The sequence below is a fragment of the Myotis yumanensis genome, unplaced genomic scaffold, assembly GCF_028538775.1.
Source record: "Myotis yumanensis isolate MYYU_CA2020_CCGP unplaced genomic scaffold, mMyoYum1.0.hap1 SCAF_1, whole genome shotgun sequence".
NCBI lineage: Eukaryota > Metazoa > Chordata > Mammalia > Chiroptera > Vespertilionidae > Myotis > Myotis yumanensis.
In genome coordinates, this window is record NW_027223752.1 from 43,438,342 (window position 1) to 43,510,430 (window position 72,089).

The following is a 72,089-nucleotide window of genomic DNA, read 5'->3' on the forward strand; positions in this document are numbered from 1 at the left end:
AATACACAAAGCACAGTCAGATATACATATCTAGCGTATAGACAAATTGAAAAAGCAGATATGCTCAAAAAGGAAAATGCCTTCATTGGCCATTCTTAAGGCTCTAAGTAGGAAATACTACTTTTAATAAGGTTCCTTCAATACCACATGTATGTATAGATGCTCAAAGATTTACATCCATGTACAGATAGATGTTCAGAAACAGACATGATCAGCTCATGCATGCAATCTCTTTCCTGGACCAATAAAGACAATGCATTTCTAGGGAACGTTTATGATTTTTATTATACTTGATTTTAGAAAAGTGGAAATCATAATCTTACATAATTTCTTTCAAATGGGTAAACTTAGACAATTTGCCAATGCTTCCTTAAATTTTCACACCACGCTGAACTCCAACAGGTTTTTGTTTTAAGGTAAACCAGGTTTTCGGTTCCTCCCTGTGGAGAAGTTACTTTCAAGTCAGTGAAAGTTCTTGGCCCATGATTAAAAGTCTTTGCCAATTAGTACTCAACAACTTCAATTCATTTTTTTCTGGTTCAAGATGAGTAGGAGCCTAATAAGGCTGTGATAAAAGGGCAAAAGGCACTGAGAGCCAAAAGCGGATTAATGAGCTCCTCCATTTATTTGTCTTCCTAACAGCTGAACTGTTACAACTATTGACACTCTTCAAAAGGTTCCGCTCTGAACCCTGTCCAGGCACTGCAGGCTCCAATGGACATCTTCAAATCCAGAGAATGGAGGGGCAAGAGCTTCCCCTGTGTGGTGCCAAAACCAACAAAGCCCCATGGATCAGGTAATGAAACTTCAGCTTTTCCCCCTTTGAGATTTATTTACTGGCAGCTGACAAGGGGCAAATTCAGCTCGAATTGTGCAGTCAAGGCCCTGTCAAGCTTTTAGAGGCACCCTTGTCTTGAAGCACCTTCATGACTGGCATTTCACTCAAAAGCCCTCGGCGCTGGTCCTTAACAGCTTATGACATCACAAAGGACACTCCAGACAGATGCCTACATGGCATCCTGCAGCATTTTAAAAGAGAATTAGTGGTTTTAATTATGGTCGTAGTATGAAAGGGAACCATGCAAGCTCCACGGGAGACCTTTGATCAGACCCTTTTGCTAGTACAATGCCACGGAACTGTGACTATTCCTGGTAAGGGGCCTTTTCTTGCTGAATGACTCACCAGTGATCTTTGAATGCAGACAAGCTTCTAGCCCTCCCTCTTCATTAGTGAGCATTTCTATACAGGGGCCTATATAGTGCTCGGAGTCTCGGAGCTATACAATCGGGGGGAAAAGAATCCCTACGGATTCGGGCCTCTACTTAGGAAGTGCTGAAGGACTCTGAGTGACTTTATTCATTAAAACAGGTTGCTATTAATTAACTGTCATAATAAAATAAAGAACCATTATTTGCATTTCTTACTATGTTCTCTTTAGTAATATGTATAAAAGATCCTTGTAACAAAAATGAATTTATTGAACCATTTCCCCATCCTCCCCCTCGAATCCCCGCCTTCTTCTTCTTCTTCTTTTTTTTTTTTTTTTTTGCATTTTGGCAGCAGGAGCCTACTAATTATTGGGCCCAGATTTATGAGCACAAACAGAAGCAAAACATAAATATAAAATTAATTAAGGAATTAAAAAATTCTTTTTACTGGCCAACCAGTTTACACGACTGGAAAAAAGCAAACAATGAATTAGCTTTATTTTTCAGTGCTTTCAGAGAATTGCCTAAGACAATAAAGCCCCAACTTTTTTCAAAATATCATCGGTTGGTGTTTAGCTTGAAACAGGAGATTATGAAACAACCACAGCTAATAAAAAATAAAAAATGAAAGAATTCTGACTTGCAGCAAAACAAGATTCACTTTTTTGTGTTTTTTTTTTTTTTTTTTTAAAGCCACTTTTGGGAAACAAAATGTCTTTGGTATGTATGGTATTAATGTTTGAAGAATTTAACCTTCAAAACTGATCCCAATAAGGAGGGCCCTTAAAAGATGCACAGTCAATATTTTAAGTATATGAATGGAGTCCATTCTCTTTTAGAATCTAATGGAGCAACATCATTAGGTGAAAAGTTGCAAAAGGGGGAAGGATGTTCAGAAGATTCTCCCTGAAACGCTAACTTGGGGACAGGGGATAAACAGATTTTGTATGAACAGCACAATTCAGTCACAACCACCCCACCCCCAACCCTCCCAATTACTTCTATCTGGGAAGTGACTTAAGTCTTCAATTTTTTATCAGTTTCTTTTCTCTGAAGAAAAAGTTTTGGACCTCAAAAATTTGGAAGCAGGATGACAAGCAGGTTTTCCACATTTTGCTGTCTCAGGCATTTTTCCTGTTTCTCAGACTCTGCAGTTCTTTTCTTAGGTGCTTTAGAGCGGCTGAAATATCAGCCAGCTGCGGGTCATTCTGCGCTCTCTGAGTGTAGAGGCGGAAATGTCTGATGGTTTCCGATAACAAGACTTCAGGGTCTGCGCCTCCTTCCCGAAGGTGCAGCATCCGCTCGCAGGCAATGGCATAGTTCTTATGCCAATTCACTGGGTGTTCCTTTTGTAAATAGACAATCTCCTTATAAAGCTGGAAGACAGAAAAATGATGGTATTTCATTCTTATCCCTTTACTTCCTCCCCCCCAAAAAACACCATAAAACACAGAAGAATTAATAACATAAGAGAAAAAAAATCCAAGCAGCCTGCGGTAGAAATCTAATTGTTGCCAGGCCATGCAGAAAATGCAAGGAGGCTACTGTAATTACTGCAGTGGCAGGAGGCAAATGTGCTTCGTCTAAAACTGCTTCTGGGGTTTTTCAGATGTTGCAGAGGAAACCTAGGACACACTGCGTCAGGACAAATGCTCTTCCCGCAGAAAGATGTTCCGGGAAAGAGATTTAGTTCTAATTCATGGAAAGCTATTTACTCACTAGGCAGAAAGGTTGAAACTCTAAATTTAGCTGTTGGAGAAAAAAATATAGCTTTCTTTAGAAAACTGCATGGGAAAAGAACTTGAAGGAATTTAAATTTTGTCCCTCATTTTTACATAAATATCTCTCTACATTTAAAACAACAGTAATAACAATAGCAATATTAAAACAAACCCAGCATCGAACAGGCCAAGCATAATAGACTTTAAGAGATATCTTTAGAATGAAACATTAAAAATCTTCATAGTATCCTATAATTACAATTTTGATAGTGAAAACTTTGCCCACAGGAATTAGAAATTTTATTTCTCAACACCAGGTAGTAGTAATTAAACAGAGTTGGAATTTTTTTGGATACAGTTTTCTGGTGGAAAACCATGGAAATTTTACAAAAGTAGATATATATCTGCAAAATGGAAGATTACACTTGTTGCATGGGAATTTCAGCCTTCCTGGGATTGTCAAGTTGGAGTGGGATCCATAGGAACTTGAGTTTACAGTAGACTCCATGAGAGCTCAGAACAGCAACCATGTTTTCTCTAGGGACAAGTGCTTTCTGAATTTACGACTGTATTCACCATATCACTCACTTGAAAGGAACCCAATATATTATCTATTTCCCCAATGCCTACTCTAGAGCAGACAAATGCATTTCTAATTTATTTTTAAATAGCATCCACATGAAAAGTTCCACAATCCATGCATGATATGCCATTTTGACATTTTATAATCTTCAGTGTTTAAGTTGCTTTTTATAGCAATTTCCCCCAAAGTTTCCTTCACTTCACAAAACAGGAAAGTCATCCCGCACTTTCATGAATATACTTTCAAATTCACCAAAGGTAAGTAGGAAGTTAAACCCCCACTCTTTCTTTTTTTTTTTAATTTAAATTAATTTATTGATTTGAGAAAGATTTGTTGTTCCACTTATTTATAAATTCATCAATTGATTCTTGTATGTGCTGTGACTAGAGATTAAACCCGAAACCTTGGTATATTGGGACAACTCTCTAACCAACTGAGCTACCCAGCCAGGGCCTGCCCTCCACCCTTTCATTCGCTTGGCATTGTTTTCTACCTTTCCCCATAGTCTTTTTCCTCTTCCTACTCTCTTCCTGATCCTCCCTCTGATGAGGGACACATGGAGAGGGCGGGGCACACTCCCCAGCACAGAGCAAGCGCTCAGGAACTGTTCCTGTTCTTTACTTCATCAAGTTTTCAAAATTCTACTAAGACCCTTAGTGTGGTTGGGTCTCAACGTTTGTTTGGCTTCCTGGGACCACAGTCAGAAGACAAAGCTATGCTCTTTCCCTTCATCTTTCTCATGAAATCTCCACCAGCCATGGCCTGTCGTTTTAAGTGTCGCAGGGTCATGACTCCTGCAATAGAGAACGACCTGTCAGAACTTCTTTTCTAAATAAAGTTAGTTTCCCATTACTATGATAACAAATCACCACAATATAGTGGCATAAAACAATATGAATTTATCATTTTACACTTCTGGAGGTCAAGAGTCATAAAATCAAGGGAACTGTAAAATCAGCAGGCTCTAGAACCCATTTCTTTGCCTTTTCCAGCATCCAGAGGCTGCCTGTACTCCCTAATTGTGGTCCCTTCCTCATCTCCCAGGCCACCTGCCTAGCATCTTCAGATCTTCCTCTTTGACCTCTGCCTGCACTGTCGCATCTCCTTCCCAGACTCTGACCCTCCTGCCTCCCTCTTCATAAGGACCCTTGTGAGGGGACACTGGGCCCACCTGGATATGATCCAGGATAATCTCCCCACCTCCAGATCCTCCACCACCTCTGCCACGTCCCCGCCACCACGGAAGGTCACAGGTTCTGGACATCTTCAGGGGGACCATTATTTTGCCAATGACAGCCATTTACTTTAGTATTATTTGTGATACATGAGTATTTTTTCCTTTTACACTGCTTTATGATGGCAAATAAAGCTGGAAACTAAAAAGTAAAAACTCTGTGACACACCCTCTCTCCATCCCAACAACTCCCACCCTCCCACCAAATCCTATATAATAAAAGGGTAATATGCAAATCGACCAAACGGCGGAACAACCGGTTGCTATGACACGCACTGACCACTGGGGGCAGCTCCTGCATTGAGCATCTGCCCCCTGGTGGTCAGTGCGCTCCCACGGCGGGGCGCACCGCTCAGCCAAAAGCCGGGCTGATGGCTGGCGAGCGCAGCGACAGTGGCAGGAGACTCTCCCACCTCTGCAGCAGGGCAAAGGATGTTTAACTGATGGCTTAGGCCCGCTCCCCATGGGCTCCCGGACTGCGAGAGGGCGCAGGCCAGGCTGAGGGACCCTTCCCCCGAGTGCACGAATTTTGTGCACCGGGCCTCTAATATACTGATATATGTAGAAGTATACCATACGTCATATGCGTGAGTGTAGAGTTGAGCTTTCACATTTGAAGGCACATTTACAGTTTCTGCCAGGTTAAAAATGAAGAACGGTGTTTTCATCCTGGAAGGGTGAGGGGTAAACACTTCATTAAAATCATGCTGTCAATTTCAAATTTATCTGCCAGACTTCCACTGATAAAGAACATACAAAACCCTTTATTGCATCATTTTTACTTCTCTAAGATTCAAACATTTACTCTGCACCAACAGTAACCCTTTCTTCCCCCAAATGCCAAGACACTGCTTTCACACTGATTGCCAGATCTTTCAGAAAAAAGCTATGTTCATCATCACTATTATACGTAATTTCCCACCAAGATGTGCACTATTGTTATGCAAGAGAAGCAGGGAGCGGGGGACTTGCTGAGTTTGGTGCCCGCTGCAATGGCTCAGGCTGTGTGTGACCAGCTCCTCAAAGGTGGCTGCACGCTTTGACCACGCGAACTCATCCAAATTGTATTCAGCACACCAATTAAATCAACACCCACCCGAATAATAACCTGCTTTTTTCTTTTATGTGACTGCTCCCCCAGCTTTCCTGCATTCAATCATAGAGAAGAATTGTGCAAACATATGGTATATCTTTGTTCAGTTCTTCAAAGTATTTGTCTTTCTAACTAGGCTGATAACTTGAAATATGCCGTTTTCTGATATTTTCATAAACACTATTGCATAAACTATAGTATATCTATTTTTATAATTGTTAATTTGGAGCTGGATTTCTTGACAATTTTTTTTTAAACTTCTTTAAACTTATAAGTAAACCCTTTATACACCGTAAGTCAAGCCTCAGTGCAAAGCACAGTCCCTGGCCCGGAGTGAGCTTCCTCCCTTTGCAGCAGGAAGTACGTCCTATGTACATGGGACCCCCATCTGTATCATTTAGAACTTTTACATTAATATTTAGGCCAAAGTCTGTGAGCATTAGGGATTTTGAATTATTTTTAAACGACAGGAACCAAGAGAATCAATAGCATCACCATGAAGCGTTCCATACAGGAAGAACAGAAATGTATAGCATGGAGCACATTCATATTCAGATCTCTTTTAACGTATCTGATTGTTCCATAGTCTGAGCGGCTCGAGGGTAGGGACTGTGTTGTATTAATGTGTGCAGTCTCTGTGCCTGGCACAATGCCTGGCTTCTAGGAAGTATGCAATACGTGCCTAAGTAATTAACTAGAACATTACACGTGGGCACGGTCATTATCAACTTCTCCTCCATCACACTCACTCTGGCTTAGCTGAGGCGGGAGAGGACAGGAGTGGTGCGGGTCCGCGTCAGATGGGCACTAGCAGCTAAGTGGCCTTGGACAAGCACCCTCTCCACCTCCAGTGTGGTCTTTTGTAAAATGGAGATAATAATAACTTTCAGATAGGTTGTTGTGAGGATGAAATGAGGTTACTCATCACAATGACTAGTACACTGCCTCAAACAAAACGATGGCCCATGTCATTTTTATGATCACCACCCACCCCTGTTTCCTCAATGAAAAGTGCCACAGGCTACTTCTCTGCCGTGTTAACAACAGGCCGCAAACACAGACGTGCAGATTAGTCACCTTGCTTGCCACATCTCCTCATTGGCCACAGATTCCCAAGAAGATGGATCAAACCTGTAGTTACAAGAAAACAGTAACGTTTTTCTGCCAACCACATTTATTGCTATGGACATGTAATCTTTTATAATCTTATAAGGCAAATGAAATAGACTGGATCTTGCCCTGGGTGGGTTTACTCAGTGGTTTAGAGTGTCAGCCCGTGGCCCAAAGGGTCTCAGGTTCGATTCCCAGTCAAGGGCACGTATCTTGGTTTCAGCTTTGCACCCCGCCCCCAATAGGGGCTCCTGCAGGAGGCAATCAGTAGGTGTCTCTCTCTCTCCCCTCCTCCTCCCTCCCTTTCACTCTCTCTAAAAAAATCAATGGAAAAAATATCCTCGGGGGAGGATAAAAAAATAAAATATAGACTGGATCTTGATGTACCAATAGAGACTGAAATAAAAAAAACCTATTCTCCTAGAAAAGGTGGATTGTTAGCAATTTGAAGTTTTGGTAAATGTGTTCTTAATCTGCATAATGGGCCCCAGTGCCTCATGGGAGCAAACAAAGGATTGGTGGGAAGAGGCTGGAGGCATTTAGGGAGCCAGCTGTTCTAAGAACTGTCACTGTCAGCCAGGCAAAGGGGCAGGGCTAAGGCCTCAGCTGCTGGGGTGCAGCCCCAGCAGGTCCAGGGATCCCCAAAGGTGTGGACGGAGTCGGCGAAGAATGAATGACATGGAAACTGGTTTCAGTTCATCAGCATAGCGAGGTTCTCCCTCCAGGATCTCCAGCGAAGTTCTGGTCAGGATCTCCAACCAAGTTCTGGTGCCATGTTCTCTTGCTAGGTTCTCCAGCCAGGTTCTCCAGGTTCTCCAGCCAGGTTCAGTCACCAGGTTCTATCCAGGTTCTTTTGCCATGTTCTGTCTAGGTTCTCCAGTGAAGTTCTGTAGCCAGGTTCTGTCCAGGATCTTTTGCCATGTTCTCTCGCTAGGTTCTGTCTCTAGGTTCTGTCTCTAGGTTCTATCTCTAGGTTCTTTAGCCAGGTCCTCTCACTAGGTTTTGTCTGTAGGTTCTGTCTCTAGGTTCTTCAGCCAGGTTCTCTCGCTAGGTTCTGTCTGTAGGTTCTGTCCAGGTTCTCCAGCCAAGTCCTGTCTCTAGGTTCTGTCTCTCTCTAGGTTCTGTGTCTAGGTTCTGAGTCTAGGTTCTGTGTCTAGGTTCTGTCTCCTGTTGTCTTGTTACATTTTTATTTATACCAGTTGATTCCAATCCTATCAATCTCTATTCCAAAGGTTAGGGCGTTTCTTATCTCCATTCCAGGGAGTAAAGATTATGTAGCTTAAGTGTGATTGTTTGTAGTTAAAGTTATTAACTACCTGCCTGGCACTTAGTTAAGGGGTTTTATCCCCTCCCTAACTTCAGGGAAAAATCCCCACCTGAGGAAACAACCTTTCTCAGAGAGGTGACCTTGTTTAAAACACATGGCACTAAGGAGAGCAAACATATTAAGAACAATATACTGTATATGCCAGGTCCCTTGAAACATATGCTGTGCAGATGTTTCTTTCCTGCAGCGACCTTGTCAAGCAGCAAGGATGGACCAGCTTCCGGCACTCAGCCACTCTATGGACACAGCTAAGAGCCAACGAGCTAAGAAGCAAGGGACAGGCCTGAAGAGAAGGGCCTCCTGGCTTTGCTACATCACTGCTGGAGCTAGATGCTGCTCAAGGAACATTGGCTAAACTATTTACTGATTTTCTTTCTTTCTCTTAATTAAACGTTCTCTTATGTATCCATTTTGACTGAACAAAGATGAGTTATGTTGTGTCCTTGTACTGTACTGTCATCAGCTGTTTACAGAAGAGGTTATTTTCTATCTTCTCCCCATGGTGGTCTCAGAGTGCTCTGATGTAGACCTACCTACCCATCTCTGGTTCATGCACAGCAATGTGGTCCGTTTGCTCGATTTGATTAAAAAATCCTTTAGAGCATTTTTCATATGATCTTGCCTGTTGTCCTGGAACTATAAGCAATAATTATCTAATCTTTAAATAATTCATATTTTAAACATAGGCAATGGAGGCACCTTTCTTTAGATGGTGACTCAGTTTCCATATGGGAGAAAGTTGCTTCAAGGAAGAGTAGCCATGCCCAAAACAACATAAACAATTGTGAAGAAAATTTCAAGTCCCAGTCTTCCCTATAGAGAAGTTAGCTGCCACTCTAGAAGAAAGAAAAATATGACCAGTGTATGATGTGGAAACTATCACATGCTACAGAGTGACTTTCTTTTTGTTAATCCCCACCTGAGAATATTTTTCCCATTTTTTTTTAGAGAGAGTGGAAGGGAGGAAGGGAGGGAGGGCGAGAGAATAGAGAAAAAGAGAGGGAGAAACATTAATGTGAGAAACACACATCAATTGGTTGCCTTTTGCACCCACCCCGACCAGGGCTAGGAATTGAACCTGCAACCTAGGTACATGCCGTTGACTGGGAATGGAACCCACAACCAGAGACGGCCAACTCTATAACCATTGAGCAACACTGGCTAGGACCCAGAGTGACTTTTAAAGCTCAGCTGTAGTTAATGAATCTCTTCCACCTTAAGGATATGAGATACTGGCTGGCAGACAATATGCATTACAGGAGTTCCATGCATCTAACTATTATGTCCACTCAACCACAACCTCCCTTTCCCTTCCATTGTCCCATTGTTCTTCAAACATGAGGACAAGAAATACATGTTCTCTTTCTCTATTATGATACTCCATGGGCAGCAAATGACTATATTAATAACTAATAAAAATAGAAAATATCCAAAAATTTAAAGGCATCTCAAAAGAGTGTTTTTTTAGGCACACAAATTGCTATACTCTGATAAAAAAAATATTACTCTATTCGTACCGTCCATATTCTTCAGTCCAGTTATAGATATTTCTTGTAAGTTTAATCCACTCCTCAGGGTTGAATACGATCTCTGAAGGAACCAATTTGTCACAAGAGCCCCATGGCCAAAGTGAATAGTTCTTTTGCCAAGTTGGGTCACCCTCATGAATTCCTATGCAAACAAACGTTTCTTTTCTATAGAAAACAGAAAAAAACATATGATATATTTTTACCTTAAAGTTCTAAATGTTAAATAAATGTAACTCATGATGGGTCATTTTTGACTCCCTAACCTTATTCACCAATAAGCCAGTTGCAACCATTTCGGTTTATTTAAATCTTTCCCAAAAAGATTGTTTGAAATTTACATTAGTGTGAAAAAAGCTGTTTGGGGGGCTGGGGAGAAGTAAACAGACATACATGATAAAACCTATCTGTTTGTAACATTATAAGAAACCACCTGTGGAGCAAACACATTCATATCATCAGAATTCTAAAAGAAGAGAAAAATGTTTAAAAAATAATGTCTGAAAAGCTCCCAAATTTTGGAAAAGACACACCTTACTGATTCAAGAAACTGGTCTTGTATGCATGCATATAAGCCTAACCAATGGACACAGACAACAGGGGGTGAGGGCATAAGTGGTGGGGGGGGGCAATTATACAGGAGAACGTCCAGTCTAATTAGCATATTATGCAAATAAGGACACATATATAATACCTTAATCAATAAAGAAATTAAAATAAAATAAAATTGGAAAAAAAGAAACTCAATGAACCCCAAACAAGTTAAATTCTAAGAAATCTATGGCCACGTATACCATCATCAAACTCCTGAAAACTAAAGACAAATAATCTTGAAAGCAAACAAGGAAAACAAAACATTTCATCACACAAGGAAGCAATGATTTGAATGACTCTGGATTTCTCAACAGAAACCATGCAGGTCAAAAGTATGTAAAATAACATTTTTAAAGTGCTGGTGGCCCAGCCGGTGTGGCACAGCGGTTGAGCATTGACCTATGAACCAGGAGATCATGGTTTGATTCCAGTCAGGGCACATGCCCCAGTTGCGGGCTCGATCCCCAATAGGAGGCACGCAGGAGGCAACGGATCAATGATTATCTGTCATCACTGATGTTTCTATCTCTCTCTCCCTTCCTCTCAGAAATCAATAAAAAAAATAAAAAATAAAGTGCTGGGGGTGGGGGAGAAGAATTATCAACCCATTATTCCATATCTAGAAATATACATCAAAAATAAAGGTGAAATACATTTTCTGATAAAGGAGAACTAAGAAAATTCATTGCATAATAGTCTTGATGTAAAAGAAATGTTAAAGGAATATCTTCAGATGCGAGAGCAATAATACAAGAGGGAAACTCGGAATATCAGGAATGAAGGGAGAGCAACAGAATTGGTAAATATATGTATTAATATTTTAGACAATTTTTCATCTTAAATTTTAAATATATATGTACCAGAGGACTGATGCATGAAATTCGTGCAAGAGTAGGCCTTCCTTCCCCTGGCTGCCAGCACCAGCTTCCCTCTGGCACCTGGGACCCGGGCTTCCCTGGCAGCCCCGGTTTTGTCTGGAAGGTTGTCCAGGAGAACGTCCAGGAGAACGTCCAGTCTAATTAGCATATTATGCTTTTATTATTATAGATGACAGTTGAAAATAATCACATGTTGATATAATACTATGACAACACAATCAAAGTGGGATGGTTAAAGGGACTTACGTAGCAGTAAGTTTTCTATATTCCACTTGAAGTACTAAAATATGATCCTAAATAGACTGTGAAAAGTAAAGTATGTATACTGTAATCCCAAGAGCAATCACTAAAAATAATTTACCAAAAGACATGGTAAAAATCCCAATAAAGAATTTAGAATGGAATACTAAAAAAATCAAAATTATCTAAAAGAAGGCAGGAAAGGGCAAACAGTGGAATAAAAAAGAGGGAAGAAAAAGCAAATAATAAATGGAAGACATACATCTGAACATATCAATATTTACACTAAATGCAAATGGTCTAAATACACCAATGAAAAGTAGATAAATGAAAAGTAGATATTGTCAGAATGAATAATAAAACATGATCCCACGTATATTTTATCTAGAAGAAACCACATGAAAATACTATTTAAAAAAAAACCAGAAGGATATTTTTTAAAAATACACAGAAAGGTACAAAGGCAATTCAGTGAAGAAAGGATAATGTTTTCAACAAATAATATTTGGACAATTTGACATTCATATGCAAAAACACTCAGAATGTTCATCACCATGCTGTATTACAATAGCAAAAGTCTAGAAAAAACAATATCCAACAATACTCGGTAAGTTATCATGAATCTATGTGAGAATTTTATATAGCTCCAAAAATGATGTTAATGAAGACCATTTATTGAGTGAGTGGGGGAATGCTCATAATAAGATATTAGGTGAAAAACTGACAGGAAACTCAGTATTACCCCAGCTATGTAAAATATATTAGACAAGTGTATGTATGTGTGCATATAAATAAGTAATTTGTTAAAAATAAATGGAATCCCGAAAAGCTTCCTAAAGTGTTAACGTGATTGTCCTTGAAAGACAGATGATATTGATCTTCTTTATACTTGTCTGAATCGTCTATAGTTTCCACAAGGAGCATGAGATATTTCCATAATGAGGAAAGGCCTCATCCATGCCAATAGAATAAATCCCTTCATGACCAGGGCCCCACCATCCCTCCACACTCATTCCCCTCACCTAGCCCTCTAAGCCCTGAGCTCTGATCTCACTGGGCCACTCCTGTGTCCCTGGAGCTCAGCAGATCCTTTCCATGACTCTGCACATGCAACTCCCTTGAGTCAGCCTTCTCCCACCCACTTGACAAATTCCTACTTAGCCTTTAGGTCTCCACATACTAACATTATCACACTTACCAGATGATACTATAATTTATCTGTTTCATAGTTAAGATAGCACCTGTAAGCATATCGGAAAACACTGTAATTGCAGGGATATCCATGCAGCTGTGGCTAGTATAGTTGTTTGGACACATTGGACACCCAATATTTATTAAATAAATGTTGAACGAATGCCCCGAGGCAGAATTCATTGCTTCCTCAAGCATGCTCCTAGAACACTTGGCTTATACTGTCAGTTAAATCATCCATTCAGGAGACACATACTGAACACTTACTGGATCTCACACTTGACAAAGCTTTGCTAGAATAGAGCTTATCCTATCATATTATGGCCAGTTGTATTTGCACCCATGTTTATATACAACTGGGTTGTGGTCTACTTAAATTTGGAACTGGTCTCATTATAATGCCAGGGCATAATATAAGCTAGAACAAGGCATATTCAATAAATGTTCAATAAACACAATACACACCCACCCACACACACACACACACACACGCCTATTTGGTGATGCTAATGGTACTTAGAATTTTAATCCAAAATAGAACAATTAAGTGTTACTGTCACAGCATGTTTATATCCATTACCTTCATATTACTTCATGAGGCACAGTAAACTCCAGGTTCTGAACACCAAAAGTATATTATTATGTTCTTAGTAAGGGATAATTTAACTTTGCAATTTACAAAGTATTTCTGAAGTCCCCTTTAGAAGAGAATAGAAATTACGAAATAAGTTTTTCTTCTTCACACTCTGGACAATTGCATGCATTTCACAGACAGGAGAAATGTTCAACACTATACTGTTGGAGGAGTTATTTATTCTTGACCTTAACTATGAATAATTTTATGTTCTCAAGTATGGAATTCACAATTCTCATGTTATCTTAGCCACCATAACTGTAGGTGTTTTTCTTATTTGTAAAAATGCCTTATCCTTTATAAGAAATCCTTAAGCTATTTTTATGTCGTGATTATTCCTGGAAGCCATTTCCTTTACACTTAAAAGGGGGCCATGGTGTTGATCAGAGGGAAACTATAATTGCTTGTGATTCACCTGCAATGATTTCAAGTAGGAGGCACATCTCCAACTTCTCTGAATTGTACTAAGATCTTATTTGCTATTCTTGCTAATCTGTCTTTATTTTTCCTTTACCCAGAACAATAACATTTATTTCTGCCTGGTCTCATTTATGCACAGATATTCAATTTAATTACAAAGATAATCTCACCGGTGACAGGAAAATAGGTGTAGAAAATTGGTCTTTTGGATGAAGCACAGCTGCTACATAAACAATTTTAGAACAGCTTAAGATTTTAGAAAAGCTATTACATTAAAAGAATGCTTACTGTTTATTTATTTCAAGAAAATGATAAAGATTAAATGTGACCATTCCACTGGGTAATACTCCTTCCACAGGATTCCACCGGTTCCCAGGAAAGTTGACACCTGGTAAATGCTTTGCCATCTTGGGTAAATACCACTCATAAGTCATCATCTGCCAGAAAAATAACACATAATGTCATGCTTTTATTATATCTCTTTAAGAAAAATCAAATTTAGCAAGTACAAAAAAAGTTCTAAAATGTGGGTATATGCTCATCGAATATAAACATAATGGGCCCGGCCAGTGTGGATCAGTGGTCGAGCATTGACTCATGAACCAGGAGGTCATGGATCGATTCCCAGTCAGGGCACATGACCAGGTTTCAAGCTCAATCCCCAGTAGGGGGCATGGAGGAGGCAGCCGATGGATGATTCTCATCATTGATGTTTCTATCTCTGTCCCTTTCCCTTCCTCTCTCTGAAATCAATGTAAAAAAAAAAATCTTTCAAAAAAATAAACATAATTGAAAAATACATACAAGCAAAACTGATATGTGGCATTGACCACTCTTGTAATGACTTAAAACTAGGATTTCATGTCTTAAGTTATGACTCTCACGGGTAAGGTCAGCATCTAGTTTCATTTTGCTTTCGTGCATTTGAGGTACTATCCAGAATGACCTTCCCCATTCTGGAGAATGTGTACTCAACTTTCAAAACCAGCTTACATATCACTTCCTTTAGGATACCCTCCCCAATTTCCACAGCAGAATGATATGCTACTGCAGCACTTCACCTACCTCTAGTATAGCTTTTAGACTATTCCTCGCTAGACTGTATCCTCTCTTCTTTGTGCTTCTGCACCTAGCACACTGCCTGGCATAGAACAGTTCTCAAATTATGTTTGCTGAAGTTGAAATGTCTTTGATGGCCAGACTAGATAATCTAGGGAAAATAAAGATGTGCCATTACTCCGTTCTTTCATCCATTCTAAAAAAAAATACATTGTTCACCTATAAAGAAGAAGCTATAATCCCTGCCCGGGAGAAGCTTGATCATATAATAATCTAGGCTTCAAAGATAAAAACCTTTTGGCTAAATTATCTGAATTTATTAGTATCTCCAAATTAATTACATATGCTGACATTTAAAATAAATCATTAATATCAGAAAAGTCATTTTTCTTAATTCTATAGTTAATATATACTTAGCTATACTTTTATTTGTACAGATTTTCTTTTTTTAAAGAAAATACTCCTAGTCCAGCAGACTAATTTTAATGTAAGTGTATATGGCAAATATTCACAGAATACTTATTTTTTATTGATTTCAGAGAGGAAGGGAGAGGGGAGAGAGAGAGAGAAACATCAATGATGAAAGAGAATCATTGATCAGCTGCCTCATGCATGCCCCCTACTGGGGATATAGCTGGCAACCACAGGCATGTGCCCTTGACTGGAATCGAACCTGGGACCCTTCAGTCCACAGGCTGACGCTCTATCCACTGAACCAAACCAGCTAGAGCACAAAATACTTGATGAATTTGATTTTATAACCCAATAGTTTGTTCTTGGGATATTAACATTAATTAAATACCCACGGTTTGCTATGACATTCTTTCTCATTTAATTCTTATAACAACCTTATATGTGAGAACAATTATATCTGACTAGAGGCCTAGTGCACAAATTTGTGCACTGGTGGAGTCTGGCTGGCCCGCCCCAATTGGGGCCAATTGGGCTGGCCGGCCACAGGCAGTTGGCCAGCCGGCCCCACCCCCTGGTCAAACTCCTGGTTGAACTCCCGGTCGAGGGAACAATTTACATATTAGCCTTTTATTATATAGGATATTGTGAATGCCCACTGAACAGCTAGTACCTTCTTCTTTCTCACGAACACAATCCTGAAGTTGATCAGTAACCAGGGCAGCAATATGCTTGGGTCTAGTCATTCCCCTTTGTTGGTGATAGGTTAGGAGTGGGCATATGACAATTTTGGTTAGCGTGGCCCGAATAGAGGTCCACTTGGGGCTTCTGGGACACATGTCACTCCCAATAGAGAAAGGGGGTGGGGCAGGCCCTAGAAGAAGTCTGTGCTTGGTTTCAAGATGTGATGTTTGGAAGAGGTCACCCATCAGGTCAAGGTACCTGCAGAGAAGCTGCCCCAGAACACAGACATCACTGAATTGCTTATAGTAACCTAAAACCAACTATCTCCAGACTACTTGTCACGTGAGATTAAAAACTTTAAACTATCTTAATCAGGTATTTTGCTTCTTGCATTCAAAAGCATTCTATGTTTATATGATGGTCATTTCCATTTTATAAATAAGGAAACAGGCTCTGACAGAGAAAAAAATCATTAGTTCCATGTCACATATTCAAGAAGTGATGAGGACTTGAATTTTGGTCTAGGTAACATTGAAATCCATGTTTCTCAATTACGTATAGTAGTTGCCAACTCAAACAGTATTTAAAACCATACTGTGATACCATATTATCAACAAATAACCTAGCTTTTGTCAGAAGCTAGATTGAAGATAAAATTAATCAGTGTACTAGGTATAAATGTAAACTGCTTATAAAAATGTATCATTTGTAAGTTTCTCTATATTTGCAAATCTGTTTATAAAGTTTTCTCCAAAAAAGTTTGTTATTCACTAACTCAACAAAATTTGTTAAATAAGTAATGCATTTAATAATTTTCTCAACCAAACTAATCATAGTATTTTTTTTAAGATTAAGAATTTCTCTTTTCCTATGAGTGTTCTAAAAATAGATATATTCGTTCCCTTTCAAGTATTTATGGTTTAAATAATAAATCTTATAGTTTTAATATATTTCTTCAGTTCTAGAAGATTCACTTCTAGGACTTTTCACAAGTCCTTTCTGACCATATATTTTGCATATGATCAATCAAGTTCACACAAAATTCTATAGCAGAATCATGGTTAATAATTTCTATTTTGAGTGAAATGTTTACTTACCTGCAGTATGACTTATTTTATATTCAACCTAATTTATTCTAATCCCTGGGCCAGTGGGCAGTGTTAATTTGTATATAAAAGAACAATTTAAAAATAAATTTACAATAAAATATTCCCATGGTTTGTCATGTGAACTAGAGACCTAGTATATTATTTGAATCTAACATGAAACACATTCTTAAAATGTGTTTTAACATTAAACACTCAGTTTAAATAATGCAGAGGCAACTCATAGGACTTACACCATTAGTTAAGAAATAAACAAAAGAATATGATATATATTCTAAGAGTGATCATGATAACTGTACCCATACACTGTTAAAATACAGGTGTTTTTTTTTTTTTAAAAAAAACAACACGTTTTTAAATGATTACAATTACTATATTCTCAGTATATTTTCCATATACTCACTTCCTGATCCACTAATGAAATGTCTGGCCTCAGTCCCTCACAATAATGCATATAACGGAGAGAATTTCCTGGCAAATCTCCTCTGAGTAAGATAATTGCATCACGAGGCATAGAGGCTAGAAGGTTCTTCGCAAATTTATCAATCACATAGTTGGTCTTTTGGTCACAAATGCTAAATAAAAGAATAAAAAAACACATTATAATAGCAGCATATTGCTTCAGATATAATAAGACTGGGCTTATTTTCTGTCTCATTCCTTTCCCATCACATAATCTATATTTAGTGCTTCAAAGTATTCAAATTTATATTTTCCAACAACATGCTTATATTTGAAAGTGAACACTATCATCTGAAAAAAAAGGAACTAATTCTGCACTTGAGAAAAAAAATCAATGTATTGTTTCAATTCTGGAATTATAATCATTTTCATAAAAAGAGAATCAGTTAGGGCTCAAGAATAAGACCTTTTACTTTTCCTAAAAGTGTATCCAATTTAACTAAAAAGAAGTAAGGTTTCTGATTCCACCTGGAATTTAAGGTAATTTCATGTTAATTCCACTTAGTGCAAAGGAATATCCAGAAATGCAGAAAGAAATCTGCCAGTTTGTAGCATAAATTGGGATGCCCTTTGTCTGACTCTTGCATGCCAGATTGACCCTTTGCACCACTTCTTGAGCTACAGGCTCCCTGTGTTTCTCTCTCCCTTCCAGACTAAGAAATCATTAGAGAATGGGGCCAATGAGAAGAGAGGGAAGGAAGAGAGGGTTGAGTTGTTACTTCTCTCCAGGCATTATAACAAAAGCGGTGCAATTCCCTTCAATGATGAAGTGAAGGTTCTAACTGCAAGGAAAAACTGGCATGAATTCTGAGCATTTCCCATAGAATAAGAAAAAGACTACAAAAGCAAAAGCATCAAAAAACTGAGCAAGCAATGTCCTTCCTGGTCTCCTCAGGTCTATTACATTTAATGATACTGAGAAACACAGCCGAAACTTGAATCGGTAGGCTAGTCTCACAAAGCAAATAAGCCCTTCCAGGAACAAAATATTATCCTTGCCTTTGTAACCAGTGCAACTCTTTCCTCCTATGATCCCCTACTTTGCAGGATGATGCTTCACATTTACCACCCAGCAGTGTTGCTATCTATTCCATTCACCTGGGGCAAATAAAAGAATCAAAACAAAATAAAGCCTGTGCCGACATCCCTGGTGTTGAACCTGGATTGCCAAAAGATCCGAGCCAGAAGACTGGGATAAAAACAAGGTTGGGTAAACACACACTGTGGGCTTGGCAAACCCTTCTGAGCTAGCTATGGAGTTGGGTCTGGAATCCCACCAGGTGTCCTGGTGATGCAGCCTTCCTAACACTGGCTCTTCCCAGGTATTATAAAGAACATCAGTTCTTAAAGCTAAGTAGACAGAGGAAATTTAACCTTGTAAAATACCAATCAAATCTTATTACAAAACTCCCACAGACTCTTCCACTTCTGTAATGTTTACTCAATACTGCTGGAAATAAATGAATTATCACCTAAAACTTGGACATCTTTTAAGTTAGACTGAGATTTTCATTAGCATGATTATTTAAAAGATTTTGAAAAATACATACAATACTAATAATGCCTAAGGGTTAAAGAAGCTTTTAGACCAAGCATGTCAAACTCAAAGGCTAACTCGGGCCAAATAAACAAGGTTTAAGTTTATGTGGGCCGCAAAAAAACAAAAGCTTCAATTTTCATAGAAATGTAGGTTTATTTCGATAGAGACACACTGAATACAAAGGGCTGAGATAAATGAGTAATCGTTAACATAAAGTAACAGAACATTTTAATAAAAATTAATATTTTTTCTTGAACATTAAGTTACCAGACACAGAATAACTGCACAAATAAGCATAATACAAATAAACCTATTTTTCTTGTTCTCTGAGAACGAAATATTTCCTGTGGCGCACACCAAACAAGTCAGTCCAAGACCAATGACGTGGCAATCGGCTGCTAAAATATTCGCTGCTAGTATTAGTGGAGAGAAATGGTGCACCTGCGCATAAGGCATGTAAGAGAAATGAATGCAACACGATTATAGTAATAAGTCATTAGTGAATGTTGTAGCTTGTTATTAATGATTATGTATAACAATATTGTAAAAATTAAGTTATGAAATTTTTACTAAAACGTTTCTTACATACTGTTATATTGGCTGGGCCACAAAAATATTCATTGTGGAATACATGAGGCCCGTGGGTCGTGAGTTTGACATGCTTGTTTTAGACCTTTATTTTAAAACTAGAAGCCCAATGCACGAAAATCATACAAGAGTAGGCCTTCCTTCCCCCAGCTGCTGGCACCAGCTTCCCTCTGGCACCCAGGACCTGGGCTTCCCTCATAGCCCCAGCTTCATTCAGGAGGTCATCGGATCTAATTAGCATATTATGCTTTTATTATGATAGATAATTAACATTCACTTCTACAGTATGAACTAGGTAAGGACCAGGTACTACTCAAAAGATGAAATCTTTGAAGCCTAGGGTGAATTACTTTAGGGCACACGACAATGCCCAAATATCTTTACTCTCTATCTAAGTGGTCTTTTACATCATGGAATTTTATAGATACTGCAGACTCTACAAACTCTCTCTAGAGTTCCTTAGAGGAACATACACAAATGGTTTACATGCACCACCCTGTTTGCAATGCCCTCAATTACATATCACTCATGCTGAGATTCTGGTTCAAAAGTTTAAGGACCACAGCATTCAGACCAAGCTGTCTCACTCTGAAAAATGGTGGAAGGCGAAGATGAAATAAAGTCCTAGAATCTAAATATCCAAACATCTCTGGCTTGAGTGCTAACTTTCATAAAAATAACCACTTCCTACCTGTAATTAGAATATATTTGGTAAATTACAAAAAGAGCTGCTGAAAGCCATTCCAGATACTGAAAGCCTTTGGTGTTCAGCACTCGGTTACTCTCAGAAACTAGTGTGGCCAGCCCGATGCCAGCGAGGACTGCCACCACAGCATTGCTCTGCATCCAGAATCGCTCCACCTGTGAAGAGGCAAGCAAGGTGACTGATCTGCAATCAATCTGATACTTACATATCTTCCAAATATACTGCTTACACCTAGTTGCTTATGCCTGCTGTCATTCAGGTCTTGCTTACTGACTTCCCCAATCCAACTCCATGTTACTTTAGTTTTCAATTTTCAAACATTCCTTCCTCCCAGTTTGACATGTGAAGCTCCCTTTTGGGACCCACACATCCTTTTCGGTACTATGGACTTGGCGTTGAACTCCTGCAATATGTAAAGTGGAAGAGGTGGAGAAAGGTGTTTGCCTCACTCCTGATGTTCCCTTCCATGTGCAGAAGTGCCATTAGTTTAACACTCGCTGCCCTCTCACTTATTTCTTCCTGTAGGACCGTATGGACTGAGCTTACTGAGCAAGTTGGGAGCTGGGACTGGACCTGCATTGCCCAGTGGCAGACTCTGTCCCTGTGGCACCAGTGGGATGGAGTGGGGACAGAAGGCCTGGCCTGTGCAGCACTACCTGTGACTGGTGGGTAGGTTTGCCTACTAGTATTGTGGATGCAGAATGAGGAAGCCCCCTCGCTCACAGACATAAACCACATTTTCCAACATGAGCATTATCAGTGATAAAGGTGATTCTACTGCTTGTTATCTTGTTTCTCAACTGATTCAGAACTCAGGTGATTAAATAGGATACTATCTACTGGGCCATTTGAACACAAAAAATTGTTTCAGCTGTTAAGAAAGAGTTGTCTACATTTACAGTTTCTACTACAGAGAATCTCAGAAATGGTAGCCAGTTAAAAACAGAAATGTGGTTGCTATTTTGCATAGGCCTGGACAAGTGAGGTAAGAAATAATAAACTGTGTTGATAAGAGCCCCCAATTACAACTCGTATTTCTTTGCTATTTAGAAAAAATCCAGGAAAAATACAGTAGTACCTATATCTATTACACACATAAAATGCCTAACTTAAATCTACCTTACATTTATTTTTCTATTTAACTATTGTGTTAACTAAACAATGCATTTTTTACCGAAAAAGAGGCCTTTGCCTTACTAGTTCAATAATTTAATTTTTGATTATAATAATGCACATGTAATTTTAAATATGTCTGAGATAATCTGCTTTTCTACAAGATTCATGAGACAAACTGATATATCTTTTGACCAGAAAGTTTGTGAAGACTATATCTAAATAAAACTTACCACACCCATGAAAAGTGGTTTTGAAATATCTAAATTTGCCCTCCAAGCAAAGAACAATGAATAAATGCAAAACATTCCAGTAAAAAGCCACACTAATGATGGGTTCTGTCTGTCCCTATAAAAAATTAAAATAAGTCCAAAATTATTTGTGTACAAGAATATCAATACTACTATTACATAGTTTTAAACTATAGGAAAATATCTGGAACTCTAAAACTTTCCACTTTTAAGTAGGACTAAAGAAGGATCTCAGTGTTTCAAATCTGAATTGGAATAGATAACCAAAACATAGTCATAAAATACACTGTCTCTATATTCTAGACAACTAGGAAATATGCAGCAAAAGATACAAAGTTAAAATTTGCAGAAGAAATACAAATTATTAATCTTGTTAAATTAAAATGTAATTAACAAATGCAAAACAAAAGGATAATTTCATGCACCAAAATAATAAAATGACAAATCTCAATAGTATTGGCGAGAATGCGGTTGCATGAGAATGTATATTGGTACAGTCTTTAAGAAAAGTTAATTTGATAATATATATCAAGAGCCTTAAAAATATTCACATTTTGACCCTGTAATTTGACATGTAGGCATAAATCTTTAAACAATAACCAGAAATGTGGACAGAGATTAATCTCTAAAAATGCTTTGGTATCACTTATAATAGTGGACAAACTGGAAGCTATCTGAAGATCCTGAAATAGGAGAATATTTAATTATACAGACATTCAAATGATTTTAAATATTCTTATGGTATAGGGAAATGCTCACAATATAATGTTAGGTATTAACGAAACAAAACTATAAATATATATAGTGTATATATGGGCTAGAAATTAATGAAGGTTAATAGTGATATATTTTTATTATTTTTTTTTTATCATTGGAGGTTACTTTTATCTTTAGAGGGATTCAAATAGCTGTTTGCTTCTTTTGTAAAGCAATAATAATTGGCTGTGGGCAAAGTAAGGGATCAAACCGAAGTTTAAGACATTAAATGACTCACCTAGTTAGATTGTAATACACTGCTCAATCTTTCAAAATCACTAATTCATAATCAGAACAAAAACTATCAAGAAAATAATACATATCTGCCTTCATAGAAGTGGTTAAATTTATTTGAAATATAAAATACTAGAGGCCATGTTCTACAATGACATATTGAAAATATGAATTTAATTAATAAACATGGGAAAAATAACAGGAAATATTATATGACTCACCTTCTTACTAAACAAATATTAGCCCAAACGGCAAGGGCTTGGATGTTGAAGGAGAGTTCAGTCCTCATGTTTGTTACTTGAGAACTGTAAAAGACAATCGAACTTATTGTTGACAGAAAACAAATTTGGTTAATTCCAAAGAAAACATTCTTTGTAAAATACATCAGATTATGTACTGAATAATTTTTAAAAATATATATATTTTATTGATTTTTTACAGAGAGGAAGGGAGAGAGATAGTTAGAAACATCGATGAGAGAGAAACATCAATCAGCTGCCTCCTGCACACCCCTTACTGGGGATGTGCCCGCAATCAAGGTACATGCCCTTGACCGGAATTGAACCTGGGGCCTTTCAGTGCGCAGGCCGACGCTCTATCCAATGAGCCAAACCAGTCAGGGCTGTACTGAATAATTTTAAGGGATTAAGTCAGATTGAAAATTATTTTTTCTTCTTTCAAATTCGGGAGAAAAAGTACTTCAAGAAAGAGTTAAATAGTTCTAAGATATTTTCCAATTGTAACATTTGGTTATCAATTTATATAATTTGGGATAGCATCAGAACAAATAATTTTTCAGTGTTTGTGATACTAGTATATTGTATTGATATTGTAAAGCAATTTGTATTCCTGATTGGCTTGATAAGAAGTCATCTGAAATGGGTTTCTGAACTTCTTCCTGGCCTCCAGTGATTAGCAATTAAAAACAAAATTAATTCAAAGCATTTTTTGGAGATCCAATCATGAATTTAAAAAAGGACAAGAGAAAGGATCCCAGCCATTCATTTCTGGGTTACCTTTTTCCTTTAAAAGGTTTCCTTGTTTTCTATATTATTTGGTTCAAAAAATGTTCAAGGAATCTCTGAGAAGTGCATCATTTTTCCTTATAATTACATTAAATTCTTCCATTGGCTTAATAAACTAATTAACAAGCATTTTCCAAGTGGTATCTGAGCTCTAGCAGTCTCCATTTTTTGAAAAATAAATGATTCAATATACCATCTAAAAGAACTTTCTTCTCCCTACTGGCAATTTTACTGGAGAAAATGTGATGCCATAATTATGGAAACCACACAATGTGTATTTTACTAATGGAGACTCATCAACTATGGGAAGATATCCTTACTCATTTTCAAATACACTTAAAAAATTGATTCCAGCATGAGGCCCATTTCAAGCCATTCTTCAAAAGGAACGAAGTCAGCCTCAAAATTAATTCTTGGAGATATGTTGCTTAAATGTAAGCTCTAAAACATGGTCACTGCCTAGGGTTAGATTCAATAATTTCCTTGTACAGGATTGCAATTTAGAGATACGCGTGGGGAAAGAATTTAATTTACTCGACTGGCAAAGGGTTGATGATTAGGTTCCATCATTTTGAAGGATTTTCTAGTAAGTTAATTATGAGTTCCCTTTCTCAACACTCTTGTCCACCTGAAACAATTAAACACTAGAAATTCTCTTAATCTGAGAGTATAAGGATTATGCCTCCATTTTTACATTATAATCTTGTCCGAACAAATAGTGTGAGTGGCCATCATTTTTGTCAGGTCTTTTTTCTGGGTGTATAGCCAAACTTCTATTATTTCAGTGTAAAGGGGGCCTACAATTACCAAATAGATGACTTTTATGTGCAACTTATAAAAGTTAGATGTCTAGTCTAGGGTTGCTCTTGAGAGTTCTTTGAAGTTCATGTGGGATTTGTTAAAGCAAATACACCAGTAATCCTGAGTGTGATAGCAACCCCGAAAGGTAGGTAAAAAAGAGCAGGCAGTGAGTCTTTGACACGGAGCAAAGAAGGAGAAAGTAAAAGCCCCGGGACACTGGCAAAGCTGTCTTTAGCTTTAAAAGGGAAACTGAGCTTCTTTGCTGTCTCCCCAGCAAAACAGGAAAGTGGGCTGTAAAAGTCTTAGACATAAACAGAAATATTTAAAATCAGCTGTGAGAACCATCAAAGGTTATATACAAATAATTGGTGGCAGGAAAATGTTTTCAAAATAGAGTATAAAATGAAAAACAGAAGACTAATAAATCAGTATGTACAGAGGTGGACAAAAGTAGGTTTATAGTTATTAGTATGCAAAAGTTTATTCTTGTATTATTATTTTCCCATATAAAAAACTGTAAGTCTACTTTTGCCTACCCCTGTATATTATAAGCCCATTAAAAAACGAATATATTAAAAATATTGGAAAAATAGATAAAAATATTAATGGATTAATAATAGTGGTTACCTTTACATGCTGGAATTATAGTAATTTTCATTTTTGTATTTTTGCTTAACTGTATTTTCTGAACTTTTCATAATAATTTTGTATCCTTTTTTTAAAAAAGAAGGATGAAAGAAAAACAAGCTTGCAAATAAGATAGAAATTCTGAGAACCTATGAAGTGATTTATATATAGAATTGAAATATTCTCGATAATTTATATAAAAAATTTTAAGTTGATTTTTAGAGAGAGGAAGGGGAGGGGAGAGAGAGAGAGAGAGAGAGAGAGAGAGAGAAAGAGAGAAACATTGATATGAGAGAAAAACATTGATCAGTTGCCTCCCGCACATACCCTGACCAGGATTCAAACCCAAAACCTACATATGTGCCCTGATCCAGAATTGAACCCCTCACCTTTGGTGTATGAGATAACGCTCCAACCAAGTAAGCCACACTGGCCATAACCTGCCCATATTTTTTAAATGGTTTTCAAATTAACAATTAGAATCCAAAATTAATAATTAGAGATAACCTGAGTATTATAGAAAACTATTCTTCCCTAATTTCATATTGAAAATATTTTAAAAAATATTACAGGATTGGTATGGATATTTTCCAAGTTGTCTTAATTTGTATAGATTTTAAAGCAAATATTAATCCATTTGTTTAAAAAAGCTAATAGAAAATGTAGATAAAATATATTTGCTTGAGCTGGCTTTAATAAGATTGAATGTTAAAAAATGTATGTCAAAAATAGAGCTTAAGGACAGTCTACAGGAAAAGTCTTAAGAGACATTAAATAAACTAAGCTCCAAAGAACTAAAAAAGCATAGCTCACTTCAAGATAACAAGAAAATAATTGTTCATGTTGATAAATACTATGTTATAAAATGTCTGTGGAAGAAAGAAGATAGTCGAAATCAGAACAAAGCATGAACTTCATTAATAAAGGAACACTACATTCAAAGCATTTTAGTTTTATAGGTTCTATGTAGTCTCCTAATAGCCCCATTCATTATTGGATTTATTACTCATTTTCAGTTTTCTCTTATTGAAGGAGATGGTAGAATACTTGACAATATGCAAAACAACTGCCAATTATGTGGCTGATAACTACTCACAGACATACCACTTCACAAAGAGAGAAACTCAGAAATACCTCAAACCATTCAAAAGAACAAATAGAGAATTCATTTTAAAATAGTTCCAAATATTTCATACTCACAGTAAAATTTCAGACATACTGGATCCTATTTCAGATTTAGCCTAAACATAAATGAGAAAAGTTTATTTGCACAAGCATTAAACTAAAACTCTGCTAAGCTATCGTATTTAACTATCTCCATTTAAAACATACAGGCTTTAAATATACAATGCAACATTTCTCTTCATTCCAACTCTTTATTTCAGAGCCTTACTGAATTTTTATAGCAAAGTCAGTGAAACTAAACATGAACATTGTTTAGAAAGAAATTCAGAAATAATAATTGGCTAAAAATCAGTCAAACTATTCCAGCAGAAATGTCAAGCACATTATGAATTAATAGCCTTTACTCTTAGAATCTCTTTAGGCTCTTTTTTGGGGCACTTTGATTAGAGCTCAGTATCGCTTGTTAGTCTATAATTGTGTGTGAATTATACAAATTTCAAATCTGAAATGGTCCTCAAACAATACTTTAATGGAATGACCAATATAAGTAAACCAGATGTGTTAAATTCTTAAGTAAAAAAATAATTATGCTTTTATTAACCTATTTTATTATTAAACTAGAGCCCCAGTGCACGAAAATTCGTGCACTCGGGGCGGGGGGGGCGGTGTCTCTCAGCCCAGCCTGCACGCTCTCACAATCTGGGACCCCTTGGGTAGGGTTCAGTTCCATCACGACATGGCTGTGGTTCCCCGGTCCTGCGAGCCGGGGGTGAGGTGGGGAGGGGGGGAGGGGGGGTAAAGGGGAGGAGAGACCAAGAGGCCAGTCCAATCGCAGCATGGCTTCAGTTCCCCGGAGCCTGCGGGAAGGGGGAGGGACCAAGAGGCCAGTCCGATCGCAGCATAGCTTCGTTTCCCGGAGCCTGTAGGCTGAGGGTAGGGAGTAAGAGGCCAGTCTGATGGCAGCATGGCTCTGTTCCCACAGCTTCCTCCTGCTACTGCACAGCAAGCAGTCAGGGCCCATAGTTCCCTCCCACCGTCGTGCCACGGGCAGACAAGACCCAGGACTGACTCCCACCGTGGGCAGCTGGGACCCAGGGCTGACTTCCACCGCTGGTGGCTGGGACCCAGGATTGACTTCCACCATACGGGCCGGGACTCTAGCCTGTGTTCGGTTGTCCTTCCCGATGTTTAGGTTGTAACGGACCCTTGCTCTTTATATATTAGGATATCTTTAACATACAAACAATATATCAATATACATAAAAGCTGAAGCGACCGACCGACTGGTGGGCTGGTTGCTATGATGCGCACTGACTACCCAGGAACAGACACTCAACACAGGAGCTGCCTCCTGATGGTCAGTGCACTCCCACAGCCAACCTCCTGCAGTCCCTCTCCCTGGTCAGCCGGCCCCTATTGGCCCCAATCGGGACTGGGCAAGATGGCTCTGATTGGCCCCAATCACCGGCCAGGCCGAGGGACCCTACCCATGCACGAATTCGTGCACTGGGCCTCTAGTATAATGTATATTTAAGTGATAGTTTTTAAAAATCTATAGATCTACCATTCATTTAAGAAACAGAACTACATGAATACATAAGGTATCTCACACAGCCTGGCCTTCCTCATCTCCCACAAATTTTCTAAAATATGTAGGTTTACTACTTTTGTATATATCCTTGAGAAATAGATTGTTTAATTTTTGCATGGCTTAGAATTTTGTATAAATGGTGTCATATAATATGTATTCTTTTGAGATTTGCCTTCTTAAGACACAAAAAAAAGCACAAACCATGAAAAGTCTGATACAACTGTCTATATTAAAATAAAAACTCATCTGATTATCTTTTGATTTTTCAGATAACCTAAATGGTAACCACTTTAGTGTTTTACCCTAATATGTTTTAAGAAAAACAAGCCCTTTTGACCTTCTTTAGGACATAGTGAATTTTACACACTTAGTGAAATTATATTTTATAAAGCCTTTACACATAGGCATTACACTAAATACTAACATGAACACTATTCGTCAAATACATAAAAAGAACGTTTTGGTCAAAGTAAATTAAAAATCGAGTTTTCTTTTTCCTTTAATCTTTTCAGATATTTTAAATCACAGACCAAGAGCCCAAAGTGACCCCCAGCACTACGGAAATGCTTCCAAGTGCTGGCGGCAGAGCCTTTTGAATGCTTGTTACCCTAAAATACATTCAGGATATATAACGGTACAACGTCAGGTTAAGGGATTCCATTTTTTTTTCCTTACATATGTTAAAGGTCACATTTCAATGGGCCAATTTGTTTCATAAATAACTGAAATAAAAATTCTACATACTGCCATTGACAAACATTGATTGTTTTTTTCTTTCTTTCAATCGAGGTTCAGGCAGAAAACGGAAGTTTTGCCACTTATTCCTTAAAAGAGCTTTAAGTATAAATTTACCAGATTGAATGTTCCATATTCTTCCCTGAGAAAATGAGTCAAAAATCCCAGCACCGTTGTCTGGTCTCCCCAGGTCCAGCGGGCTTGATTGAGGTAGGATGAGATAGGAAGATAGATGTAGGGCAGCAAACCAGCAGAGAAGCACAGACTCAGCTTCAACACAGAGCCCCGGGAGAGTTCCTGCATCAGAGCACAGGGTGTTGTATGACAATGTTTATCCTAGTAGATTCATCCTGGAACTTCAAGAACACATCAAGGAAAACCTCAACTATGTTTACTCAGCGTTGATCTCTCAATTTATATGAAGTCACCACAGAATACTATGTTAAACCTTCTGATTACCAGGGATTACTAGAAAATTGCTTAGCCTGAACTCCTTTGCATGGCAGGTGAAATCTGAGTGAAGCAAATAATTTTAGCGAAGACCCTTAAGTACCATTTTTATTGCATCTTTTAAAATTAAAACCATGTCATGACATGCAGCATTGCAGAGATAACCCAATTGGAAGTGATTACGTTGTTCAGTTGATTTTGAATATGCCCCCAACTATTGTCCTAATGCAAACTCATTTCATCACCTTCATCAGGAGTAGACTTTAGCTATATGCTCTATTATGATTATACATTATAATATGAATCTTTCTATAAGATTTTGGGTCATATCATGGAAATATCTGGCACAAATGAAGCTAGCTTTTAAATAACCTCCCAGCTCATCCAAATGCTCTTTATCCTCAATTTACATATAGAATGAAGTACTAAAGGAAATGTGTTATTCTATATAACAAGGTTGCCTCTATAGAGAATATATTTCTCATTTGCACACCTCTAAAATGAAGGATAATATTGACAAAGTCTTATAAAGATTAAGTCCAAAAGAATTCTGGTGTGCTACTACAAAGATTCAAATAGTGTTCGCTTTAGTAATCAGGAAAGGGGGTCTCTTACAAATATCATCATTGGAAATTGCCAATTTTTTCTTTACAAAAAAGGGAAATTCATATGTGACAATGGATATAAGAATCAAGATTCACATTCACCAGATGTACAACAAGCAGCTGACTTATATCAATATTTTCAAATAAACATTCTTAATTGATTATGGAGTGTTTTTATAGTACTGATTTGCTATTGCTAAAGTGGTAATGAGATACATAAACAATGACAGCATGAAAAGAGTGTAAGGAATAACTAACTGAACAACATGCCTTTGCTATTCCTAAAAGCAGTCTTAAAGAAAGTAAATGCTTGCATTTTGGCAGTTTCTGCATATTACAGAATGGCAAGATGCAACTGCTGCAGAATTTTCCTTTTGTGCAGGAGAGAAACAGGAGACAGTTACATGAAAGCTATCCACAGGGCCCAGGAGAGTGGTTCCATGTCCTAGTTGAGCATACACTAGAATCACCTGGAGAGCCTTTAAAAAGTATCAATGTCTAAGCCTCACCCTGTATACACACACACACACATAAATATATATGCACACACAGAGATACATACATTAATATACAGGGTGTCCCAAAAAATGTATATACACTTTAACAGCTGATAGCTCAATTCTGAAAATGACATGTATTTTAATAAACATGCTTTATAATTATTCAGTGTGTGTATGCATTTTTGGGACATCCTATATGTACACACATATAAAAACGCATTCACTCTTTCAAAGCTCCCCAGATCATTCAAGTGAGCAGCCAGAATTGCAACCAACTGACTCAGGACTTCTTCCTCTGCCTCAAATCCCACTACCCTGTCTCTCCACTGGTAGACCTTATTTTCTAGCCTCTGTTATTTAAATAATGGAAATGACAGGTCCTTTGAAGTGTCTTTCTTCCCAAAATTTCATCCTTCATCAGTAGCTGGCCTCAGTACAGGGCCAACAGGCTCTCAAACCAGCCTCCTAACTTGTCAGCTCTGAGTCCTGCATGTTTTACACAAAGCATGGCCTCCCCTCTCCACCATCTAACACTTGGTTGTCAGGTTCTTGCCAGAGGACGCACCTCTCAGACATCTGAATGTACCTTCTCGGACGTCAGACACCTGGCTAAGAGTGACACCATTAAGTTGGTAACATAGATCATTCCTGACTTCAGTCTCCTCACAGAAAGACCAACCAGCAGCTATCCATAGACAAAACACCATTGTGCAAGTACCCGAATCCAGGCTGGGGCCGAAGCCTGTCCCTGGAACACAGAGACTGAGAAGGATTGCGTTGGAAGCGACTGCACCACCCCTCCGGTGGGGCCAGCACAGCACTGCACGGAGAGGACACCCTGGGGCTACGGTTTCCCAGTGGACACCCAGCTCCTCCGGCATTGCAGGATGCTTTCTAGGAAGCCTACTTGAGGCTCACCTCATGGGGACCACTGGGGGCATTTGCAGGGCTCAACTGCTGAAGATCAGATAGAGATGGAGAAGGGAAGCCGGGCTGACAAAGCAACCAGTGCTCAGATCTTGGGAAACTGCATTCCTGCTGCTTGAGCAGAGATCCCAGCCATTCATAATCCATAAGAAAATTACAAAATAGGCCAGATGCCACTGTAATCAATATGGCAGAATTTTTGTCAAAAATCCTATTTTTTCAATGTTGTTAGGACCTAAGGTAATTTAAACAATATATAAAACTGAAAATAAAAAGTAAATTTCCATGGTGACATATGTTGTATTGGGCCTAAATAAAATATTATGAACTTTGATTTTTACAAAATTCAAAACCTACCTTCTCTTTGCAAAGTCGAAAGAGAACCCATGGTATTATGCACAAAACATAGAGTACTATTGTGTGCTGATTACATAAGCTAAGGCCACAGCAGAAAGCACCAATTTTAGCTATCTGAAAATAAAGTAAAAAATGAAAAACAAGTTAAATATTCACCTAAAACTCCAAGTAAACACAATAGTAAAAATTCTGTATATTCTGTATATTAAAACTAGGCATACCACAGGTCAGATTAAAAATCAACTGCTTAGACACAAGCAGTCAATTTTTACCAGTCACTAATATTTATCACCACTATTTTTATTAATATTTTTCATTCTTATCAAAGCATTTCAGTTTGACCTTAAATAATTGTCTTCAAACTAAATTTCAGAAAGTCCTGTATGAGGACTAGATAAGTCCTAACAGTAATGGGATGTCATATAATTCTTATTTGAGTAAAATCTGTAACTAAAATTCAACAATATTTGCTTTACTTTTTCTCCCAATAAATTAAGTAAATGAAATATAACACTATTTATTTAAAACCTGGTTATCAATGGGTGGTGTTTTTACTTTTTTTTTGAACATGCATTATTTTCAGAATCAGAAAAAAGTTTATTTTAAACAACAAAAAAACTCTAATAGTATCGCAGATGTGTTACGGAAGCCACAGATAACCACAATGGTTTTTTTGGTTCTATATTCCCTAACAACACAGTGCTGTCTATACAGAGATGATTTGGCATTTTACAATGTGTAGACTGTAAGCTCTTAGGAGACAGGCTTCCTTCGAGCTTCAAGTTATCTTGATGATAGTGCCTATCATAGAATTCATTGTAATCTCTTCTGAACTACTTCATTCTTACATTTGGTTCTCTCCTCTTATAAAGTACAAATTTGGGGAGAGGTCAACAGGGAAAAAAGGAGACATATGTAATACTTTCAACAATAAAGAATTTAAAAAGTACAAATTTGATCCTTTTTTTGGAATTGGGTAATAAGTCGCTCTACCAGAATTGTATATAATTTAAAGTGGTAATTTAAAGTGGTCAATCTAGAGCTTGGCATATTATGATCTTTCTCTCTCTTGTGCGCGCGTGCGCGCGCACACACACACACACACACACACACACACACTATGGTGGAATTAACCAACAAGCCTATCTTTCCCATAGAATCAGGGATTTCAGCATTCCCTCCTTCTCCAAAAAACTTTTGAACTCCAAGGGGGGGAAAAATCCCATGTTTTATAAAGTCTCTCATGGTCCACAGTAAAAGACCTGAGAATATTTTCTCTCTCAATATGCCTACATTACCTTGACAGTAATCAGAACAGATAAACAATATCTAAACCAAAGTTCAAAAGAAACACGGCATCTATCTAAAAATAAAAACACAAAGTGATTTCACTGTGCTCAAAATAGGTTACCTTTGATCTTTCTTTTGCCGTTGCTGCCTCCTCAAAATGTACAGTAAGAGCCATAAGCAGCCCCACAAACAGATTGTTTAAGCTAAAAACCTCCGCTGCGATGGACCACTGCCATGTTAGACGAGAAAATGAAAACACCCCCGCAGCAAGGATTCCTCCCGCATGTGAGCCAGAAAGCCTGCAAATATAGATAACATGAAATCTTCTTTCCCAACAAAAAGAACCGACTTTATTCTCCTTTTTATAACTGTAGCAGTGGAAATTATGACAGTCACCCAGCACTATCCCAACACACTACATGGTTAATACAATCCTCCACGTAATAATATTCTCCAACAGATTTTAATTAGTAGTCCATATGTTAACCTACTAACACAAATGAACAAACCTGCTTGGTATCCTATGGATGACATGAAGTTTAGTTCTCAGATGTAACCTCTAGGGTTCAAGCCAGTTCAGAAAGCCTGAAGAGTTAGTAGCTAGAGCAGTGGTTCTCAACCTTCCTAATGCTGCGACCCTTTAATACAGTTCCTCATGTTGTGGTGACCCCCCAACCATAAAATTATTTTCATTGCTACTTCATAACTATAATTTTGCTACTGTTATGAACTGTAATGTAAATATCTGATATGCAGGATGTATTTTCATTGTTCCCGACCCACAGGTTGAGAACCGCTGAGCTAGAGAGATAACCTGTTTCATTTTTCTTCCTATATCCACAAAGCATGATGGTCTGGTTAAGACTGAAATATGCTTAATTGTAAAAATTAAGGAAATGGCAAAATATCTATTCAGGAATCCTCATTCTCACTCCCCGGAAATGTTTGGATCCAGGTACTTTCTATACTCATCTCCCAACATATGGCGAAGCATCTCTTGGTCACAATATTTGGTGATTTTAAGATCTTGTTAGCTAAGTGCTTAGTTTCTCATGATTTCTTCTTTACACAGAGTTGAAGTTAAAAACAATATATTTTTAAAGAGAGGAACAGGTATGGGAATTTTAATAATGCAGAAAGAACAAATGCTGCACTTAGAAACAAATTCCTCACCCCCCAAATGCCAACAAGAGCCATACATTTCAAATCAGTCAGGAATCCGGATGTCAATTCAGACATGATTCAAGACTGGTAATATGGTTGAATATACTAGTGCATGTAAAACCAAAACAACTTCCTATTTCACTGTAAGTCTAAAGCTATGAAAATTAAAGCTATTATAAATATTTATGTCTAGCAAGTGTTATAAAATTCAGCAGGCACTTCTGTTCTAATAATTTTGATTTATATGACCCCACATCATTACTTTTTAATTGTATTGTTTTGTATAAAAAATTATGGAGTAATTCTATGGTTCTTAATCAACCATTATAGGTGGGGAAAGTTACTAATAGTCTAACCGTATCTCCCTTTACATAGATTAATTACAAAGGGAAAAGTGGTAACTCTACAGTGGCAGACCCCATCTTATCCACATGATCAAGGTTAACAGCCCAGTAATGGGACAAACACAGTATATCTATGATATTCCTACAAAAAATTCATTACCTGAGTCTAAACATGAGGGAACAAACTCAAATTGAAGAACATTCTACAAAATAACTGGCCTGTATGTGTGAAAAAATTTTAAGGTCTTAAAAGACCAAAAAAGCCACGAGGAACTTTTTAAAGGAATTAAGGAGAATGAAGGGATATGACAGTAGAATAAAAGGCACAATCTGGGATTTTCTTCTGCTATAAAGGGCATTATTGGGACAACTGGCAAAATCTGAATCAAGTCTATAGATTAGACAATAATGTTGTATCAGTGATAATTTCCTGATTTTGAGAACTGCACTGTGGATACATTAAAAAATGTTCTTGGTTTTAAGAACCATACTCTGAAATAATTAAGAGTGAAAGGGTGCAGTGACTACAACTTACTCTTTAAAGGTTAAAAACAAAATGATACACACAGAATCAAGGACAAAGCAAATGTGGTAAAATATTAACGTTTGGGGAACCTGGGTGGAGAGTATACAAAGACTGGGCTATTCCTGCCACTTCTCTATAAATCTGAAATTATGTCAAAAAAAAAAAGTTAAAAAATAAATCAATAAACTCTGGAAATAATTTGCTGACATTTATTGAGTTTTTTGCCTGCCATGTACCAGGTATTGTTCTAAGTGCTTACCTTATATAAATTCATTTAAATAGATACTATTTATTTCTTTTCAAATAAAGAAACTGAAGCCAAGAGAAGCAAAGTGATTTTTCCAAGGCCAATGGCAATTAAGCAGCAGAACCAGAATTCAAACAGTTCATCTAGCTATTTATTGCCATTACATTACAGGGTAAAAGGTGGTTATTTTAGTTTTAATGCCAAATAATTCATTCTATATTAATGATAAAATATACTTTATTGGTTAAATATGTACCTCCTGGAGTGAAGAATAGAATAAAAGTTTTATCAGTTATTAGAATTATGTTTATTTCTCTTTCGTCAAAACAACACACTATCAGCTTGAATGGTATTCAACATCTCTCAAGACTGGTTTTAACACTCCACCTCACACACACACTCACCCCCCCCACCCCCCCGAAAGGGCAATTAGTCAAAGTTTAAAACCGTCAGTTAATTAAAGAGAACTGAAGAGATGACAGTCCTGATATGTCTGCATCCTCAGGAAGAAATCTCAAGACTCATTAATCTATCATGATTTTTAACACGTTATTATGCTCAGGAAGACATCCTGAAGTGTTTGAATTGTTGACATTAATTATTGGAATAACTGTCTTTTCACATATTTTATAAGGTTTTAAAAATTGAAGAGAGTAAGATAAAATGATAAACTTCAGTGATAAAATTTATTTAGTTACCTTAGACTATTACAGTTACTTATATACATTAGCATTTTATTGAAGACTAATTGTACATCAACAAGGTCTATAATCTGAATCTCCACCCCCTCATGCCAAGGTCAGGATGGTTTTGCAAAGAATAATCCATAGATTCTTAACACCCAATTTTCCTTCTTAGCACCCAATTTTCCTTGGTATCAGAGAAATGATTTATTAGACTACTGAGTATGGTTATAGTAGAGAGGTAACATCATGAAACCAGTAATGGAAATCAAACCTATAATCTTGATCTTTTTAGTATCTCAAATGAGCTTCCTTAGAAATCAAACTAAGTCTTACCGGAATTTGGGTTGTAGTCCTAATATAAAATGAAAAACAAAGGGGTAATCTAAAATCCCTTTCTATGCTTGAGGGATTCCCAGCTAATGAGGCATAGCCCTTTCCTATTATACATGCTGAAAATACAAAATACTTTTCCAGCCTCCCTTGCAGCTAGAGCGTGGGTGTATGACTTGGGCTCTGCCTATCAGAAGCACCCATTCCATTCTTTGACTTGGAAACTGGTGAGGCAAAGAAGCAGGGATGGGGACAAAATACATTCAGACATGGCTGGTGGCATTTCTACATAATTTCCATAGAAAATGACGGCAGCACCTTCAGGGGCAATGTTCAGAATCCAGGTCAGCTGGTAATGTGAGCTGGGGTGTCTGGTGCCCAGAGAGGACAGCTAATGGTGGTTTCACTAGAACATACCTGCCTAGGACTCTGGATGTTTCAGGCTCAGAACCTAGTAATCCAGCCTGCCTAGAAATTCCCTGGGCTCTCCAACCTCCTTTTCTTTTCTTTTTTTTCAATTCTAGATTTGAGTATTTCCTTTTGTAAAAAATAGCTTTATAGAGATAACCCATTTAAAGTGACAATAAAAGGTTTTTAGTATATGTTATAAATCAAACTGTGACTGTCCCTTAAAACGCACATACTTGAACACACTGCCTTTAAAAGTTTGCTTTATGCTTAGATTCAGAATCTGTCGACACTTACTGACCACATAACATGTACAGACGAGTGGGTTAGGAAAGTAGAGATACTTTACAAGCTGCAGAGGGATATATAATGAGGATTCGTTGGTAGCACTCTACGCTCAGCAGCGGCTAGAGACTGCAGACTGTGGATGTGGAATGGCAGCATCAGTCTGCATGGCTGCGGCCTGAGCCAGGATGAGGGGCTTCACTAGGTAGGTAAGTCAGAATGGCAAGATGGAAAGAGTTAAAGTAATGAACCATGGGGCCTGCATTAGATAGGGAAGGAAGTAAAGCCACAGGTGGCAGGTAGAGGAGACAAAAAGGATGAGCAAAGGGTTCTCAGTTTCAGTTCAACGGGAGGCAAGTATAGGGGCATCAAGGAAATGGGAAGACTGAAAGCTGAAGTCCTGCAGGGAGTGAAAAGTAGGTTGGAGAAGGAGACATCAAATTGTTGAAGGATGCAACCGCCTGTTAAATAAGACTGGACTCTAATGGAAGTTTAATGTGAAGCTGTTCTCAAAATCTTAAAATTTTCATTAGAACTAAGTATTGGTCCTGAAGACAAGCCACACATGAGTAAATCTGCAGGGCGATGCAGTGTGGGAAGACAGGTGTGAGCCCAGTGCCACAGCATTCCCTGCGTGCTAACAAGGAGCTGGAATGCCCATGTCAGTGCACAGCAAGCTGAGTCTGTGCCTTGCTGACAAATCAAACAATGATGTCAGCAACGGTAAGAATGAGGACTTTCTGAAGACTTTGGAGAAGGTCTTCAATTTATTCACTGACTCTATAAGTAGGCAGTCTCCTTATATTGTTCAAGGCATATTGCATTATCTGAGCATGCTTCCTTCCACCTTCCTGGACAGAGATAACTGACTAAAGAGCAAGCTGATGTCAGGATGCTCTCAAAGGGAAGTTTCAGGGCCATGGCTAAGCACAGTGTTAGCCTCACGGGGTCCACATCTGCAGCCTCTACTCTCCGTTCTCACCCTACCCCTCTATGGATACTGCTCTCGCCAAGGTCCCCAGTGACCATCTAACTGCCTCATACAATAGGCTTTTGGGACCTCTCTGCTGTCTTGATTACTCCCCCAGCCACACTCTACTGAGCTGACATCTGGGACCTCACATCCCTCTGGTTTTCCTTCTATAGCTTTGATCTGCCTCCTGTGTTTTCTCTGAATGGCTCCTATTCTTGCATGAACTCCTTTAAAGTCAGTGTTCCCCAAGATTTCATTACCAGGCAATTGTTCTTCTCACTCTACTTACTCTGCCTGGGTGGCTTTATTTACTCTCTTGATGTCAACTGCCAGCTACAAACTGGACCAACCAAACCTTTAGCACTGCCTCTCCCTTAATTTAGGACATACATAGCTCTGACTGACCGCTGTACACCTCACCACAAAGCCACTCCAACTCTGGATGTCCTGGAGAATTTCAATGTCAACACGTGCAAAACTAATTTCTCATCCTCTTTCCTAAAATGGCTCCTACTCTGAGGTTCTTTTAGTGATTTTCATTATCTACCTAGTTATCTAAAATAAGAAACCTAGGAGTCACCATCAAAGCTCCTTTCCCTCTCTCCCTGTTGAACACATCACAGGCTGCCAATTTTACTTCATCAACATTTTTAAAAACTCATCCTCTTGTCTCCATCCATATCACCACGGCCCTATTTCAGCTATTACCATCACCTCAGGCTCACACCAATGCAACAGCTTTGTATTCTGTCTGCCTCCAGTCCTAGCCCACCATTGCCACCAGAGCAAGAGATCCAAAACATATCTGATCTTGTACTTTTCTGCCTCCAACCCTTTAATAAGTCTTCTTTGATTATAAAACACTACAAGCTCCTCATCATGATACACTAGACCTTTTATGATCAGATCTCAGCTCACCCATAGCTTCATTTTTTGATATAGCCCATCTCACACTTTGTGTTTCAGCAACACTTAAATGACTTGTAAGTCTCTGTACTTATGAGCTATCTCTATCCATCTCTGGGTTTCTTTGCACATGAGGTTCCCTGTATCCGGAATAGTTTTGCCTTCACTTGGGCAATTCCCACTGATTGTTTACAACTTAGCATAAGCATCACTTTTCCAAGAAGTGTTGCCTACTCTTGAACACTATGGTAGTTGCCCTTTTTCCAGATTCTCATTAAATGTATTAAATAGGTACTAGATAGACATTTTTCTATATTTCTAAATAAATAAAATCCTGTAGAAATGTTTAACTGTAACCTAATGAAAACAGAGTAAGAAAATCAGATTTGAGCAACCTAAGATTCTCTAAATAGTGTATTACAGAGCCAACAGAATTATTTTTGGGCCACTTACACCAGAATAGCCATGTCAGCATATTAGTGCATTTTTAAAATTAAAAGTATGACTGAAATAAATATATAAATATGGGATATGTATGTGTGCTAGGAAAGCTATTTGATATGTTTATACTTTATCTTTAATTTTCAACACTCTTTAAATAGCAAGAGTTTCTATTTATTTCAACCTAAGTCAATTCATTTCCAAATAATGCTTTATAAAATTACTTCTGCCATTATCTAGAAATTCAACTTTTTTTAATTGTAAAAAGTGGAAAGGAAAAGGAAAGATGTTATGGTATTGGGGTAAATTTTGTTTCTTTTAAGAGCTACATCCGATATCATTGCTATCCTTTACTGTTATAAAAGTGGTGTCTTAGTAACAAAATTAGGGGGAAATTGAAGGATTCATTTTTATTTTTTTACTTAAATTTTTTAATAAAGTGACTTCCATATGGATATATCTTACAGATACTAAGGAATAATCATTTCAGCATTCTGTACTTTAATTCAAGTGTTTAAATATTCTTTCAGCAAGAGTATAGAAATTATAATTTACTTACAAAGCATTTTTTCCTATTGCGATTTATTCCTTGTCTATAACATAAATATTTCAAAGGGAATGATAAATAAAATACAGAAGGTTCACATTGCTTCTATTGCCTTTCACATACTGCTATGTAAAGGAAAGCTTTACATTTTCTCAAATTTTTATATGTTAAACAAAATACCTCAGAATTTCTGTCTTATACCTTATTGAACCAAATATCAATGAACCTTCCCTATCGGTAAGCCATGTGAATTTGAGATAGAAGAAGACATTAAATGTACAGTAAAAATGATGCTAAGTGATGCTGTAAAAATCACTTTGATGAAAATGTCTAAGACTAATCTAGTCTTAAACTTGTTGAGCAAATGAGGTGATGAAATAAGCACTTTTATTATCTATTTATTTATGAGTTTTTTAAAAGAAAGTATAAATCCTATGAATCTACAGAATTCCTAGGGCCTACAATTAATCCATTACCTGTATTGATTGCTGGGGCCTTTGCTATCCTAGGAGCCAATTAGAATCCCTCTCAGTGAAGGGTGCCCTGGAGTGAATGATTAAAGAAGTTAGCTGTAATCTAACTCTTTGGGGCAATAATTCTAACCAGAACACACGCTCTATAGAATTTTTATTTCCCTGAAAAGGCTACAACAATATATTTATAACATTCTTTGGGAAAGTTAAATTGTGTAAGTAGAGTGAAATACTATTCATAAACCTGACTGCATATCTTACTGTTAATTGGTAGTACAAATTCCTGGTTAAGTAATTTTTTTTTTAGAAATATATAGAAGAAATGTCCAATCTCACATTATTTAAACACTAGAGGCCCGGGGCACGAATTCGTGCATGGGTGGGGTCCCTTGGTCTGGCCAGCGATCGAGGCCTGTGGGGGGCTGCCGGCTGGCAGGGGGGAGGGACGGGGGGAGGTTGGCCAGTGGCTCCCCCGATCAGAGCTGAACGGGGGAGGGGGGCAGCTAGGGGAGGGGCCACGGGAGATTGGCTGTGGGAGCACACTGACCACCAGGGGGCAGCTCCTGCATTGAGCGTCTGCCCCCTGGTGGTCAGTGCATGACATAGCGACTGGTTGACCGGTTGTTCCAGTCATTCTGGTCGTTCTGGTCATTCGTTTGTAACAGTCGCTTAGGCTTTTATATATATAGATGAATTTTAAATAAAATTGCTGTTCTGAGGCCACAAAATGAGCTGTTTGGTATCATCCATAAAGTCAAGCGTACAGACAGACTATACATGTATGTGTTCCTCAAATAAGACAATTGTGATCTACCCAGAGACTAAATCTGATGTTGCTTTTTTCAATTAAAAATGACATAATCAGAAGCATCTTTGTGTTTTCACTTGGCAATCCAGGAGCCCTACTTTCAATGTTCCTTTTATTGTTTTAAATAAATATGCTTACTAGTTATTTTTTAAGAGGCAACCAAGAAGTAAATAAGTTTATTTATCTACACTTAGTGTGTAGAGTGGCATCTTAAAATTAAAAGATACACATTTTTCTACTGAAATTGATGAAATACTTCAACAAAACTAATAATAAACTGGAGAAAGAAAAAAAACTCAAATGAGATTATGAATAAAATGAAGCCTTTTCACCAGAACTCACCTCTAAATTGCCAAATAGTCTAAACTATTTTCCATGTTAACTTAAGAACACCTTATGATAAATTAGATATAAGATGGAAAAAAAATGTTTTCTATTCTCAACCTAATTCTCATAGGGCCTCACAGAAGAAGCTCAAGGGAGACATTTCTTCAAATGAAATACATATTTTTAGAGTCTAACCTGACTTATAGAGATAACATCTAATGAGGCTATATGAAGATCACACTTTAAACACCATTACTATGATTATTTTAGTAATGCAATATTGTATTGTAAAAGACACATCAATACTAACAATGAAAAGCAAATTTTTACATTGTTACAGAGGTATGCTCAATTTTCAAGGTCTCATGCTAACAGAGTATATCAATTATATGGATGATTCAAAATAGCAAATAATCCAAAATGTACTGAAGTATCTTTTATTTTATATAAATAAATTTCATTACATATTTATTACATATTTATTTTTTAAATATAAAATCTATTTTGCAGCATATGTGCAGTAAATGCATCTACCTAATTGCTTTTTACTTGGGTTGACACTAACATCATGCAGCTCACGTTCTAAGACAGCAACTGGGTAGTCAATGAGGAAAGATACACCAAGAGTATGATAGTTGTATGGGAAGGGTGATCAAGTATTTAAAATTTCACCCAGATAATGCAAATGACAGAGATTCTCCACTGGGGGGCGGAGATGGGGTAAGGAACATGGAATGCTATTAAGAGCATCCTAACAAATGTGAAGCTCAGAATTCCATGGTTAAAACATAACTGCCTTCCCTTCAGTCCACAAAATCCATGAGGCCTAGATAAGATGCCTTAGAGAGGTACTGATTGTGCAATAGTTTTCTCACTGATGGAAAACTATTCATCTGTTGACACAGTGGATAAATCAGGAGGTTACAACTTACACCACTGACACAGGTTGCTATTGATGATAAGTATATTTTTCTTTCCACTACCTGGTGTTTGATTTTCATGTATAGTCACATGTTTGTCTAACCCTCCATCAAAAGGCAAATAACAGAAACATGAGATTCTTTCAGAACACATATTTGACGTGCTTCATAAAATCCACGAATGTATTTGTCTTGTGTGTTACTTGCATGCAAAGAATCCAACATGGAGAGTACACTACCTTCCTTCTACAAAGAAAACTCCTTGAAGTAAGTGGAGTCGAGTAGAAAGGCCACAATGCAGCAACTGGGCACTACTGGTAAGTAAATTACTCTTAGTGTCAACTCATACCGACGACTAAAAAAATGCATTGGATTACAGTGTGATAAAACAAGATACACTTAATAGCAAATCTACCACCTCCATCCTCCCAAGTTCTTATCTTTCTGGGCCTTATTCATGAAAATTATATAAATGTTACCTTCTGGCTCATTCACATAATCAACACTCATATATTTATCTCTTCACTGTACCTGGAGAATGGTCAGAGTGGGAAGCTAAGCTACTGAAAAAGAGGTGCACTGCTGAACCTTTCTCTGTTGTGACAGTTAACTCAGCACCCAACAAATACACACAGAGCATCGGCTATGCGCCAGGTAGTCTGCAGGCAAATTATAGCCAGTGGCCATTTAGAGAGCAGTAGAATCTAAATTTTTTCCTTTTATTTTCAAGTTTAGATTTAATGAACATAAATCAATAATTTAGGACATGGTGTATTAAAGTTATATCTATCCCCAAAGCCACCACCACGGCGCCTAAAAAATGCCAAACATTTCCATCTTTAAAATAAATTTGCAAATAAGTCCTTTTTTTCCACATTTCATAAAAATTTACTTTCACTCGAGATAAAATCCTACCAAGGTTTGTTTTATTTCATGAGGCTCAATCAAAAGGAAAAGAATTGTTCTACCCTGAATTTTCAGCTACATGAGTATCAAACACCAGTGCACAAAATGGAAAAGTACAAAGTATTAGTCCTGATTTTAAACCACTGAGTAAAATTGGAGGTAAAAATGTAAAAGCGTTCAAAACAAAAAGAGGAAAAAGCACCACCGAAATGGAGGGAATAAGATTATGAATAGCTTCCATAAATAAAATGCAATCACACAATTTCCATTACAAGTAAGATTTATGCATTAACCAAATAAATGAGAAAGCTATTCACAGCTTAGAACAATTCACTTTATTATATCCCATCAACTTATACCTGAATATCTAAAAGAAAAATCCTGGACTGGGCTTTATAGAAATCACCATCATTTACTTTACATTTTACTAAGTGTTCATGGTATGCCAAATAACCTGCACAACGGGAGGCATTATCTTCTTAAGCACAACCTAGTTTAAAATAACTCCCAAATTACAGATTTTCATCAATATTGTTTGAAATGTTTAAAAACACACAGGACCTCAATATTAGCTTGTTACTCAATTTTGATAGTGTGTTTTGTATTCAGTAGCAAAATCGAAATTGGTTGAAAGTATATTCCAGCATATTAGTCTCAAAGGCATGGGCCAACGCATCATAGTAAGTTATTTTTAACTCAAAACTTAGAAAATGCTGCATAATTTTTAAAGTGTTAAGATCTTAAAGGTGTATGAGTAAACTTAAAAGATTGAAATAATAAAAATCAACAAAATGAGGGTATTAAACTACTTTCACTAGCAACCCTAACCAACTTAATAAACAATAGAAAATTAGTATTCAGTAGTCTTGTTATGCAAAGTTAAGAAGTATGTCTTAACATTTGAAACCATCAAGCCTGTTTCCTATTGCTATGGCTTTGAAAAGCAACAAACCTATAGGAGTTATGATCTGTAATTTTATTTGTAGTTTTAAGAAATATATGCATTTATTATTATAGCCATAATGACTGATGACTAGTTCCAGTGGCAAAATCTCGGCAGGAAACAGATTTAGCAATTTAAATGTTTTATAAGTTTTTGTAATTGAGGAAACTTTTCATAATCTGACATTTGTTAAAACCACTTATTAGAAATTATGCAGCACAGTAGCTGTGGAAATATGAGCTAGCTTCACAATTATAAAGTCAGCCTATGTAGCCCTTTCCTATTGTATATAGTGGCATAAACCCCACGGCGGCCTATCAGCTAACTGGCAGGCAGGGGGCTGCTCTATTCAAAGTGAGAGATACAAGCTGCAGGGCAAAAACCTGGCAGCTCCCATCTGACCCCACAATCCCCTACTGGTGACAGCTCCAAGCTCCATGGCAAATTAGGCCTTCTCATATTACAATTGGAGAAGACAGATTCCATTAGCAGTATCTGAAATTGAGTGGAGAGCTGCACTGTTATCAGACTTGACTCATAAGCACTGCTATTAATCAGAGCTATGATAGCATTTATATATTTCAAGCTATCTGCTGCCGCTGTGATATTCTGCTACAAAGGGTTGATGGGACTTAGGAAAGTGAACAATAGAGCTTTCTGGGAAAAGCAGAGTAAATCAAGAAAGTCTATGACTTCCGTACATTCTGAAGGGATTGTGGTTTACATAAATTTTCTCCCAATTGGAGATTGAGCTCTTCCTCATCTTACACATGGGATTTAGTTGTCACTCAATGGTAACAGCTGTGAAAAGGTGAAGCGGCCCACCGCTCAGAATATTGCCTTCGCTTTTAAAGCAATTAACCCATGAACAGGAGGATACCTGGTGATATCAAAGGGATTAGGCCAGGCGGTGCATTATTAACATTTCCTTGAACTAATTCTAACTCTGACTAGCTGTCAGAAAAGACTCTACAGTCTTAAAAAAGAGTTTTTGCCCTGCTTTTTTCCCTTCAAAATGAAGTGCTGCTATTTGAGTCTAAAATGTCTCTCTACTTATAAGAAAATGCAAATGAACCAAGCTCTTAATATGCTTACCCAGTCTGAGTCAATGCAATTTCAATACAAGTATGAGAGAAATGTATGATCAATTAACCAGGGATCAAGACAGATAGTCTCCTGAATGGAAATTAATGCTCCAGTACTTTTCATTCTTCTTCAACTACAAAAACTTGGTGACTATTTGTTACTTATGCATAGTTACCTCTGAAATTAGGCAGAGTTTCACATTATTCTCTACCGCAATCATCTAGAATACTCTTTGAGTTGGAACATCCAAATGTCCCTTAAGCAGAAGATTCTACATTCTCTAAGGTATGCCATTTTCCTATTCTTTATTGAATGGAATCTTAGCTGAAGCTCTAAGAATAGCAGACACAGTGCTCAGAATCAAGTGTTCCTTTTCCTAATCAAATTAATTTTTAGCAGCAGCATAATGTTTAGAAACATACAACTTATAAAAATTAAATACCCCATAAATAAAATAATGGCACAAAACAATTTGCCAAAAGATATTTAAATATTACTGAAGTTGGTTGTAGGTTCTTTGTAGTAAACAGGCACAGTTTCCATACACCTTTAATTATTATTAATATTCACATATTCTAGGTAACCTGCTTGACATTAAAAGATCTGATTTCATACTGTGCAATATTAATGGTCTCAAAGTTTTTTTATGCAAGTTTCCTGAAACAGTACCTTTTAGAGAAAATATTTTAAAAACTGCCTGTTTAAAAGTTGGTAATTTTGTCTTTCTTTAAAATAAGCACTGAATTTTGATTATAAAAACTAAAACAAGTTTACTTTCGACTCACCTGGGTGCTCAACAAATATTGCTGACTCAGTCCTTCTCTAGCTCCTTTTGGCCCCTAACAGTTTGAAAAGGATATGCTGACTCTCAAACCTGTTGAGACTATATTCCCTGCCTTGCAGCAACCAAAGTAAATGATACAAGGTCTGCCCTCATCTGAGATCATAAACAATTTAAATTTTTCCTGAGGTAAAGAATTTTTATGCAATGCTATCCATTCTCTTTTAGTGATACCAGGATATATGAAATGTAAGCACATTGATGTTTAATGATAGTGATTTCACTATTCCTTCCTTATTAGTATATAGGACCTAGCCTGATGTTTCTCAGGAAATAAGTTTGAAATTCAAGTACAAGGCAATGCTAAGTGGTGTTCATGTTAGTGCTTTACATTTTCTATAACTTTTTCTATGTTGTATTAACGGGATTTGTGAATTTCAAATTTAACACTTTAAATATCATACAATCAAACTCAAAAATAATTTATTTTAATGGCCTTAAAAAAAGAGAAAATCCCAGTTCCTATAAAACACTAACTGTATTGCAGTCTTAAATGCACAGATGCACACATTAATAAAATGAATATTATGTAATATAAATTAAATGTATTACATTAAACTCCCTTAACATAATGCATGCTTAAAAGTACCCCTGAAGGGGACAATATATAAATACATACAGAAACAACTGGCACAATCTTACTATTTTTAATTCAATAAACTACAGTGATACAGATAGCTTTCAATTTGCTGTTTTACTCATATGCTTTCCACATTAGGGCAAAGCAAATATATAAATGAGTTCTTGCCAACCACTAGAAAAGATTGACAAAAAAATGCAGTGTTAATGACATCTTACTGCTTTTAAAAGCAAGAGAAAGATGGAAGAAAGGCAAAAATTACATAGTAATTGGAAACAACGAATAAATCGGTCTCTCAATCAAGTCATGTTTACTGAAAAAAATGGAGCTTTTTACATCAACACATTTAAACAGAAATTGGCTTTTGAAATACAATCTTTGTTTAAAAGGTACAGAAGGTCTTTATGTCCACCCAAGAGCTAAATATAGTGAATGCTATGTGAACAATTACCTGAAAAAAAAACCAAACCTGTTAAAAGAATTAATTTACTGCACACCAGTCAGCATTAATCCCATATGTACAGTAATGTTCTCTTAAGTGACAGGAAAAAAAGAATAAAACAGCTTCCTGGATCAAAACCCCTCAATATGTAACAACAAAATAGAATGATGATTTGGTGTGTCAATGAATAAAGTAGTGAAATGTCTCCTCAACGAAGTCTGATAAAGGAGTCAACCTGCACAGGAATACATTTACTGTATGGTGGGGCTGGAAAAAAAGCCGTCACTGTAATGGCTGTACAAAAACTGCATCCTGCTGTTGGGTTTATATTCACAGAAGAAAGGTTTTAAAGGTTAAGTTCAGGTCATACAACAAATGAAATTGTAACAAGCCAGCTGACATTGTATAATGTCTTCTTCCACTCAATCAATAGGCTACTGTTAGTCCTATTACCATAGAGATGGCTTGCTCTTTCCTGAAGGGTGTCTATTGTTTGACAAAACAGATTTGCCACTTGAACTAGGTTGCTCCCAAAGGACGTGTACCTTGTCAATTATTTGTATTCAAAATAATGAAGTATTTTCATATTAAAATGCATGTAAGAGATAATATTGTTAGATCCCTTTTCTGAAAGAAAGCAACTTTTTCAAAGTATTATATTACTAAAACAACTTAAATGTCCAGTTTATCATATTAAGAGTTTTTGGTTTAAAACATGTAACAGCAAGTACATAAATTTATCATTAAGACTACATATTAAAAGAAAAGGGTTACAGACTAGTGTGCTAATCCAAAACCCATTAGAGTCAAGCATAATAATTAATAAAAGCTATTTTAAAATCTAGAAAACTCAAAGGGAAATTATTGTCCAGAACTATTTGGATTCTATAAAGATAAAGATTTTTACGTATGATTTTTATAGTGGTTTCCATGTAGAATAGCATCAGCAATCCATATACTGAAAAATATGGAAAAGTGTTAGAAAGAAAAGCTCTTTATTTGCATAAAAGCTATTTATATCCACACAACATTTAAACATATATATATGTTATAGAAATGATCTTCTAAAATACAGTTGAACTACCTAAATACAAGTATTAATTTTCTTTACATGTCTATCTTAAATGTCTTGTGAAAATTAATAACTCACACATTCAATATAGAAGAGGTAAGTCTAAATTTCAACCTGAACACTTAAAAATAAAAAAGATCAGTTTTCCTATCAACAGAAATAATAATAGATTCTTAATTATAAAAGATTCAGAAGGAGCAATCTAAAAAGATTATTCTAATTATTTAGAATAAGAAAATATTAATAACATTCATAATACAAATAAATCCAAGCAGAGATGTTACTTTAAACATTTCATGCTTAAAAAATTGGCTATCACTGAAAACCTGTAAGACTGAAATAGAAACAAATTAAATAATATAGATAAAAATTTAGTGAATGATCAACAATTATAACATCTGAATCTGAAAGCTTTCTACAAATAGATTTAAAAGTATAAAGTCATAATTATGTTAACTTTTACCTTACTATAAATAATTAAAAGAGAATTTAGAAAATAATTTAGCTGAGGGGCAATATTATGACTAACCAAAATAAAAACATTCGTCTCCAAAATGACATTTAAAATTATGTCTGTTCAAATTCTACTATATTTACATACAAAAGTTATTTGTTTTATAATCAAACCTACAATAGTTTTTGAAAGAAGTATTTTAATTTGGCATTCCCTTTGCAGGAAGTATAATTTGTATTTTTCACTCTAATCCTCTTAGGCATAGGTTAGACTGAGTTAAGAATGAAGGAAACAGAAATAGCAAAGACAAATGAGTTCACCAATATCCTTAAACTAATGACCCGTTTTTTAAAAGCAGCGCTGTAGCCTTCAAAACTAAGAAAGCCTTCCATCAATGAAATAAGTGGGGTCTAATTTGCCTATTTTCCCTACAGCTATAATGGAACAAAGTGAAACCTTACTAAAACCACATCCCAAATGATTTCTTTCGTGAATAGCCTCATTTCAAAAGGTATACAACATGTGCATATTTAAATACAATAGAATTCGGTATTAGCTCTGAACCTAATGGGCAGCTGCCCATCAGCAATACTGTGAGTAACTAAAGGACATTTATCATTTACCCAAAGATGAACTTCATATGGTTGGGTTAAACTGGCCCATCTACATTTTCATAAAACGACAAACCTTATTAGTTCTGCCTAACCAGAGAACTGTGATAATGAACTGGTGATACTTTCATGCCATTGTATGAAGCAGAATTAACTGTGTAATCATTTAGGGGTCAAATGCATATGAAATTACTGTAAATTAAGAAAGTGAAATCGCATGGGTGATATTGGAAAACCATTCAAACAGTAACAAAAATCATTTTTTAATGTATGTATTTGGGCAATAAGAAAATTACATCTCCAGTTAGTCCAAGTGGATTTTAACTAATCAACTACTTTACCTGAAAACGGTGAAAAAAAGCAATGATGCAGCTGCTGCTCCAAATAAGCCACACAGAAAATTGACTCGGTAGGCAACAGAGCCAAAAGGAAATAGTATAATGGCCAGTTTAGCCACCAGAGTGAACAAAGGATAGCCAGGAGGATGGGCAACCTGAGGAAAAATTCACAAGTTAGAAGGTTCTCATCTAGTAAACGAAGGGTCACACTGGCTTTAATTAACAAGTAGCCCTCTCCTCAGGCAAGTAAAAAGATTAAGAGCCGATGACTAACTGTTTGAATAGGGGCTTTCTATTGTAATCCTCTTGTGCCAATACAAATAAATATTTTCTTTAGTGGATTTGGCAGCCGTCTATCACATGGTATGTCACCTAGAGACAGGGTGACATATTTCATTGTCAATTCTTAAGCAGTTTGTTCTCTGGGTTCATAGTACATTAGGGTCATTTTAAAAGGCCATTGAAAAAAAAGAAGCAGGTTCTGAAATATCGTATTGGTGAGAAAGTGGAAAGACCACACTGCTATCGGATTACCACCATGCTGACAGTCCTAAGGTCTTGCCTAAAGGGATCATGCACCATAATAAAGTTTATTAAATAATAAACTTATTAGAACTGTTAACCCGATTTATTTTATTCTCCACAGCTTATACAAAATTTAGGGTGATAATAAGCCGGCTACTGTACATATAGTAAAGACTTTGCTTTATAATTTAGTTTAATTGGATTTAAAACTTAAAGTAAATTGTCACGTACTGTACTTATAAGTTACTAAAAACTGGGGTTTAAAAATAAATTAATCTACTTTATTCCATGCTTAATTAAACTTTCTTAATTCCTAAAACTGTTAATGAGAGCATTGATTAAACAATAAAACTAATACTTACTCCAAGCTCATGTGCGGCTGTGATCAGTTCCCCTGTGAAAAAATAATGTAAAACCAATAATGACTATTAGAAAATGACACTCCTCCAAAGTTTCCAAAATCCAAATGCTTGCACTGGGGTTTTGCATTAATTTGACTGGATAAAACTAAATCTGCAGAGATTTAACAGCGTGAATAGTCTAAGAATATTTTCCACCTTAGGTCTTACTGAATAAACTATCTCTGGTAGCTTTTAGCAACTGGTCAGTAAAAAAAGGCGAATTCTATTTTTACGAAAATGCTTATTTTCCCTCCCGAAAGTTGTACACACTTGCAAATATATTTTTTAAAACTCTTAGAGAGCATTAATGTAATATGCTATATTATCCCTCGAGAGTTTAGTACAAAACTGTCCATAAAGATGTAACCGTGTGAAATGTAGAATGTGCAGACACCTGAGGTTTGGACACTCCAAAGAGTGTGCCATCCTGCCCTACCTCTGACATTTGAATACCTCCTCTACATTAATTAGGTTGGATACCTTTAAACAATTTCCAAGTGCTAATTTGCTCCAGATTATTTTGGTAAACTTCGATTACTGTAATATATTTTTTTCAAACTATTAAATCCTTACACTATTTACATAGCCCTCTATAGTTCCTTGCCATTAGTAATTATTTTTAAAATTATAATGCATTCATTCAATGCCCGTTTTGTTAATATTGCTTTTTGGCAGAATTTTATGATTTTATTAACACAAATACAATGTGTACACAATCTGTCTATTCATTTTCTTCACTGAGCAGCCTGGCATTGGGATTGGGGACTCTGAGGGCCAGCTGGGCTGCTCTTTCCACAGTGGCTTTGCGGTTCTTTGAGGAGACGTTGTGAGCAGTCTCAGCCCAGTGAGATCTGTTGCACATCAGCAGCACTTCAAGCTCCTTGACGTTATGGGCCAGAAACTTCCGAAAGCCACTGGGCAGCATGCGCTTTGTTTTCTTGTTGCTCCCATAACCAAGGTTGGGCATCAAGAGCTGGCCCTTGAATCTTCTACGCACCCTATTGTCAATGCCTCTGGGCTTCCACCAGTTCCGCTTAATTTTGACATATCGGTCTGACTGGTGCCGGGTGAACTTCTTGGTCCTCTCTTTGACAATCTTGGGTTTCATGTGGGTCTGAGGGCAGCCATGGTGCCCAGTAGGAGATGGCTGCCACCTCCGTAGGCAACGCAGAGGAAGAGACTATTTTGTTAATATTTTAAGTATCCAGAGCACGGGGACTATTTTTGACTCACCCATGTATACTGTAATACAGTACAATGTAAGAAATCAATCAATATTAATTGATGATTCATGAAAGTTTTATTATCTATTAGGAAATGTATTAATGTCCATTTTCTATCCTTCAATGAATATCAATATTCTTAATCTTTACTGACTGCCCTAGCCACAGTGTAGACCTTTCCCTTCTCTGGCTTGGACTACAATAGCATCGACCAATCTTCTATTTCAATTCCTCTTCATACTGAAATCACTTATTAAATGCCACCCCCCACTCACTCCCCCAAACCGCAAAAGGCTAGATCATATCACTCATCTAAAATTTCTCAATGGCTGCTCTCTGCTTACTCAATGAAGTTCAGATTCCTCAGCGTGACATGCAAGCCCTCTATGGCTTCAAGTTCCCTTTACAAACCTACGCTCACCTCAGTCAAATCTGATTACCCACTGTTCCTCTGGAATGGTCCTTTCCTGCCTCTTATCACTCATTTCCTCCCCTGGTATTCTCTTCTAAATCCTTCAAGGTCTAGTTCAATTGCCACCTTCTCAGTGACATGTCTCCTTACATATACCCGCTCTGCAGCTAACTCCCCCATCAGAACTGATCACTGCTTCCTTATAGAACCTGCCTGAACCTCTCTATTTAGCATTTATTTAGATTGCCTTTTATTCTGGTTAGTTGCTTTCATTTCTGTCTTTTCCATTAAGTTACAAATATTATCCTAATCAGTTCTGGATCTTGTCAAGACATCACCACCTCTTCCTCCTCTGGCCACACACAAAGACTCTAATTCAAGCTCCAGACATAGAGGCTGACTGACACCTATCACACTGTCATCCTTGCTCCTCAGACACCCCTCTTAGGTAAATGACTGCTTACATCATGTAACCCCATAAAAGCACCTAAAGACCGATATTGCTTATTTAAGTCAATTACTTACGGGCATATTTTAAGTTTTCTGAAGATATTCAAGAAAACCTTAGAAACCAAAGGTAATTTTTGGTTATGATCTAAAGAATGAAATTGTTTATGATCTAAAAATGTCTAGAATAACTGTTCCAGTTGTAACTTCTGTCAAGTATATAGTTTTGTTCTAGAATAGGATAGTTCTAATGTCTCTAGTCCAAAACTATTTTAACCAAATTTTTTGTTCTTCCCCTTCAGTAGGTGTAATGAAGTACAGGGCAGTTCAAAATTTCAAGGCCACTAGCCATTCTCTTCCATTTAAAATGTTAACATTAACAAAAATAGCCTATTTTCTCTATTTATCATTAGAAAGTCAATATGCTGTTATTCTTTGCTGGTGTTAGTATATGGATAATTCTGGAATATGACAAACTTCCATCAACTCTTATCAAATGTTAAACTAAAATCTATACAGAGAAGATGCTACCATTCAAAGCAAAGCCTATAACTGTATCTGTGATAAAGAGCTAAAGAGAAATATTACTCTTTTTTGTTGTTAATCCTCACCAGAGGATATTTTTCCATTGATTTTTAGAGAGAGTGGGAGAGGGAAAAGACAGAGAGAAACATCAATGTGAGAGACACATGGATTGGCTGCCTCTTGCAAGCACCCCGACCAGGGCTGGGGAACCTGCAACCAAGGTATGTGCCCTTGACCAGAATCGAACCTGGACCCTTCAGTATGCAGGCTGATGCTCTATCCACATTGCCAAACTGGCTAGGGTGGGAAATATTACTCTTAAAATTACATATGATAAAGAAAAGAAAGGACATGAACAGTCAAAAACAACAAAGAGCCTCCTGGGTCCTTGCTTCCTCCCAACCTTTCACACTACTGAAATGTAAGTCCTACTACCACCTGCCATCCGAATCATCTGGGTGCTTCATAAAAATGAAGATTTCTTGATCATACCCCAAATCTACCTACACTAAGACCCTCTGGCATTGGGGCCGAATTTTCCCAGGCAATTCTGAAGTATATTCAAGTTTGAGAAACACAGCTTTTTGTCTTTCGTGATGTCCTCCTTCATGCTTTTTATCACTTGTCTGGGACACAAATGGTAGCAAGCTTAGAATTGTCAGCAGATGCTTAATCATTAAAAATGAGTTCCTTTACATTATAATTCTTATAGTAATTATATTGTCAAATATCAAGTCTGTTAAAGATGGTTTTCAAATGTGGACTCATTTTCCCCAAGAATAACAAACTGACGTGAAGGCTAGATTCTCACCCTCTCCTCCAAAGGACTGAGCACTCCTACCCATAAATCAACTATGTGTATCAAGTGGTACAAAAGATTGACAAGGCCACACAATAGGATGGATTGATGGAGTATAGTTGAAGACGTATCAGGAAGAATAATACATGCTTTTTATTGGTTTGAGATGGGTTGTTTATTGATATAAAATATATTTCATAAACACAAATATTCAAGGAGAACAGCCCATCCAACATAAAATTATCAAAGATATGATTATACAATTTATCATTCCCCGAAATGAAAATACTAGAAGTGACTACTATTTAGTGTCAAACTAAACAAATAAGAGCACCTAAAAAGTTTTTTGGTAACTCAGTGAATAGATAACTTTATTCTTTTGGGAAAAATTAAAACAGCATGAATAAAGACAAGGCAACAATCGCAGATTTCAAACACTCTAAATATCACCATATATGTGATGATGGATTTAACAAACAATTTATGAAATTCTTTGACAGAGAGTGAAGGTTAAGAGAGCATGTTTTAAAGTCAATCTTTTTGGATTCTTTCCTTGACTGCCCCTACTTTCTAGTTGGGTGACTCTGGACAGTGCTTAGCTTTAGTTTTCTCATTTATAAAGATATTTATTTTTTCCATTGATTTCTAGAGAGGGAAGGGGGGAGAGAGAGAAACATCTACATGAGACACATGAATTGGTTGCCTCCTCTACCCACCCCAACCGGGGCTGGGAACCTGCAACCGAGGTAAGTGCCCTTGACCAGGAATCAAACCTGAGACCCTTCCGTCCACTGGGCGATGCTCTAACCACTGAGCATCCTGCCAGGGCTATACAGATATTGAAAGTAACTACCATATTGGTAGCTGGGAGGACTAAAATAACAATCCATGTAAAGCACTTAGAATTGTACCTGCACATAGCAAGTGCTCAGTCAAGTATTAGTTATTACTATTCATTACCCGCGCCCCCCCACCCCCCATATTCAGTTTCAATCAACCATGGTAAGTCCTGTCAGTGGTTTTCTTTTGGGAAAAGTACAGAACCACCCAACCCCTGACTAATGCTCTCCAATGTCAAAATCCTCACAAAAATAAGGTTTTTTTCTCTTATTTAATATAAGCCTTGGAAGCATGGTAACTCCATTCCCCACTATACTCATGAAACAATCCTCCTACATGTTGAACAGGACCTGAAAGAATAAAGGTAATGGCTTGAAAATGGAACATCAAGGATCCTCAAGTGTGGCAGGCGGCCCTGAAGATGACTCCTAAGGACCTCCAACTCCTGGTATTCTCACTGTATAACCCTCCCCCAGAGAGCGGGCTTGAGTTATGGACTAACTTCCGTGATCAAACTAGGGCAGTGGTATATCACTTCCAAGATTAAGTTACAAAATGACGAAGGGGCCATCTCTTCCTCCCAACAGAGGTTAGCTCACCCGGACCCACTTGGCAAAGAACTGGATTGAGCTTAGAAGCAAGTCCTCCCCGAGTTGAGCCTGGAGAGGACTGTAGCCCAGCCAACACCATGACCGCAACCTTGTCCTGAGGAAGAGCACCCAGAGTCCTGCTACACATAAAATATGAGCTAAAAAATATTCGTTGTTTTAAGCGAGTACCTTGCTATGCAGCGAAGGTAACTACAGATTCACTATCTGAATATCGGGCACTGACAAAACTACTGGCCGTTAGTGGGCATTATTGCACCGTCACTCAAGTTGGCAGCAAGACAAAACCTATTTCTTATTTCTTCTGGGGCCAAATACAAAACAAGAATTCTCGTGATTTAAATGGCACACGAGTCATGGGTCTCTTTTTAATAGAAGTAGCTTGCTTTGAACTGCAACCTGACTTCCACTATTTTAAGTATTCTAAGTATTCTCCCCCAAATATTCTGCAAGACTGGTTCCTATTCAATAGTCATGAAAATACTACCTCTTCTGTGGCCTTTCCTGAGGAGCCACCAGATTTAAAAAAAAAGAAAGAAAGAAAAAAGCAAAAGCTGTGTGTAGTACATTTACCCAAGAATACTACTACCCAGCGGTAAATAAAAGGACATCTTACTACCCTTTGCAACAGCCTGGACAGATCTGGAGAGCATTATGCTAAGTGAAATAAGCCAGAGAAAGAGACACACCACATGATCTCACTCCTGTGTGCAACATGATGGACAAAATAAAGCTAACAAACAAAATAGAAACAGACTCATAGGGAACAGGCTGACAGCTGTCGGAGGGGAGGGGACTTGAGGGGCTGGGTGAAAAGGTGAAGGGAATCAGTGGTTCTCAACCTTCTGGCCCTTTAAATACAGTTCCTCATGTTGTGACTCAACCATAAAATTATTTTCGTTGCTACTTCATAACTGTAATGTTGCTACTGTTATGCATCATCATGTAAATATCTGATATGCAGGATGGTCTTAGGCGACCCCTGTGATAGGGTCGTTCGACCGCCAAAGGGGTCGCGACCCACAGGTTGAGAACCGCTGGATTAAACAAACAAACAAACGAAAACTCCTGGACAAGGACCACGGTATGTGATTAGTGAGGGAAAGGGGTGGTGTGTGTGTGTGTGTGTGTGTGTGTGTGTGTGTGTGTTTGTGTGTGTGTGTGTGTGTCGGGGGGCAGGGAGGGGGGAGGTAGAAGAGGGTAAAGAGGTGATAAGCGGTGATGGAAGGAGGCGTGCCTTGGGGTGGTGAATACCAGTACAACATACAGACGATGTGTTATACGATTGTACACCTGAAACCTATGTCACTTTATTAACCAATGTCGCCCCAATAAACTCAATCGAAAGAGAATTTTTAAAAAAAAGAGCTACTAGCCACCCCTTCGTAATCACACCCCGCTCACTGTCCACACTGACTTATCGCCACTTCATTCCGCAGCTCGCCCGTCTCCCGGCACCAGAGTCCTCCCCGCGATACCGTTCACCTGTCACCTCTGTTATTAATGCCCCGGCCGGGGCACAGCACGCAGCGGGAAGACGTGTGCACTGAATGGGAATGGAAAGCAAAAGGGTCCAGGGCAGCGGTTCTCAACCTGTGGGTCGCGACCCCTTTGATGGTCGAACGACCCTTTCACAGGGGTCGCCTAAGACCATCCTGCATATCAGATATTTACATTACGATTCATAACAGTAGCAACATTACAGTTATGAAGTAGCAACGAAAATAATTTTATGGTTGGGTCACAGCATGAGGAACTGTATTTAAAGGGCCAGAAGGTTGAGAACCGCTGGTCCAGAGAAATGCCCCGGGGACGTGGAGAGTGCGTCCGTCCCAGCAGACAAGACTGACAAGCCCGGTCTCAGAAGCCGGACGACTAACGAAATCACAGGAGGCAGGAGGGGGGCGCGAGAGCCCAGGCCTGGCGGGACGAGTGTCGACCCGGGGAGAGGGACAGGAGGGACGGCCCTGAGAGTACTTTACCCGCGTCTCCCCCGGGCACCGAGGGGGGCAGCGTGAGGGTGAACACTGCGGCCACGGCGGCGAACACGGCGAGCCCGCCGCACAGGCCCGCGGAGCTCCGTGGCCCCGCTCGGGCTGCCCGCCCCGGGGCCGGGCCCCTGCCGTCGCTGTGGAGGCCCATAGGCCAGTGGGGACCCAGGAAGGGGGGCCCAGGAGGAGAAGCGGCGAGCCCACCGATTCCGGGCAGCACAGCTCTCAACTTCCCGTAGCGGGGATAGCGCAGTGCGCGCAGCGGAGGCGACTTCCGGGTCGGCCCTCCGCCGGCCGGGCCGTACCTTCCTCTGCCGGAGCGGGGGGGGGCAGGAAAATGCTGGGCTTCGCAAGGCCAGGCCCTGGGAGTGTTCTCACGCACTTGGGTTTACACAATTATAATATGTTTTTTAAGATCTCATAATATGGAACATATTTCTCTTGAGAAGGCAATCCTGAGCACAAGTCTGCAGTCTCCATGGCCATCCCCCCTTTCTCACTGACTTGGTAGGGTCTGACAGAGACAGACGCCGGCGGGGAAACCGGAGTGAGGAAAGGCTGCTTCTGCCCCATCTGGTGTGGGGTGGAACTACACATGAGGACCAAGATGAGGAGCCCAGAGCCCCGTGTTATAAAGCAAGGGGAAGTGTGCTTACCGCATGTGCAAGTAAATCGATAACTAATTTGATCGCTTGTATTTACTACGATTGACTATAAGCCCGTGTGCTAATTATTAAATCGCTGAGTAATTTTCAGAGAGATTAAAATAAGCCAATTGGTCTCTTTTTTTCTTATGGCAAGAGGAAAACTCAGCAGATGAGCTGAGAAACTTGAGTTTCTGCATTAATGCAAATAATTCATATCCAAACAGTGTTGTCTCCTACCTTTTAACACTTGGAGTGGGGGAAACGAGTTAAGTCGGCTCGCGTGAATTGCGCGTACTCCGCGGGAGCCGTCTTAACTCGGTTCATATAGATTTGCGGTGGAGTGCGGGAAACGTGTAAACTCGGGCCGATTGTAACTGCGTATTACCAAATATTTGTTTGTTTGCCGTTCACAAAGATACCTACCTGCGTATGCGAACCGTTTCATACCCATTGGGGTAATAGGTATCATAAAAATCCCTGATTTGCGTGGGAAACCTAAATAATTGCCCGCGCCATCTTATATTTTGGCGGGAAATTCACCCCACACCGGAGTGTTAAGGAAGAAGGGTATTTGGATGGAGTTTTGACCACCAAGTGAGAAATAGACACTGTCCTTCCTGACTAGCAGCAATGCACAAAGGAAGGGGGATTCTTGCACAACCACATAGCAAACTCTTAATAAGATTCTTAAGCTTACATTTTACATCATTATCGCAGTTTTTCTGGAATGGGAGGGGAGGAGGACAGCCTCTGTGAAATGTATCTCAAAGTACGGTGAAGATCAGTGACCACCTAAAACTTGTTACAAGCAATCTGACAGGAACACAGTGACTCTGCTGTAGAGTAACGTACATCTACACTGATAGGCAGTCATTGAGCCAGCACACCTTAGTCTTTCTCAGGTACCTACACAATGCGTTCTCACCTATATTGGGAGTCCCTGGAGGGCAGGGCTTCCAATGATCCCTGACTCCTGGTCTTCACTCCTTTGTGTCATCCTCTTCCATTGTATGTGGGCTGGATCTAGTGACTCCCCTCTAGCAATAGAATAAGACAGTGATGGCGAACCTATGACACGTGTCTCAGAGGTGACACGCGAACTCATTTTTTTGGTTGATTTTTCTTTGTTAAATGGCATTTAAATATATAAAATAAATATCAAAAATATAAGTCTGTGTTTTACTATGGTTGCAAATATCAAAAAATTTCTATATGTGACACGGCACCAGAGTTAAGTTAGGGTTTTTCAAAATGCTGACACGCCGAGTTCAAAAGGTTCGCCATCACTGGAATAAGACAACAGTGGTGGCTGTCACTTTAGGCTGACTTTCATCTGGCTTGCATGTTCTCTGGTGGTCACTACCTCTCTTGCTGACTCTGATGAAGTCATCTACTGTGTTGTGAGCTGCTTGAGGTCCCCATGGCAAGGAACTGAGGGTCGCCTCCAACACTCCAAGCCAGCAAGGATCTCAAGCCCTCAGTTCACCAACCTGCAAAGAACTAAATCTGGCCAATGCCATTGAAGGAGGCAGGAAACGGATCCTTTCCCAAATGAGCCTTGAGATGATGATAACTCCTCCCCAGGCCTGGATTGCAGCAGGTGAGAATCCCGGATGCAGAGGACCGGGTTGGGCCTCACACAGATTGCTGTCCTACAGAGACTGGGAGATTGGCACTGTTGTTGTTTTAGTCCACTCGAGTGTGGAGTAACTTGTTATTCAGCAGCAGATTCCTAAGACAGGCTGCATTCTGTTGTTGTTGTTTTTTTCCTACAAAAATATGCCAATGAATAATACTGTCTGAGCCAAGTATATATTTCTTTCCTTTTTGATCCATTTCATCTTTTTCTTGTGTATGAGCTTTCTAAAATGATAAATGTTTATCATGGCAAATTACTTTCAAAAAGGCATAATTATTTACCTGTGTTTGGGAGGTAGAGAGCCATACTGGAAGTATGAATTTGGGAATTATTCATGTAAGGGTGATATGAATGAATAATTTCACAGAGGCTTAGGTTAGAGAGAACAGGTTGAGGCCAAATGTTAGCCCATATCTTCCTTTAGGGAATGGTGAGAGAAGAGAAGCATGGAAGAGAGGAATGTGCCAGAAGAAGCTAAGGAGGAAATAATGTCCGTGAAATATATGTTGTCATGGAGAGGTGAAGGACGATGAGGAGGGACAACACATCTGGGTTTTGTGGGGCTTGAGTTTATACAATTTGGAGAGTCATCTAAGCAAAAGAATATAAAACTGCAGATACAAAATTAGGGACAGGCATCAGAAGGAGCCTGTGCTAGTGACCATCTGTGAAACTTAAGCTTCATTAGTTTCACAGGTAATTTCCTTTGTGGGTGAAGAGTGGCCAGTTCTGTCTAGCTCTGCCTCTCAGTAAGCCTCTCAGTAAGCTCCTCCGTGAGAGCTTCCTCCTCCAGCTTCAGTGACAGCATGCTCCTTTGGCTTCCCTCTCCCCCGGCCTCTCCACCCTGGCTCTGCTTCTGTCAGACCTCCAATTAGAAGTGCACCAGGGCTGAGCTGTAGACTTATTATCTCTCTTTCCGCTTTCTTTCCCACAAGTGTTTTACCAAAACTGCAATTAATAACTACAGGATGATCACTCTGAAAGCTACATACCGCCAACCTCTCCTTTAAGCGACAACTTTTTTAAAAAAAAACCCAACTGCCTTGTGATTTCTCCATTTCCATGTCTAAACAATATTTCAAACCCAGAAGACTCTGTCTATCTTATTTCCACTGTATACCTGTGCCAAAAGTGGTACCTGGAACAAAATAGTACTTAACAAATATTTATGTAATGAATGAATAATATAACAATAATAGACCATCAGTGTATCCATTAGGCATCACATTTAGGAACTAGTAACAGAGACCCTGCTGCTACCATAAAATTTGACCTAAATTGTCAGTAAACATATGAAAATGTGTTCAACTTTATTAGTAATCAGAGAAATGCAAATTAAAACCACAGTGGGACATTACATACCTACCCTGTTAGCAAAAATGAGAGTCTACATGCCATGTGGGCAACTGTGTGGAACAATGGAAATGGTAGCAGGAATATAAATTGGTAAAACCATTTTGGAAACAGACATTTTTCTAGTGAAGACAAAGATGTGCAGAGCCTATAACTCAGCAATTCCCCTTCAGGTTTGTACCTGGGGAAGCCAGATGCCAAATATAAGATGTTCATAGCAGTATTGTTCATAACAGTGCCAAATAGAAACAACCTCAAACACCCATCCACAATGGAATAGAGAGTATGCCATTCCTGGTATATCTATACAGTGAAACACAACATAGAGAATGAACAAACTACAGCTAACTACCACAGAATAATATGGGCGACTCTCGCTCAAAAATTCTAGCACTTAGAGTTGAAAGACTTTATTGTGAAACTAAACTATATTGTTTAGAGCTATATCCATAGAGTTTAAAACTATAAAGAAAATCAGAAAACCAATATCATGGATGTTGGGATAATGGTAGTTACCTCTGGGGCTGAGTGGGGGCAGTGACTGGGGAGGAATGGTAGTTACCTCTGGGGCTGAGTGGGGGCAGTGACTGGGGAGGGGTACCTGTGAGTTTTAGGGTGCTGTCAGTGTTTCTGTTCTTAACCTGGGCTGTGGCTACATGGATATTTCCTTTATAATTGATCTTTAAACTATTTCTAAATCTTTTATGCATTCTTCTATCTGTATAATATGCTACAAAAGTATTTCACTAAAAATAGTAGACAGGAAGGAAGGAAGATTATGCAACAGTTATCTAATATCGAATGGACATATTTATATTGAACAATAACCAGAATCTTACCCTTAGTTAGCATGAGACAGCTCATGAGTTTTCCTTCATCTTTTTAGTTCATATAAGATCCAGACATTGCCTTTGACTCATATGTCTCCGAAGTCTCTTTTAATCAATAACATTTCTCCCTCCAGAAGGTGGGGAATTCTACGGGACAGAAAAGAAACTGGATTATTCATTCTCTAGGGTTTTCCAAATTCTGTTTTTTGTTGTCGTGTTCATGTGATATCACTTAAACATTTATGCACCAGTCATCTATTGCTTCAATGACGTTATGAACCCTAGCCGGTTTGGCGCAGTGGATAGAGCGTTGGCCTGTGGACTCAAAAGTCCAGGGTTCGATTCTGGTCAAGGGCACATACCCAGGTTGTGGGCTCGATCCCCAATAGGGGGTGTGCAGGAGTCAGCCAATCAATGATTCTCTCTCATCATTGATGTTTCTATCTCTCTCTCTCCCTCTCCCTTCCTCTCTGATAGCAATAAAATATATATTAAAAAATAATAAGGCTGTGAAACAAAACACTCAGTGGCACATAACAATAGGGCTTATTAGTGCTCATGCATCTGGGGAAATTGTCGTGGTGACTCTGCTGGTCTTGGCTGGCCTTGCTCACCTATCTGAGGATGGGCTGGCTGCTAGCTGGTCTAGGATATCCTTGATTGGGAGGATGTAACTCTCCATGTGTCTCCCATCTTCCATCAAACTAGCACAGTCCTGTCCTTCTCATGGTGATGGCAGAAGAACAAAAAGACTGTGATGGTAAAGGAAGGCCTCACAAAAGAGCTCTTAGGAGTAGACTGAGTCAGAGGGAACTGGCTAAGTAGACAGGTAGTAAGGTGGAGTCTTAGAGAACAGTAGGGAGTACAGCTACAATTGGACTATAAGATAAAGGACTAGTCCCAATGTGTAAAATAAGAGCCCAGGTTTTGGGTCCTAAATATAAACTAAGTCAGAATCAGGATAAACACAGATTTTCTTTAAATGAATATTTGAGAAACTTCTACTGTATGCCAGGCACTTCATCAAGGAAGTTACGTGAGTTATGGAGTAGTGGCGGGGTTGGAGACCTTCCCCCAACGGTGAAATGTGTTAATTCCTGCTCAATGCTTAAAACGCTGCCTGCTGCATCAATAAACACTCAGAAAAACGTTACATGTGATCTCAGTTTACATCCCCAGCAGCCCTGGGAGCTGGAAAACACTTTCATTCCCATTTTACAGATGAGGAAAAGGAGCACTGGAGAAGTCAGGTAACTTGTCCAGCTCACACAGCCAGTGAGGGGTAGTGTAGGAGTTCAGATCCGCGCATTTCATCTCAGGGCCCACACGTGAACCACGATGGGCATCAAGGGTACAGCTAGCTCGTCTGTACCCCTTGATGTTTCACTGAGGCCTTGAGTTAGCTTTGGAAGTGCCCTTGTCTTGGGCTAGGGTGGGCCCCAGAGCCTGAGTGTGGACGTGTAGGTGGGGGTGGGTGGGAGGGATGGGTTCATCCTGAGAAGTGTCTTCACTTGTGGGGATCAGTGAGCCATGGGGCAGGAACCCAAGCCGTCAGAACAGAATGGGACGACCATGGAGAAGCAGAGGTGTGTTTCTAAGGCCACAGATGCACAGGCGCACGCTGTGAAGTCTCAGCAGGAGCGGAAAGGCGATGCAAGAGACCAGAGGTGGATGTGAGAGAGATTTTATTTTATTTTTTAGAGTAAAGAGGCCTCTTAAAGAAAGACCAAATGTGGCCATGGTCTAAGGTGGTATTTCCTGAACCTGGAAATACCAGCCAGATTATCGGAAACAGTTGGCAGACTTTTTAAAATTGTGGATTCCTGGGCCCACCCTTGAGGATTCTAATTAGTAGATCCAGATAGATCCTGGATCGCTGCACCTTTTCAAAGCTTCCCAGGTGATCCTGTTGATGAGCTTGGTCTGGGGCCCACTGATCTAAATCTAAAGTTACAGCCCTTCATTGTGCAGATAAGGAAGCAGATACCAGGGAGGTTAAGTGTCTCACAGAGCCACACAGCTGGTTGATGGCAGAACTGGAACTGGGTTTCAGTCCAATGCTCTTGCTTTTTTGCTTTAAAAAAAAAAAAAAAAATATATATATATATATATATATTCATTTCAGAGAGAAAGGGAGAGGAAGAGAAAGATAGAAACATCAATGATGAGAGAGAATTATTGATTGGCTGCCTTCTGCAAGCCCCCCACTGGGGATCGAGACCGCAACCCAGGCATGTGCCCTTGACCAGAATTGAACCCATGACCCTTCAGTCCGCAGGCTGACGCTCTATCCACTGAGCCAAACTGGCTAGGGCAAATGCTCCTTCCATACTATTCTATATTCCTGTCACTATATTGGATGGGAAAGCTGCTTCAGGGGAAAATACTCCCAAGTTTATATGCTGGCATGAGATTATCAAATAGTGTTCACACTATAAACTGTGAGGAACTGTAATTATGCACAATAAATTCTATCCCTGACCAGTGTGCCAAGTGGTTAGAGCGTTGGCCCTCACACCCAAAGGTCCTGGGTTTGCTTCCCAGTCAAGGGCACGTACCTGGGTTGTAGGCTCCATCCCTGGCCTCCTCAGGGCACTTTCGGGAGGCAACCAATAGATGTGTGTCTCTCACCTCCATGTTTCTCTCTCTTTCTCCTTTTCTCTCCTCTCTCTCTCCCCCCCCCCCCCTCCCCTCTTCTTCCCTTCCACTCTCTCTGGAAAAAAAAAATCAATGGGAAAAATATCCTCAGGTGAGGATTAACAACAACAAATTCTGTGTAACAATCTCCGTTGACAGAGCCTACGTATGGATTCTATTCCCAGGAGGGGGGACGTGGGTGGCTCAGAAGTAGGAACCATATATATCTTTTCATTTTTTCTCTCTCCACCTTCTCCCACAGTACACTTCTAAATGACAATGAAATAACTGCAATGAATTTAAAAAGCCCACAGATTATAGAAGATGTTTAGTGGTGAAAAGTCAATATTGTGGTAGGAAAACATTTATTTGTGTTGATCTCAGACTTTTTTTTCTTTTCAAGTCTGTCAAACCTCTGTTGCTCTGAAATGACAGCTTGCTTGGTAAATAATATCAACCCAAGATGGAGCAACACTAGTTCCTTCTCGAAGGCAGCTGTGACCATGGGGCTGAGTCGGCCCCCTGCAGGCGGAGGGATCAGTGAGTGCGTGAGCGCAGGGGCCTGAGAGCTGCCTGCCCTGAGAGCACCGATTCTCCCTTTCCGGGTAGCAGGACGGTTCTCACATCACCCCTCTGTGTAAAAAAGGAAACCGAGGCCCAGAAAATCTGAGTAAACCTCCTTGATGACACATCTGAGAGCTGAGGAACTGGGGGCCTGTGCTCCTCCCGGGATCACGCTCTGCCGGAGTGCTATGTTGTGTTTTGGTTTTGCTCTCCAAAGAGCATCTGCAAATCACACACGCACAGCCGCTGAAGGACCGTCCGAGCAAGCGGAGAGCCAGGCTCAGCTTGGGGGCTTGGCCATCACAAACCACCTCTATGGGGTTTTCAGAGCCTCTCGGGTGCCTCAGAAGCTGGTATTTGCGGGGCCCCTTGTCCTGAAAATCCCAGAACCGGGAGGAGGACTGACAGATGGTGCTCATTTGCCCCAGGAGGCGCAGAGTCCGGCAGCGCGGCTCCCCGGAAGGGGCGCTGCAGATGAACCTGGGCTCACAGGTGTCCCTGCTGATGGGGCTCTGCTTGGAAGCTGGAGGGGCCACTCATCACATCACTCGGCTTAAAGCTGTGCTTACATCGCAAAGGCACTGCTCTTATTTAGATTCTGCTTTATATGAGGGGGCTTTGAAGGGGCTGGGTGGAGATTATTGGGGAGGGGGGGGAAGAGGGGTGGTCCTGAAATCTCCCGAGCTGCCTCTTCCTGTCTCAACAGTCGGCTGCAGGGTGGCCCCTAGAGCAGGACCTGAGCTGGGCCTCCATCCTGCCTCCAGGCGGCTAGCACTTCTGTGAAAGTGCTCTGGGGGTACCTCCTGGGCCCCAGAGGTGATGGTCTCCAAGCCCTGAGCAGACAGAGGGTTTTAGAGATCTGGGGAGATCAGGGAGTCCAGCCACAGGGACCTTGTTTCAGACTTTGCTGGAGCAACTGTGACTCATACCCAGAGAAGGAAGTCACATTCCACCTGAAGCTGTTTAAAGGCCCGAGAGCAGAAGGGTCCTGGGTCACTGGAGGTACCAGGGGCCTGAGGGGCCACAGTGCCTGGAGAGAGGTTCGGCGACCTGCTTATTTCTGGGGAGGAATGCTGAAACGCAGTGCTCTGTTTCAATAGAGGGCTGAGGGAGGAGGTGCTAGAATCGCACTGCTGAGCTCAGAGCCGCCACCATGACCAGCCTCCAGTGCTGATGCCCGGACCTTGCTCTCCTCACTACCCACATCCACGATTGCGGAGGGGTCTTCTGCCAGGGACTTGAGACAAGGCAATAGATACTCAAGGAGTTACTTCTTCCTAAGTCATCCCACATTCATGCACTGGGCCACAGTGACACTAATTTTATAAGTAAAGTGAAAGAGTTATTGCCTGAAAACATAGCTCATGAGTGGAGGGGAAGTATTATTTCTTAGCACCCCGTTAGAGCTAAGTGGAGCGAATTCAACTACGAATATGAAACTCATCCCAAACATTATCCAGTGTTAGTACTGAAGTAAAGCCATGAACAAAATCCAGTCTTACCAAGACACTTAGAAGGACACATATTAGATGGAAAGATGTTTTTCTAGGTATTTATTTCATCCATCTCCGCCAACCAGCTGCAGAAACTCTGAATCTCATGGCACTATAGCACACTCTAGTGGTGGTGAGGCAAAGCGCACACTTGTTTGGGCCAAAGGTTAGGCAGGCTTGCCTCAAAACAGCAAAATAAGTTAATAGAATATTATATGACGACTCCAAGCCTATAATTCTCTAAGAATAAGGCAATTTGTTTTGTTCAATGCTCAATGCCAAGGGCAAACAAACAAGAATTAGTAAACATCTCAAAACAATCTAAAATAACAACCAACCCAGTGAGATTTTAGGAAAGCTTTTGTTTTCTGTTTTCTTCTTAAATCCGAGCTACATTCAGACTTCCTCCTTGGAGACCCGGTTTTAAAGAAGGGAGAGGAAGCCGATAATAGATATAATACCTAAAACAAACTCCCTTCAGCCATGACGGTGTTATCACAAACTTGAGTGAGTACCATTACTGCAGATAAATAAAAACAATGGACCAAAACCAATTTTGCAGAAGGAAATATCGTGCAATGTGTTGCAAGCCTTGGTGAAGGCTTTTCTCTGCTCTATCAAGTGATGCTTAATGTACACAAGAAACTTGTCTTTGGTTACAGATAGCAAGGGCTCTTATAAAAACACACAAGGATGTTTAACCAAGTAGCAACGTTGCACAGACTGTTTTGTGTGTGTGTGTGTGTGTGTGTCTAAAGTAAAGGAAACATTTTCACTTGGTTCGACATGTAAATTATACTCTTAAAATCAAACTAACATAAACTGGAAAAAAAATTCAACAACACACATAAAAAAATAAAAAACTTTTTTTTTTAAAGCCAGAAGCTTTGTGTTCTATTGTGTTTAGACTTAAAATATAGAACTATTTAGAAAGAATTAAAGAGATTATGTTTATTTGATTTCAAGTTATCTCAGCAAGAAACACATTTTTCATACCTCTTTGGAAGAACAGCAGGTCAAATGACACATTTGTGAGTGACTGTTTGAAATATTTCAGCCACGCCGCAGGGTCCACCTGACCTGAGCACCACAGATTGAGGGAACAAAGGCTTGTGTTTTAAATGTTCCTTTAAGAGCCTTTCTGGGGAGTGGAGGGGAGGCAGGAAGCTGTCACAGGCCTCCCTTTTTATTTTTATCCTATGACACTAATCAGTTTAATTCTATTTCTGACCCATGACTTAGGCTCATAATTAATTTTCCCAAAGGCAAACATTATATAGCATAATTCTGCCACTTTGCAAGAATAATACAGTTTGTTTCAAAGTCACCCACATTCAATGCCCAAGCGTTTCCCAATAGGTGCACATTTATTCCTCGTGTAGGTTTTGTTTTAGAATCTGCTCAATAACCAAGGTAGGGCTTTATTTTTAATGCTAAAATGAGGAGCAGAACAGGTTTGTTAAACAGGGAGATCCAGGATCTAAGAAGTCATTCATTTTATCACTTGGCTAAGTGAAAATGATACATTTATGTGAGCTTAGTTCCCTTATTAAAGGAAACAATTAATATAACACGTGTCTGAAGATCATGCTCAGAGGATTTCACTGAACGTTTCTGAGAGTAATTATTCCAAACAGCAGAACATAACCCCTGTTCAGGGTGTAACTCAATATAAAGACTTGTGAGTCAAATGCTGAGCCCTTTAAAACGACACACCTTTGTTTGCGGCCTTATTAAAGACATTCTCCCATCTCCATTTAAAAGGATAGATTGCCAAGGCCGAAATAAAACGCCAGAACCGAAAACGAAAATGGTCTGACCTCACTGCTGCACCTGATACTTCCAATACCGATTCCCTCCGAGTTCCCCTTTCTTCACCTCCTTTGCCCCAGGCTTCCTAAGCCAGAGAGATAAAAACGAATTTCACTTCCCAAATGCTAAGATTGCTGGTGCAGAACGGAAGTAAATATCAGCAGCTGTGCCAGGGCACCTGGGGCCATATAAGAAAACTGACAAAAGGCTTCGTTATGAGCAAGACCTGGTTCTCTGCTCATCTTGGTTTTCTGTGCTTTCAGGGCGGCAGGGAGAACTGCAATTGTGCTCTAAAGGAAAGAAAGAACGAAAAGTTACATGTATGGGAGAAATTCATAGGTAAAAGAGAATAAAACAGATGTTCCTAAAGCCACACCATGGGACAAGTAATGCCAAGGATACTGCTCATGGCCACGGCTTCCAAACTCTACTGTGTGAATGTACCAGGCGGGGATCGTTTAAGATGCAGACTCTGAACCCGCAGGTCTGCGGTGGAGCCTGAGGTTCTGCATTTCTAACAAGCGCCACGGGATGTTGGTGCAGTTGGCCTGAGGACCACGTTTTAAATAATTAGGGCTCGGGCCATTCACTGCCTTTCAAATAATTTGCCCTCCCTCCCCCCATATTACTATTCCAAAGTAGTTTCATTTGTGTTTTTTTTTCTGCAGCAGGTTTGTGATGACAGCATTTAATAAATAAAACAATACATGTGTTTTATCAAGCATTTAGGTATGTGCAGTGATTGTCTCAACAAAATTAATGTGGTTCCTGCCTTCCTGTGACCCCGTTTTCCCCCTGTAGTTTGCAATACTTGATTGAAAATGGTTTCCTCTGGCTCTGTTAAACAGATAGTCGTCACACTACTAAAACCAATCTGTGGTAATAAGAAAAATACATTTTATATTACTGAAAGTCCTATTAATATTTTTATTTTTAAATGTTTTTATTTTAACTTTTTTTTAATTAAGGTATTACATATGTGTCCTCATCCCCCCATTGGCCCCCTCCCCCACTCATGCCCTCATCCCCCCGTTGTTTGTGTCCATTGGTTATGCTTACATGCATGCATACAAGTCCGTAAGTAGTTTTGTTTAATATTGCTGTGTTTCTCTGCTATATCCCTTAGCTCCTTGCGTCGCCTTGCTGTAAAAACGAGAAAGAAGTGCTAACAGTAACAGGGGCAAACCCTTTTCAGAGGTCATGGCAGCACACCTGTGAGGAAGAAGACTTGGGTTCAAGGACAAGTACATGGCATTGGCAGAAAAGGTGTCGGAAAGCCTTTACAGTCTGTTCTGAAGAGAGTTTGGGAAGGTCATCTCTGTCTCTTTCTATCTGCCAGTAGTTCAGTGTGTGAAATGCTGGTGCCCTCCTCCTGAGAGGCAGCTTACAGCAGTAAGGATTGGGCTTGGGGGCAGCCCACAGGGCAGACTCTGTGACCTTGATTTAGCTTTTAGGCTTAGTTTACTCACATCTCAAAATGGGCTGAGCACACCCACCTGCAAGCTGATTTTAAGGAGTTGAAAGGACTCATATAAAGCACCCAGCACACTGCCTGTAGTTGCTCACAAAATATTAGGTGCAATCAACTCTGCCTCAGGGCTTGCTCTAACCCAGGCGTTTTAACCTTGGCAGCTGCACATTAGAATCACCTGAGGAAGCTTTTAAACACCCTGATTCCCCCTCCCAGGTCACACCCAGATCAATTAAATGATAATCTGAGGAGGTGAGGGGGCCACTTTTAAAGCCCCCAGGTGGTTCCAAGTTCAGCCATTAGTCTAAGTGTAGCTCAGGAGCAGTTGCTTCTTGGGGCCTAGTAATAGGACCAGCTCATTAGCCTGCCCCAGGGGTGGTGGGGAGGGAAGGAGGAGGGGGAGAGGCTCCCCAACCCCCATGCACACCCCAAGCCTGTCTTCCCTTTTCTTACTCCTGCTGGGGTGGCAATCTGCCCCTGCTTAGTGCTCATCAGTTTCTTCCTAGTTACTGATCTGCCCCAGGGGACATCAGCACAAGCCCATCCCTTCAGATATTCGAGCTTGGGCTACTTTATCTGTGTTCTCCTTAACCGATGGAAGTATTTTATTATTGTCACTCACATTTTCTGCGGTTTCACCAACAGTAAAATCAAATAAGGTCACATGAATAAAATAGCCACCAGAAAAACTCACCCCGATATTTAGCCCCTGGAGAGCTCAGCGCACAGTGTGTCTGAAGTTCCCGGGGAGTGGGGGTGCCTCACATGTGTGCTTGAACAAATGCAGTCAGCTACCATCCTGGTTCTGTCACATCGTATCTGTGAGGTCAAATGATCTCAAAGGACTGTGACTAGTAAATAAATAACATACGTAATGTCCATTAGCCTAGTGCTCAGAATGAGGTGTATTTTCAATAATGTTAGGGTTTTTACAATTAATAGATGGCACCTGTCCAGCCTGGCTACCTCTACCAGGCACCATTTTCCTTTCTCAATGCTGAATTTTTAAAGTAATTATCATTATTATTATTTTTTACGGGCAGATTGCCCTCTCATGGTGCTTCTCCCATGGTCTGAAGACTGCACAGGAATTTGTGGCGAAGTTGGGCAGAGTCCCAGTCTTTCGGGAGACACGTTCTGTTTCCAGGTTCTATGCTGGACAGCTTGGCCCCAAAGTCTCACTAAGCTTTTACTTCCTTTCCTCCCTCTGCCCCAGGCATAGTCCCCACCTTGTACTTCAGCAGCTTTCTGCCCTTTCTTCCTGAAATGTTGCTACCAGGTCAGGTTCCCAGGCCAGATTTTCCCTTTCCCTCCTCTGGTTGGGCCAGCTGCATTGGTTTATTAGATATACCAACCAATCAGAACTGCTTCATAATGACCAATCAGAATGCAAAATACTGACCAATCAGAGCCACATGATCACTGACCAATTAAAACTGTCCCAATCCGGAAACTTAATTTGCATAGAATTAGACCAATTGGGAACCTGGGCAGGGACTTTCTCCATAAAAGGGAGCCTCCCTGGGTCTCTGTGGAGCTGGAGGCTGAGGTTATGTTTCCCAGTTTGCAAACTGTTCACCTGAAGATCTCCTTTTCTCTCCTGTCTATTCATCTGAAGAAACTCTCTTTCCTCTCTTTTCTCCAGTGCCTGGCACATTCCAGGTTTCATTGAAATATGGCTAATTCAGAGGACTTTTAATGACTATAAGAAGTCCTAGAAGAAACAGATCCTGGGAGTCAGCTTGACATGAGCTAGTCAGAAAGACTGTCGATAAGAGTCTAAACAAATGTACACAGAGTACTCATGTATAAGGGGTAGGTTCATGAAAGTTGTCAGCTGGGTGTGTAGGCAGAATGGAGAGAGTTAAAAAAAATCAGCTTAAAGTAGTCGCCTCTTTATTGTCAGCAATTCTAGACAAGAAAAGACTATCCTTTATTGCCTTAGTAATTCTTACATAGTGCTATCAGCTGGGTGCTTTATATTTATTCTCAGAAATCAGTCTTTTTGTCTCGTGTTTGACCTCTTCCTTCCTTCTGTCAAATAAGATTTGTGTTTTTAATTTTCCACTTGATACCATTCAAGGAATCTGGTACTTTGGGGGTCCTTTCTGGAAAGTATAGTGTTTAGTGAAGGTCAGTTTATTATAATTTAGGATGAAAATGGGACATCAGAAAGGGGATTCTGGACGGAAATAATTGGAGAATGGGCAGTGGGTCCAGAAGCCTAGAATTTTGCCTTCAGTCTTTACTTTCATGATACCCTTCTATAAAGCTGTGTTTCATCCAAAATCAGTCTGCCCATGGTTTCATGGAATTAGACCTTAGAGGGTGGGGGTCTTTGTACTATTCACTGATGTACGCAAAGCCCCGAAATTAGTGCTGGGCCAGAGGAGGGGCTCAACAAATACTTGCTGTGTCAGGGGAAAAGAAACAGTTCAGGTATTTCTAATAGAGGTGAGGTCAAAGGCTTTATTCAGCTGATGCAAATCTGGACCTGAAACCCAGAAACTC

The 72,089-nt window shown here is 39.1% G+C and overlaps 1 protein-coding gene and 1 pseudogene across 3 annotated transcripts; both read right to left on the reverse strand.

The window, feature by feature from the left end:
* Positions 1–1,682: 1,682 nt before the first annotated feature.
* TMEM260 (transmembrane protein 260) lies at positions 1,683–57,361 on the reverse strand. Of its 3 annotated transcripts, XM_070419163.1 has the most exons (16): positions 57,124–57,361; positions 50,249–50,280; positions 49,365–49,516; positions 32,825–33,002; positions 31,414–31,527; positions 28,692–28,871; positions 26,324–26,364; positions 22,892–22,975; positions 21,663–21,777; positions 20,302–20,471; positions 17,424–17,595; positions 14,049–14,197; positions 9,795–9,971; positions 6,918–6,971; positions 5,326–5,416; positions 1,683–2,585 (listed from the first exon to the last, which is right to left on the reverse strand). In XM_070419163.1, the coding sequence occupies exons 1-16, from the start codon at positions 57,281–57,283 to the stop codon at positions 2,331–2,333; spliced, it is 2,124 nt and encodes a 707-aa protein (XP_070275264.1). In that variant the 5' UTR covers positions 57,284–57,361; the 3' UTR covers positions 1,683–2,330. The 3 variants fall into 3 exon arrangements, with proteins under 3 accessions (XP_070275264.1, XP_070275271.1, XP_070275276.1); XM_070419170.1 differs by lacking the exon at positions 6,918–6,971; XM_070419175.1 differs by lacking the exons at positions 20,302–20,471; positions 21,663–21,777.
* LOC139002646 (large ribosomal subunit protein eL32-like) lies at positions 50,946–51,583 on the reverse strand (annotated as a pseudogene).
* Positions 57,362–72,089: the final 14,728 nt, after the last annotated feature.

Bases quoted from the DNA above. Each gene is read 5' to 3' on its own strand.
- TMEM260 (XM_070419163.1), bottom strand. From the start codon at position 57,283: ATGGGCCTCCACAGCGACGGCAGGGGCCCGGCCCCGGGGCGGGCAGCC. The intron at 26,365-28,691 runs GTAAATTTATAC...ATTTATGTTTAG, and splicing joins AATATGGAACATTCAATCTG to GCTAAATCTGAAATAGGATC. The intron at 9,972-14,048 runs GTAAGCATTCTT...TGTTTTCTATAG, and splicing joins TTTCTTGAAATAAATAAACA to AAAAGAAACGTTTGTTTGCA.